The sequence below is a fragment of the Oncorhynchus nerka genome, linkage group LG13, assembly GCF_034236695.1.
Source record: "Oncorhynchus nerka isolate Pitt River linkage group LG13, Oner_Uvic_2.0, whole genome shotgun sequence".
Classification (NCBI taxonomy): Eukaryota; Metazoa; Chordata; class Actinopteri; order Salmoniformes; family Salmonidae; genus Oncorhynchus; species Oncorhynchus nerka.
Window position 1 is genome coordinate 23024637 of NC_088408.1, and position 72089 is coordinate 23096725.

Consider the following 72089-nt stretch of genomic DNA (forward strand, 5'->3'; position numbering starts at 1 on the left):
CCATATTCCCAGTCATCTTTCCATGGTTAAATGCGGTGGTACGCTCTTTCAGTTTTACACGAATGCCGCCATCTATCCACAGTTTCTGGTTAGGTTAGGTTTTAATAGTTACAGTGAGTACAACATCTCCAATGCACTTCCCTATAAACTCACTCACCAAATCAGCGTATAAATCAATATTATTCTCTGAAGCTACCCGGAACATATCCCAGTCCGCGTGATCAAAACAATCTTGATGCGTGGATTCCGATTGGTCAAACCAGCATTGAATAGTTATTTTCACAGGTTCATCCTGTTTGAGTTTCTGCCTATAGGACGGGAGGAGCAAAATGGAGTCATGGTCAGATTTGCCAAAAGGAGGGCAGGGGAAGGCCGTGAATGCATCGCAGAAGTTAGAGCAGCAGTGATCCAGTGTATTGCCCGCACGAGTGCTACAATCAATATGCTGATAGAATTTATGTAGCTTTGTCTTCATATTTGCTTTGTTAAAATCCCCAGCTACAATAAATGGAGCTTCAGGATATATGGTTTCCAGTTTGCATAGAGTCCAGTGAAGTTCCTTGAGGGCCGCCTTGGTATCGGTATGAGGTGGGATATCCACGGCTGTGACAATAACAGTCGAGAATTATCTTGGGAGATAATATGGTCGGCATTTGATTGTGAGGAATTCTAGGTCAAGTGAACAAAAGGACTTGAGTTCCTGTATGTTGTTACGATAACACCATGAGTCATTAATCATGAAGCATACACCCCAACCGTATTCTTCCCAAAGAGATGTTTATTTCTGTCGGCGCGACACATAAAGAATCCCGGTGGCTGTACCGACTCCGTCAACATATCCCAAGAGAGCCATGTTTCCGTGAAACAAAGTATCTTACAATCCCTGATGTCTCTCTGGAAAGCAACCCTTGCCCTAATTTCTACCTTGTTATCTAGAGACTGAACATTGGTAAGTAATATACTGGGAAGCGGTGGGTGGTGTGCACACCCCCGAAGTCTGACCAGAAGGCCGCTCCGTCTACTTCTTCTGCGGCAACGTTGTTTCGAGTTGGCCTCTGGAATCAGATCAAATGCCCTGGGTGGGGGTGCGTAACAAAGGATCCGCTTCGGGAAAGTTCTATTCCTGGTCGTAATGTTAATAAGTTGACGTCGCTCTGATATCCAATAGTTCTTCCCGGCTGCATGTAATAACACTTAAGATTTCCTGGGCTAACAATGTAAGAAATAATACATACAAAAATAAATACTGCATAGTTTCCTAAGGACTAGAAACGAGGCAACCCTCTCTGTCGGTGCCATTTTGCTTTCTTCTATGAGAATTAACAAGGCAATCTAATTAGAATGACCCACATGACCACAGTGAAACGTCACTCCATGAGGTACTGTAGCTACCTACAGTATCTGGCCATGCAGGAGGAAGCCTAAAGAAGCCTACGCCTCATAAGAAATATTTTGTTGCAGCAGATTTGTAACAGGCTCTGCTTATCAGTAATACAACAGTAATTGCTCCTTGATGCTGGAGAGAGAAGGAGATAGTGAGAGATGGAGAGAGAGAAAGAAAAGGAGAAAAAGAAAGAGAGAAAGGGGAATAAAGAGAATGATAGACAGAGACAGAAAGAAAGAAACAGAGCGAGAGAGACATACAGCCAGAGAGAGAGAGAGAGGGAGAGACAGATAGAGAGAGAGAGAGAGAGACAGACAGCCAGATAGAGAGAGACAGAGGGAGAGGGAGAGAGACAGAGAGAGAGAGAGATACAGCCAGAGAGAGCGAGACATAGGGACAGATGGAGAGACAGAGAGAGACAGAGAGAGAGAGAGACATACAGCCGGAGAGAGAGAGACATACAGCCGGAGAGAGAGAGAGACATACAGCCAGAGAGAGAAAGAGACAGATGGAGAGACAGAGAGAGAGAGAGATACAGCCAGAGAGAGCAAGACATAGGGACAGAGAGAGACACAGATGGAGAGACAGAGAGAGACATACAGCCGGAGAGAGAGACATACAGCCGGAGAGAGAGAGACATACAGTCGGAGAGAGAGAGACATACAGTCGGAGAAAGAGAGATACAGCCAGAGAGAGCGAGACATAGGGACAGAGAGAGAGAGACAGAGGGAGAGACAGAGAGAGAGGGAGACATACAGCCGGAGAGAGAGAGACATACAGCCGGAGAGAGAGAGAGACATACAGCCGGAGAGAGAGAGCCATACAGTCGGAGAGAGAGAGAGAGAGGATCCCTTTGCTCTGACTGAAGGTAATGACTGCCAATTGACTGCCTGTTCCCATAATCCCCTGTGTCACCATCGACAGATCCTCTTGACCTCTGGCCCCTGAATGTAAGGGAGGAATGACAGGAAGTGACAACTTAATAAAACAACCTCACAGGTCAGGGTTCAGCAGGGGTCTCTGTTGTAGAGAAAAGATGACCAAGGATTCTGACTTTGATAAGTGCTTGACTCAACAGTGAACCCAAATCAAAAAAACAGAAATGGCTAAATATTCTGCAGTTTAAAATCTGTGTTTACAAATGTGCTGTGTTTCTATCTTCAGTATCTGTGATGGAAAGACCTTGCATTAGTCTGCATCCCTGTTCTTTTGGATTCTATGGTTAGTTCACTGTGTAACCTTTTGGTAGGCTACTCCAACCCACCTAGTCAAAGAACAGTGGACAGGTGGTTTGTTTTTACACTTAAACACATGCAATGATGTGACCTAAGCAGTGAGTTTGTATTTGCATGCTCGAATGTATGCAGTAAATATTTCCACTCGAGCTCAAGTGACTGACTTCATGGCTGAATCAAAGGTTGTTAGCATTGGCACACACATACTCAACAAGTTTGAACTGAAGCTAAATCACAGACAGTTAACTTCACCAGTAAACACAAGTTATAGCATTACATTGGGACTGGAATCAACAGCTAAACACATAAAACTCATACATGTAAGCATCAATAATTCTGACACCATCAGTTAGTTTAATGCACAAACTCAAGCAGCCAGAACCGTGCCAACATAAGCAACCATTAACTTTCAAACACTTACTTGTCATAGTATAAGTTAACCCCGCACACATTTTCCAGCTCTAAACAAACAATCGTACTGGAATCAAACCCCCTGAGCATTTAGACAGCTATGTCTGTAACTATGTCTGCAACTATGTCTGCAATTATGTCTGTAACTATGTCTGCAGCTATGTCTGTAACTATGTCTGCAACTATGTCTGCAACTATGTCTGTAACTATGTCTGCAACTATGTCTGTAACTATGTCTGCAACTATGTCTGCAATTATGTCTGTAACTATGTCTGCAGCTATGTCTGTAACTATGTCTGTAACTATGTCTGCAATTATGTCTGTAACTATGTCTGTAACTATGTCTGCAACTATGTCTGCAACTATGTCTGCAACTATGTCTGCAATTATGTCTGTAACTATGTCTGCAATTATGTCTGTAACTATGTCTGCAGCTATGTCTGTAACTATGTCTGCAATTATGTCTGTAACTATGTCTGCAGCTATGTCTGTAACTATGTCTGTAACTATGTCTGCAACTATGTCTGCAATTATGTCTGTAACTCTGTCTGTAACTATGTCTGCAACTATGTCTGCAATTATGTCTGTAACTATGTCTGCAACTATGTCTGTAACTATGTCTGCAGCTATGTCTGTAACTATGTCTGCAGCTATGTCTGTAACTATGTCTGCAGCTATGTCTGTAACTATGTCTGTAACTATGTCTGCAGCTATGTCTGTAACTATGTCTGTAACTATGTCTGCAACTATGTCTGTAACTATGTCTGCAATTATGTCTGGAACTATGTCTGCAACTATGTCTGCAATTATGTCTGTAACTATGTCTGTAACTATGTCTGCAGCTATGTCTGTAACTATGTCTGTAACTATGTCTGCAGCTATGTCTGTAACTATGTCTGTAACTATGTCTGCAGCTATGTCTGTAACTATGTCTGTAACTATGTCTGCAATTATGTCTGTAACTATGTCTGCAGCTATGTCTGTAACTATGTCTGTAACTATGTCTGCAGCTATGTCTGTAACTATGTCTGCAGCTATGTCTGTAACTATGTCTGTAACTATGTCTGTAACTATGTCTGCAGCTATGTCTGTAACTATGTCTGCAGCTATGTCTGTAACTATGTCTGTAACTATGTCTGCAGCTATGTCTGCAATTATGTCTGTAACTATGTCTGCAGCTATGTCTGCAATTATGTCTGTAACTATGTCTGCAACTATGTCTGCAACTATGTCTGTAACTATGTAACTTCTGACAAGGCAGGCTGAATGGCTTGGCACTGTCTGCTAGCGGCTAGTTATCTCTCTCCCACATTACAGGGGTATCTGTAGAGCTGAGAGATGGAGCTGTGTGAGTGATCTACATGTCAGCAGCCTGCTGAGCCGAGGTCTGAAGAGACCAGCCAAACCTGTCAGGGAATTTGTCATCGATCCCTCTTCCTTGTCATCCACTTTATCTGATCCTGCTACATTTCTGCTTCCATCCATGTCCTCTTCCTCCTACATGCACTGCTCCTCCCCCCTCCATGCACGCCTTCTCCTCTTCCTCCAACCCTCCTCCTCTTCCTCCATGCCATCCTCCTCCTCCTCCATGCCCTCCTCCTCTTCCTCATCCATGCCCTCCTCCCCCTTCATGCACTCTCCTCCTCCCCCTCCATACACCCCTCCTCCTCCTCTTCCTCCATGCCCTCCTTGTCCTGCTCCTGCTGCTCCTCTTCCTCGCATCCCCCTCATCCTCTCTTGGAGCAAATATAAAAATGGAATCTGTCCTCTTGGGAATGTAAAGTATGTATTAGAACAACAAAGAAACGATTCGATTTTCCCCAGATGGCTTCGCGTTTAACCAGATGGCTTCGCGTTTCACCAGATGGCTTCGCGTTTAACCAGATGGCTTCGCGTTTCACCAGATGGCTTTGCGTTTCACCAGATGGTTTTGCATTTCACCAGATGGCTTTGCGTTTCACCAGATGGTTTTGCGTTTCACCAGATGGCTTCGCGTTTCACCAGATGGCTTCACGTTTCACCAGATGGCTTCACGTTTAACCAGATGGCTTCACCTTTCACAGATGGCTTTACATTTCACCAGATGGCTTCGCGTTTCACCAGATGGCTTTGCGTTTAACCAGATGGTTTCGCGTTTAACCAGATGGCTTCACGTTTCACCAGATGGCTTCACGTTTCACCAGATGGCTTCACCTTTCACCAGATGGCTTCGTGTTTAACCAGATATCTTCGTGTTTAAGCAGATGGCTTCACCTTTCACCAGATGGCTTCCCGTTTCACCAGAAAACTTCACGTTTCACCAGATGGCTTCACCTTTCACCAGATGGCTTCACGTTTCACCAGATGGCTTCACCTTTCACCAGGTGGCTTCACCTTTCACCAGATGACTTCACGTTTTTACGTCTGCTGTTTTGGGTACAGAATATGCTAATATTTTCTCAATAGCACCTTCACTTCCCTTAATAGACCATATTGTTATATGTAATACATTGTGAAAAGCCTTAGTATGTTTCATTTTACAAGGTTTGAATGCTCTAATGTTAAAACTCCAGTTACACTGTGGCCTAGACCATTTCTGTGGTCTAGGAGATGAGTCCTTCATGCACCATGTGCTTGGAAGTGGTTCCAATCACATGGAAACTATAACCAACCACCCACTCCGGTCTCAACAACACGTCTGCTGGCTCCTAGCATGTCCAGGCTACGTGTGTCTACTGTCTACAGTGCAGGGTTTATTCTCTCTGTCTCTGTGGGTCTGGCTTGGTGTCACTAGGTGATTTATATGACTGAGAGAGAAAGGACTGCTCTGGATATCCGTCCTGTGTGACCATGTCATCTTCATGTTTCTGGCTCTCCTCTCTGCAGTCTCTCTGCTGCACCGACAATTTGGTGGACAAATATACAATCAACCTCGCTACAGACAGCCCCTTTAGTTAGGGCCGAGCAGTGTGTGAGTTATGGTCTCCAAATGGAAACTGTGGAATTATGGGTGAGCTGCAGGGACTCTTGTCCGTGGGAGGAGGGAGGGAGGGAGGGAGAGAGAGAGAGCGAGAGAGAGAGAGAGAGAGAGAGACAGATGTCTACAGCCTTGTGGCACAGCATTCACTATAGAACTATACTCAACAAACTATCAGAAACATTGGTTGTTCTCGACAGTGTTTGTGTGCTTGAGCGTGCTTGTATGCATGCACAGTGTGTGTGTGTGTGTGAGGTAAAGAGGGGGTTACTGCTAGCCCTCTCACCATGCACAAGCTTCTGTAAAGACCAACGGCAGGCTCAAAAACAGCATTGCAGGAATTCCTTCCTAATTGTACATTTTGGCGTCATTTCAAAGAGGAGAAGAAGAGAAGTGCTAGGGCCAGATACTGAGAGTCTTGTGATAGGCCGATGTGGGCCAGCACCAACCTCCCCTGGGCTATTTAAAGGTACAGTAGGCTATATGTTCCGCTGTGCAGCGGGGCACCCACCCTTCCGCCGGTCTCCATATTGGAACCAGATGCTGCTGGATGCGAGGCCCCACTAATGGAAGTGGACAGGGCAGATGGAAGTTCCTCGCCCTGCCTGCATACCTCCCCCTGTTGGCTTTCACATGATTGAACATTTCTGCTGCATGGGTGGTGGTGTGTGGGGTGGTCCACCCAGGAACACATACACACATATTGTCACGCCCTGACCTTAGAGAGACGTTTTATTTCTCTATTTGGTTAGGTCAGGGTGTGATGTGGGGTGGGCATTCTATGTTTCTTTATTTCTATGTTTTGGCCGGGTATGGTTCTCAATCAGAGACAGCTGTCTATCGTTGTCTCTGATTGGGAATCATACTTAGGTAGCCCTTTTTCCCTCCTTTCAGTGTGAGTAGTTGACTTTTGTTAGTGGCACTAGACCCCTGAAAAGCTTCACGGTTGTTTTGTATTGTTTATTGTTTTGTTGGCGACATTCTAATAAAAAGGAATATGTACGCTCACCACGCTGCACCTTGGTCCGCTTCTTACGACGGCCGTGACACACATGTACACACATGCACGCATGCGTATGCACAAACTCACTCACACGTAAACACACACACCCCTCAGATCCAGCAGCAGAGAGGAAGAGGACTTGTTTGACCTTTAGAAGATCAAAGGATGTTCCACAGCTGGAGATAGAGGGGTTACGTACTGTGAAACATCCATACAATACTTATGACAACGCTGATAAGATTGGCATGTTTACTACAGTCCGCCAAACTGTTCACCGTGGTCTACATGGCACGTGGTGTCACTGAAAGAGAAAAGAGTTCAATTAAATGTTGAAAAACACATTTATAGAGTTGGGAAATAGCTCGAAGGAATTGCATATACAATGTGTATAAAACCATAGTAGTTCATTTCATAATTTCATCAACTTTAATAGTATAATTTTTTTTAAATGCATTGTGGAACTTTTCTTTGTGTGTTACCAGATCTGTTAAAATCGCTACAAAAACACTACACACAAAATTTAAAGAAGTATTAATAGCAGCTCATAAGCAGTGGTTCCTATGTGGACAAATTCATTCAAGTTTTAGCAACCGATTGGATTCATTATGTTTTAGTGTTCACAAGTTAATGACATTGTCCTATTGACTGGTAGGGACTCTGGGAGTGTTGTGTGTAGTGGAGCTTGTGTCTATTTGTGTCTACTTTGAGTTTGACCAGAGAGTCTGAAGCCCTTTGAGCGTTCATCACCTGGCCCTAAAACACTGGCATGGCACTAAGCCTGCAACTCTATCCAGCCATAAATTACTACAGCGCCTAGCAACCATAAGAACAATTGTATGATGTGTGTGTGTGTGTGTGTGTGTGTGTGTGTGTGTGTGTGTGTGTGTGAACAAGAAATAGAGCTCCATAGTGTGTTGCAGTTGGTAAACGAGGCAGAGAGGTAGGAGGAATTATGGCAGGGAGGCAACTTGAAATGCTGCATGGCTTTACACAGCCAAACGCTTGCTGTTTGGTAACCTAACATCGTGACACAACCGTGCACAAGTTTGCATTTATTTTTTGTTTTATTTATGTGTAATAATGTTTTATATTTTGACAAACAAGCATGGCCTTGAAAGTGACCAAAATGTGTCAGTAAATAGATTATTTTCGCTTCAAGTCAGGTCAAACTGATGCAAATAATGAAAGAATCCTTTTGTAGGCTTTACAGTGGACTAGAGGCGGGCTGCGCACACCTTTCATCTACAGACGTTAAAGCATTAGATGTTTTTTAAACTTGATTTAACTAGGCAAGTCAGTTAAAACCTGTTGAGTGTTTGGATGAAAAATGTATCCAAATTAAACTGTCTATTTCTCAGGCCCAGAAGCTAGAATATGCATATAATTGATTAGGATAGAAAACACTCTAAAGTTTCCAAAACTGTCAAAATATTGTCTGTGAGTAGAACAGAACTGATATTGCAGGCGAAAACCTGAGGAAAATCCAACCCAGAAGTGCTGTTTTTCCTGAAAGCTCTCTGTTCCATTGCCTGCCTTCGCTCCATTGAAAGGGACATCAACCAGATTCCTTTTTCTATGGCTTCCCCATGGTGGGAACAGTCTTTAGACATAGTTTCAGGCTTTTATGTTGAAAAATGAGCGAGAAAGATCACATTTTGTCAGTGGATGGCTGGGTGCCAGCAGCGTTTTGCATGCGCAACAGCTTGGAACAGACATTTCTCTCTCTCTCCTATTGAAGAAGCTTCAGTCCCGGTTGAAATAATATCGATTATATATTGTCAAAATAACCTGAGGATTGATTATAAAAAAACGTTTGACATGTTTCTACGAACTTTAACGGATACTATTTGGAATTTTCGTCTGCGATGTCGTGACCACTCGAGCCTGTGGATTTCTGAACATAACACGCCAACCAAATGGAGGTATTTTGGATATAAAAATAATCTTTATGGAACAAAAGGAACATTTATTGTGTAACTGGGAGTCTCGTGAGTGCAAACATCCGAAGATCATCAAAGGTAAGCGATTTAATTTATTGCTTTTCTGACTTTCGTGACCAATCTACTTGGCTGTTAGCTGTTTGTAATATTTTGTCTACTGAGAGAGATGTCCTTACATAAACGCTTGGTATGCTTTCGCCGAAAAGCTTTATTGAAGTCTGACATGCCAGGTGGATTAACAACAAGCTAAACTGTGTTTTGCTATTGCACTTGTGATTTCATGAAAATTAAATATTTTTAGTAATTTAATTTGAATTTGGCGCTCTGCAATTCAGCAGATGTTGATGAAAATGATCCCGCTAACGGCATGGGTGCATCAAGAAGTTTTAAGAACAAATTCTTATTTACAATGACGGCCTACCCCGGCCAACGCTGGGCCAATTGTGCACCACCCTATGGGACTCCAAATCACAGCCGGATGTGATATAGCCTAGATTTGAACCGGGGGACTGTAGTGACACCTCTTGCACTAAGATGCAGTGCCTTAGACAGCTGCACCACTCGGGAGCCAGATGTTGTCAGAGTGTGAAGGAAAAGCCTGTGGATTGACAGGAAATGTCTTCTGTGATTGTGTGTGGTGTGTAGCTGGACTTGGTTGACCCGCTGCGACCTCTCAGTTCAGCCTCAGCCATCTCTGCCCGGATCAAGATCCAAGACAACATTAACAACCAATCCCCATCTGTGTAGATTGGGAATATAATCTGATCTAAATGCTGTAGTGACCTGTAGGAGAAGGTCATGACTTGAGGAGTCTGTGGCTATTACAATCCTTCTATTAGAAACCTTTATTGGCTTAGAAACTGTAAAATGGGCAAAAAATAAATTTTATAGGAATACCCTATAGGTTTTCAGATTAAAGGGATTAAATCTGTGAGGGATTCATCCTGACTGAGCCGTGCATTCAGGGACGAGGAAATCAAACGAGTGACAGACTCAGACATGGGTTACCGTACGTTGTCCCCTGAACTGAGAGGTTAAGAGGTTGTATTATTAACACACACACACTCCTTGGGGGGTAAAGAGGTTGTTTTGTTTCTGCTGTCCGTGCCCTATGGCTGTGATTAAGAGAATGTCCCTGTCCTCTGCGTGTCCTGATGTTTAAATGTCACAGCTATTGCAGGAATGCTAAGAGGAGAGGCCAGGAGTGGTCATTGCCAGGATGTAAACATCAACCATTTCTTTCTGAAATGGATTTAGGCCACATGAAAGGCCCCTACAGCAGTAGAAAGCCTGATCCAATGGCTAAAAGTCGCCCTGAGGCGTCGATATAGAATCAGATTAAACCCTCCCTAAATCCTAAACTTAACCATTAGGGAGTAAAATGCCAAACTGACCACAAATCAGCATCTAGGGACAGCTTCATCATATATATACTCCGTGGGCGGTTGGCGATTGCCCATGAGGTCAGGGATTGGGAGAGGGGCTTTACCCTGAGATGGCTATCGGAACAGTCAGGGTAACACCCTCTCTGGAGCAGGGCCATGGCAGGGAGCGGACAATAGATCCTTTGTGACTCCCTGATTGGACTATCTGATCATTACAAACACACTAAATGGGGAAGTCAATGTGGGGGTAAAGAAAAGGCTCTCAGTCACAACTGAAAGTTTCTTTGGCTTCATGTTGAGCTGACAGTTTTCAGAATGCGAAGTGGAAGTTGTTTGAGCTCAAAACAGGGTTTAGTGTTGTACCAGCGATTTACAACTCTGTAACTTTCATGAATCCTTTATTTAGCCAGATAACTCATTGAGAACAAGCTCTCTTTTACAATAACGACCTGGTAAAAGTTAGACAACTGTTAATATTGTTGTAATGACCATAAAACATTTGCTCCCCCCCTCCATCCCCATTCCCCCTCCGTCCCCATCCTCCGCTCCCTCCCTGTCCCCCTCTCCATCCCCGTCCCCGCCCCTCTCCATCCCCCCCCTCTCCATCCCCGTCCCCGCCCCTCTCCATCCCCGTCCCGCCCCCTCTCCATCCCCCTCCGTCCCCGTCGTCCCTCCGTCCCCGTCTTCCCCTCCGTCCCTGTCCCCATCTCCCCTCTGTCCCCGTGCCCCCTCCGTCCCTGTCTCCCCTCCGTCCCCGTCCTCCCTCCGTCCCCCTCCGTCCCCATCCTCCCTCCGTCCCTGTCCTCCCTCCGTCCCCGTCCTCCCTCCGTCCCCGTCCTCCCTCCGTCCCCCTCCGTCCCCCCCCGTCCCCCCCCCTCCGTCCCCGTCCTCCCTCCGTCCCCCTCCGTCCCCATCCTCCCTCCATCCCCTCTCCGTCCCCATCCTCCCCTCCGTCCGTCCCCCTCTCCATTCGCATCCCCGCCCCCTCTCCATCCCCATCCCCCTCCGTCCCCGTCCTCCCCTCCGTCCCTGTCCCCATCTCCCCTCTGTCCCCGTGCCCCCTCCGTCCCCATCCTCCCCTCCGTCCCCGTCCTCCCTCCCACCCCCCCTCCTCCGTCCCCCTCCGTCCCCCCCTCCGTCCCCGTCCTCCCTCCGTCCCCCCTCCCTCCCCGTCCCCCTCCGTCCCCGTCCTCCGTCCCCTCCTCCTCCGTCCTCCCTCCGTCCCCCTCCGTCCCCGTCCTCCCTCCGTCCCCGTCCTCCCTCCGTCCCCCTCCGTCCCCGTCCTCCCTCCGTCCCCGTCCTCCCTCCGTCCCTGTCCCCATCTCCCCTCTGTCCCCGTGCCCCCTCCGTCCCCCTCCGTCCCCGTCCTCCCTCCGCCCCGTCCTCCCTCCGTCCCCGTCCTCCCTCCGCCCCGTCCTCCCTCCGTCCCTCCTCCCTCCGTCCCCGTCCTCCCTCCGTCCCCGTCCTCCCTCCGTCCCCGTCCTCCCTCCGTCTCCGTCCCCGTCCTCCCTCCGTCCCCCTCCGTCCCCGTCCTCCCTCCGTCCCCGTCCTCCCTCCGTCCCCCTCCGTCCCCGTCCTCCCTCCGTCCCCCTCCGTCCCCGTCCCCCTCCGTCCCCGTCCTCCCTCCGTCCCCGTCCTCTCTCCGCCCCGTCCTCCCTCGGTCCCCATCCTCCCTCCGTCCCCCCTCCGTCCCCATCCTCCCTCCGTCCCCGTGCCCCCTCCGTCCCCGTCCTCCCTCTGTCCCCCCTCCGTCCCCATCCCCCTCCCCAGTGGTCCGGGATCCCTCAGGGTTTTGTTCAATAGGCACTAAACAGCTAAAAACATTTTGAAACAGAATGAGAAGGGGAGGTACTACCTGATCTACTGAACCTGACCCTGTTGACATGGTTTGAATCAACCAGACATACTGACCCTAGTCCTCTGGGGACGGTTTGTAATGATGCAGATATAGATTCTCTGACAAGGCCCTGACACTTGATATGTTGGTCAACTCCCCGGCACTCCGTGTTAGGTTTACCAAACCATAAACACTGTGTCCGTAGGGACTTGTTGCACTATGAGAAAGCCCAGGACATAGACTGGCAGCCTAGTATATTGCTATGGACCTTCAGCCCCATCTACTGTTGCACTAAACACTACCAGGTAGAGGCTGGCCTTAAACACAGATCTAGGATCAGTTCATGATCCAGAATTGTAACCCGAAATCATAACGTAAGAAAACGTCAAACTGATTTTAGATCAGTGTGTGGGAGCAATGTGGCTCACAGATACACTACTAACTGACTCCACTTACTTAAAGGGGCAATCTGCGATTTAAACCATAACAAAGTGGATTTACCAATCCCAGATTTCCCCTTTAAAGGGGTAGTTCAGGATTTTGGCAACTAAGCACTCTATCTATCTCCCCAGAGTCAGATGAACTCGTGGGATAACAATGTTATGTCTCTGCGTCCAGTATGATGGAAGTTAGAGGTAGATTCGCAATCTAAGCTAGTTAGCATTGGCTCACGAAACGACCTCTAACTTCCTTCATACTAGACGCAGAGACATAAAAATTGTATCCATGAGTTTATCTGACTCTGGGGAAGTAGATAAAATACTGAATTATCCCTTTTAATGTGTTTTCACTGTGTTTCATCTAATAGCACAACCAAATGACACAAATTGCCAGTTGAGATTACATTAAAAGTACATAGTGCAAGTGATCAATGCTGTTCTGCACAGATTATTAGAGCAATTGTGAAGATCTCCACAGACCTGCGACCTTTACATGCTATTTTGAACATGCACGCTTTCAATGATTACATAAGAAGACATTTGTAGCTTATTCATTGACAAAATTGAACTATCCCTTTAAGTTGAGGGAGATAAACAAATTCATCCTCACACCTACAACCAGACACATTCTTTAAGGTTACAAAAATAAGTTAATGACGTCAGAAAGTAGAGTGAAATTCCCACAGCTGTGGCTTCTGTCCCAGGCCAGGTGAGTGTCTCCAGGACATATGTGTACAGTGTTGTAGTCAGGGTAAATAGGTGTCTGTCTACGTCAGAATGTAGCTGTGAATGACCTCTGTGTGATGTGAGAGTTTCACTACCTCAGGGAAACGTCCTATCTTAAGATACAGTACGTGTGCATATCTTGGGACTTCAGGGCAAATGGTTTACTCAATGAAGTCAATTGGAGATCCTACAACTGCTGCGATGAGTGAAAATGTGTGTTGTGAAAATGTGCCTGTGCTACTGAACAGAAAAATTAATACTGCTTAAAATAAGAAGTATCCCTCCTAAAAAGCCTAAATACTTGATATATTGACTTCATGCCCAAAAGTTCTATTGAAATCCATATGTGCATTACACATGCAGAAATGAGGTTGGATTGGTCCATCAGAGAGTTGAACACTAACAGTCCCAGCACCTTCTGAGCTGAGCAGTGTGACCTGAGTTAGTCACATGTCAGAGGTTCCTTCCCCCCTGCCTTCCTTCCTTCTACTAACCTGTATTCTTGTTGGCTTTCTGTTCAGGTTTTCTTAATGACTACTAATAATACAAACCCTCACACATCTCCCTCTGTTTATACAGCTGAAGACGGAAGTTAACATACACTTAGGTTGGTGTAATTAAAACTTGTTTTTCAAACAGCAAAGGACCTTGTCCATTATGGCCAAACAACAGCAAAGGACCTTGTGAAGTAGCTGGAGGAAACAGGTACAAAAGTATCTATATCCACAGTACAACGAGTTCTATATCGACATAACCTGAAAGGCCGCTCAGCAAGGAAGAAGCCACTGCTCCAAAACCACCATAAAAAAGCCAGACTACGGTTTGCAACTGCACATGGGGACAAAGATCGTACTTTTTGGAGAAATGTCCTCTGGTCTGATGACACAAAAATAGAACTGTTTGGCCATAATGACCATTGTTATGTTTGGAGGAAAAAGGGGGAGATTTGCAAGCCGAAGAGCACCATCCCACGGGGGTGGCAGCATCCTGTTGTGGGGGTGCTTGCTGCAGGAGGGACTGATGCACTTCCCAAAATAGATGGTATCATGAGGTGGGAAAATATATAGATATATTTTCAATATATAGATATATTGAAGCAACATCTCAAGACATCAGTCAGGAAATTAAAGCTTGGTAGCAAATGGGTCTTCCAAATGGGCAATGACCCCAAGCATGACCGCAACGTTAACTATTCATGAAAATCGCAAATGAAATGAAATAAATATATTAGCTCTCAAGCTTAGCCTTTTGTTAACAACACTGTCATCTCAGATTTTCAAAATATGCTTTTGAACCATAGCTAAACAAGCATTTGTGTAAGAGTATTGATAGCTAGCATAGCATTAAGCCTAGCATTCAGCATACAACATTTTCACAAAAACAAGAAAAGCATTCAAATAAAATCATTTACCTTTGATGAACTTCAGATGTTTTCAATGAGGAGACTCTCAGTTAGATAGCAAATGTTCAGTTTTTCCAAAAAGATTATTTGTGCAGGACAAATCGCTCCGTTTTGTTCATCACGTTTGGGTAAGAAAAAAAACTGAAAATTAAGTCATTACAACGCGAACTTTTTTCCAAATTAACTCCATAATATCGACAGAAACATGGCAAACGTTGTTTAGAATCAATCCTCAAGGTGTTTTTCACATATCTATCGATGATAAATCATTCGTGGCAGTTGACTTTCTCCTCTGAAGAAAATGGAAACGCGCATGGAGCTGGAGATTACGCAATAATTTCGACGGAGGATACCGGGCGGACACCTGGTAAATGTAGTCTCTTATGGTCAATCTTCCAATGATATGCCTACAAATACGTCACAATGCTGCAGACACCTTGGGGAAACGACAGAAAGTGCATCATTCCTGGCGCATTCACAGTCATATAGGGAGACATTGGAACACAGGGCATTCAAAATCTGTACCATTTCCTGTATGAAATTTCATCTTGGTTTCGCCTGTAGCATTAGTTCTGGGGCACTCACAGATAATATCTTTGCAGTTTTGGAAACGTCAGAGTTTTTTCTTTCCAAAGCTGTCAATTACATGCATAGTCGAGCATCTTTTCGTGACAAAATATCTTGTTTAAAACGGGAATGTTTTTTATCCAAAAATTAAAAGAGCGCCCCCTATCTCGAAGAAGTTAAACAAGTTAAAGGCAATGCTACCATATACTAATTGAATGTATGTAAACTTCTGACCCACTGGGAATGTGATGAAAGAAATAAAAGCTGAAATAAATCATTCTCTCTACTATTATTCTCACATTTCACATTCTTCAAATAAAGTGGTGATCCTAACTGACCTAAGACAGGGAATTTTTACTAGGATTAAATGTCAGGAATTGTGAAAAACCGAGTTTAAATGTATTTGGCTAAGGTGTATGAAAACTTCCGACTTCAACTGTACTGCATGTAACAGCATGGACTGACTGAGACCTGTGTGTGTATGTGTGTGCTCCGTGTGTTCCCTTTCATTCCTTCTCCCATCCCCGATTTCCTTCAGTTCTGAAGTCTTTAGCCTGAAGGTAAAAACACCTACCAGGTTTTTTCTAGGTAAATCTGAGATAAGACAATAGGATCTGTAGAGGTGTCTTGTTACAGACAGAGAGGCAGAGCTGGGTCCAGACACTGTAAACCTCTCCTTTCTCACCTACAAGGTTGCCTCCACACACCAGGTGTGAAAAATGCTACGAAAACATTGTCTTTCATGCCTGCAGCTTTGGGGACCAAAAACGTTTCATCATTTGCCTCCAAACTCATAATTTGACTTAAACTGTTCCGGGTTGGTTGCAGCCCTGCAAGCTGTTGAGTTTTTGATGTATCATATTCAAGTGCATGTGTTCCATGTTATGCTAGTCACTGTTGAGGAATGTGGAGTTAATGGACAATGAAGTTATTGGAGAGAGGGATAGAGAGAGAGAGTACTTTTACCTATTTTCACATCATTACAACACTGTATATAGACATAATATGACATTTGAAATGTCTTTATTCTTTTGGAACATCTGAGTGTAATGTTTACTGTAAATTTTTGTTGTTTATTTCATTTTTGTTAATGATCTACTTTACTTGCTTTGGCAATGTCAACATGTGTTTCCCATGCCAATAAAGCCATTGAATTGAGAGAGAGAGAGAGAGAGAGAGAGAGAGAGAGAGAGAGAGAGAGAGAGAGAGAGAGAGAGAGAGAGAGAGAGAGAGAGAGAGAGAGAGAGAGAGAGAGAGAGAGAGAGAGAGAGAGTAAACACCTGCCTGGAGGTGACAGCATTCCCTCCCACATATGCCCCCCTAGGCACAACTATGACAACATAACCAACAAAAACGGGTCACAACTCCTGCAGCTCTGTCGCACACTGGGTATGTACATAGTCACGGGTAGGCTTCGAGGGGACTCCTATGGTAGGTACACCTATAGCTCATCTCTTGGCAGTAGTACTGTAGACTACTTTATCACTGACCTCAACCCAGAGTCTCTCAGAGCGTTCACAGTCAGCCCACTGACACCCCTATCAGACCACAGCAAAAACACAGTCTACTTAAACAGAGCAATACTCAATCATGAGGCATCAAAGCCAAAGGAACTGAGTAACATTAAGAAATGCTATAGATGGAAGGAATGCAGTTTGGAAACCTACCAAAAAACAATTAGGCAACAACAAATCCAATCCCCTTTAGACAATTTCCTGGGTAAAACGTTCCACTGTAATAGTGAAGGTGTAAACTTGGCAGTAGAAAATCTTAACAGTATATTTGACCTCTCAGCTTCCCTATCAAATCTAAAAATCTCAAATAGAAAACCGAAGAAAATTAACAATAATGACAAATGGTTTGATGAAGAATGCAAAAATCTAAGAAAAAAATTGAGAAACCTGTCCAACCAAAAACATAGTGACCCAGAAAACCTGAGTCTACGCCTTCACTATGGTGAATCACTAAAACAATACAGAAATACACTACGGAAAAAGAAGGAACAGCATGTCAGAAATCAGCTCAATGTAATTGAAGAATCCATAGACTCTAACCACTTCTGGGAAAATTGGAAAACACTAAACAGAAAACAACACGAAGAATGATCTATCCAAAATGGAGATGTATGGGTAAAGAACTTCTCCAATCTTTTTGGTTCTATAACAAAGAATAAAGAGCAAAAACATATACATGACCAAATACAGATCTTAGAATCAACTATTAAGGACTACCAGAACCCACTGGATTCTCCAATTACATTGAATGAGTTACAGGACAAAATAAAAACCCTCCAACCCAAAAAGGCCTGTGGTGTTGATGGTATCCTCAATGAAATGATCAAATATACAGACAACAAATTCCAATTGGCTATACTAAAACTCTTTAACATCATACTTAGCTCTGGCATCTTCCCCAATATTTGGAACCAAGGACTGATCACCCCAATCCACAAAAGTGGAGACAAATTTGACCCCAATAACTACCGTGGAATATGTATCAACAGTAACCTTGGGAAAATCCTCTGCATTATTATTAACAGCAGACTCGTACATTTCCTCAATGAAAACAATGTATTGAGCAAATGTCAAATTGGCTTTTTACCAAATTACCGTACAACAGACCATGTATTCACACTGCACACCCTAATTGACAACCAAACAAACCAAAACAAAGGCAAAGTCTTCTCATGCTTTGTTGATTTCAAAAAAGCCTTCGACTCAATCTGGCATGAGGGTCTGCTATACAAACTGATGGAAAGTGGTGTTGGGGGTAAAACATACAACATTATAAAATCCATGTACACAAACAACAAGTGTGCGGTTAAAATTGGCAAAAAACACACACATTTTTTCACACAGGGTCGTGGGGTTAGACAGGGATGCAGCTTAAGCCCCACCCTCTTCAACATATATATCAACGAATTGGCGCGGGCACTAGAAAAGTCTGCAGCACCCGGCCTCCCCCTGCTAGAATCCAAGTCAAATGTCTGCTGTTTGCTGATGATCTGGTGCTTCTGTCACCAACCAAGGAGGGCCTACAGCAGCACCTAGATCTTATGCACAGATTCTGTCAGACCTGGGCCCTGACAGTAAATCTCAGTAAGACCAAAATAATGGTGTTCCCAAAAAAGGTCCAGTCACCAGGACCACAAATACAAATTCCATCTAGACACTGTTGCCCTAGAGCACACAAAAACTATACATACCTTGGCCTAAACATCAGCGCCACAGGTAACTTCCACAAAGCTGTGAACGATCTGAGAGACAAGGCAAGAAGGGCATTCTATGCCATCAAAAGAAACATAAATTTCAACATACCAATTAGGATTTGGCTAAAAATACTTGAATCAGTCATAGAGCCCATTGCCCTTTATGGTTGTGAGGTCTGGGGTCCGCTCACCAACCAAGACTTCACAAAATGGGACAAACACCAAATTGAGACTCTGCACGCAGAATTCTGCAAAAATATCCTCCGTGTACAACGTAGAACACCAAATAATGCATGCAGAGCAGAATTAGGCCGATACCCACTAATTATCCAAATCCAGAAAAGAGCCGTTAAATTCTACAACCACCTAAAAGGAAGCGATTCACAAACCTTCCATAACAAAGCCATCACCTACAGAGAGATGAACCTGGAGAAGAGTCCCCTAAGCAAGCTGGTCCTGGGGCTCTGTTCACAAACACAAACACACCCTACAGAGCCCCAGGACAACAGCACAATTAGACCCAACCAAATCATGAGAAAACAAAAAGATAATTACTTAACACATTGGAAAGAATTAACAAAAAAACAGAGCAAACTAGAATGCTATTTGGCCCTACACAGAGAGTACACAGCGGCAGAATACCTGACCACTGTGACTGACCCAACATTAAGGAAAGCTTTGACTATGTACAGACTCAGTGAGCATAGCCTTGCTATTGAGAAAGGCCGCCGTAGGCAGACATGGCTCTCAAGAGAAGACAGGCTATGTGCTCACTGCCCACAAAATGAGGTGGAAACTGAGCTGCACTTCCTAATCTCCTGCCCAATGTATGACCATATTAGAGAGACATATCTCCCTCAGATTACACAGATCCACAAAGAATTTGAAAACAAATCCAATTTTGAAAAACTCCCATATCTACTGGGTGAAATTCCACAGTGTGCCATCACAGCAGCAAGATTTGTGACCTGTTGCCACGAGAAAAGGGCAACCAGTGAAGAACAAACACCATTGTAAATACAACCCATATTTATGATTATTTATTTTATCTTGTGTCCTTTAACCATTTGTACATTGTTAAAACACTGTATATATATATACATATATAATATGACATTTGTAATGTCTTTACTGTTTTGAAACTTCTGTATGTGTAATGTTTACTGTTAATTTTTGTTGTTTTTCACTTTATATATTCACTTTGTATGTTGTCTACCTCACTTGCTTTGGCAATGTTAACACATGTTTCCCATGCCAATAAAGCCCTTGAATTGAACTGAATTGACTAGTTTGTTTCAGAATTATATAGTAGCTCCCTCTGCTGGTCACACCACCACATCGTAACATAATACTACATGGAACTCCTCACTTGAAAGCCTTGTTCTTTTTAGAGGATCGACCACATCCCTCATGGCTTTGAACTGCTTATATTCACTAAGTAGTAGTTTGGCCTGCCCGGCATGACTGACTGACTCACTGCTTTATAAGTTTGAGGGGGAGAGAAACTCTTTGATCCACTCCCATTTAGGATCCTCCAACTCACTGATGGCTTTATAATCTAGTGGTAAGTATTACATGGATGCCATCTGAGTGACTGTAGATTCTCAGAATGAGGCTTTTGCTCCAGCCCTGCTCTAACACATTCGATTCAGCTAATCACGGTCCAAATGTGCAGATGATTAGTAGTATCAGGTGTTTTAGAGGGGGCAGGAGCAAAAGCCTGCATTCCCCAGTAGTTCTGTAGGAGGGTTGGCCACTCCTGTATGCTGTCAGTCCACCACAAGTATCCAGTGGATGGCAGGCTTGAGTCATTATTACCTATGTTGTCCTTACTATTCAATTCAACTTCTGTGTTTCAATGACTGGAGTTTCTAAATGTGTACATTCTTATGTAACATGTTGGACAGTAACTCAAATTATATTTGATCTTTAGTTTTGTGAATGGATGTGTAATGCCACTACATCAATCAATCAATAAATAGGCTATATTATATATTGTAAGTGTAGTGTTATGATTCATACTGTACGGATTTACACATAGAGACAGGATGTTATTAAAGTAAGGGAAGGTGCGCTGACTGTCTGATTCATAAAACTCAGACTATCCTAAATAGGTAGGTTAGGCTACCTGTGCTTCTTCCTCACACCTATTGCAAATTATAGTCGGCCTTTGAGAAATAAACAAGATTATAAAATACAAATACAAAAGTATGTGGACACCTGCTCGTCGTACATCTCATTCCAAAATCATGGTCATTAATATGGAGTTGGTCCCTCCTTCACTGCTATAACAGCCTCCACTCTTCCGGGAAGGCTTTCCATTAGATGTTGGTACTTTACTCCGGGGACTTGCTTCCATCAGCAACAAGAGCATTAGTGAGGTCGGGCACTGATGTTGGGCGATTAGGCATGGCTGGCAGTTGGCGTTCCAATTCATTCCAAAGGTGTTAGATGGAGTTGAGGTCAGGGCTGTGTGCAGGCAAGTCAAGTTCTTCCACACCGATCTCAACAAACCATTTCTGTATGAACCTCGCTCTGTGCACTGGTGCATTATCATGCTGAAACAAGAAAGGGCCCCTAAACTTTTGCCACAAAGTTGGACACATAGAATCGTCTAGAATGTCATTGTATGCTGTAGCGTTAAGATTTCCCTTCACTGAAACTAAGGGGCCTAGCCCGAACCATGAAAAACAGCCCCAGACCATTATTCCTACTCCACCAAACTTTACAGTTGGCACTATGCATTTGGACAGGTAGCGTTTTCCTGGCATCCACCTAACCCAGATCCGTCCGTCGGACTGCCAGATGGTGAAGCATGATTCATAACTCCAGAGAAGACATTTCCACTGCTCCAGGAGTCCATTGGTGGCTAGCTTTACACCACTCCAGCTGACGCTTGGCATTGCACATGGTAATCTTAGGCTTGTGTGCGCGGCTGCTCTGCTATGGAAACTCATTTCATGAAGTTCTTGTGCTGATGTTGCTTCCAGGGGCAGTTTGGAACACGGTAGTGAGTGTTGCAACCGAGGACAGACTTTTTTACATGCTTCAGCACTCGGTGGTCCCGCTCTGTGAGCTTGTGTGGCCTGATGTAAAAAGGGCTTTATAAATAAATGTGATTGTGGCCTACCACTTCACTTAGCCTTTGTTGCTACGAGAGTTTTCCACTTCACAATAACAGTGCTTACAGTTGACCGGAGCAGCTTTACCAGGGCAGACATTTGATGAACTGACTTGTTGGAAAGGTGGCATCCTATGATGGTGCCCGTTGAAAGTCACTGAGTATTTCAGTATCAGCCACTCTACTGCCAATGTTTGTCTATGGAGATTACTGTGTGCTCCATTTTATACACCTGTCAGCAACGGGTTTCGGTGAAACAGCCGAATCCACTCATTTGAAGTGGTTGTGTAGTTGTTGGTAGTTTTAAGAGTAATACAGACAGCAGAACTGCATGCTACTGAGACGTTTTACAAGACAATGCTGAAACTTCTAGGCTAGCCTACTTCCTTAACTGTGTGTATGGGGCGGGTACCTGTCCTGAGCGAACGGGACAGCAGACCGCATGAGACCGCACCACACACCACAGAAAAAAAGAGAGAAGAGGTTTCAAACTTATCAAGGTGAGTTTTTTAACATACCTGTGTTCTGTTACGGTTTTAGCACGATAAAAGAGATTGTAGCCTTACGCATGGCGGAGGTTTCGGTTGCGGCTCATTCGCAGTTGAGCCTTTTACTAGGTCAACCAGGTGAGCTAGTTCAGGGCTACAACAAAATTGTGAAACGTCTGGAGATCCCGAGGAGGTTTGAGAAACAACTGGGCTAGTATACAATCTAGCCTATCGTTTATAATGTAAGCCAACATTTCACATTTGTTATGGTATGTGCTACTGAATTTAACCTACTCTATTATAAATCGACATATGAGTCCTTATATATTTTTTAAAATTCATATTTCACCATAGTTGTTTCTCATAACAGTTTTATGAGACCTAAATACGTTTTTTTGTTCCAGATTTCCTCCTGCGAATAAAAATAACACGTATTTAATACCCAGGTTTCCATCGAAACGTTTAATGCGCGTAAAGTAGATATCGGTAAAAAATATATTTAAAAAATAATAATAATAATCATGACAGGCCTGATGGAAACAAACTTTTTCAGTAAACTTTTCAAATACGCTAGACCAGGTAGGATCTCTTTGTGTCGGTAAAATGAATTATGCTCCCAGTACGACGTCGGAAAAGCATGCAGTGTATTAGGCTACAGATTAAATAAATTATGAATTTCATACAGTGGTGGAAGTGCAAGGTGATGAGCGTGGTGATCCTTTCCAATAAATATCGACGGTCTTATTCTGGTGACATGTTAATCGATGCTTGTCAAAACTCAAAATTCTTGCTCGCCCAATATAATAATCTCATCATGTGTACGTGCGCAGAGCACGTGCCATTACCAGTGGGCACACTCGCAATATAACACATGTTTTTGTTGTGAGATAACCATCAGTAAAGTTGAAAATGGGATGAAAATCCATTTAACTTGTATTTTTTAGTCGGTGCATGGATATTATGTGCCCAAAGTCATCGCGCACAACCTTTTACCGGCAACAAGTACATTTGAGGAAAAACTCCCTAGAAAGGCAAAAACATAGCCTGGTTCCTCTAGGTTTCTTCCTATTTATTTATTTATTTTAAATAAAGGGAACACTTAAACAACACAATGCAACTCCAAGTCAATCACACTTCTGTGAAATTGTCCACTTAGGAAGCAACACTGATTGACAATAAATTTCACATGCTGTTGTGCAAATGGAATAGACAAAAGGTGGAAATTATAGGCAATTAGCAAAACACCCCCAATAAAGGAGTGGTTCTGCAGGTGGTAACCACAGACTACTTCTCAGTTCTTATGCTTCCTGGCTGATGTTTTGGTCACTTTTGAATGCTGGCGGAGCTTTCACTCTAGTGGTAGCATTAGATGGAGTCTACAACCCACACAAGTGGCTCAGGTAGTGCAGCTCATCCAGGATGGCACATCCTGTGGCAAGAAGGTTTGCTGTGTCTGTCAGCATAGTGTCCAGAGCATGGAGGCGCTACCAGGAGACCGGCCAGTACATCAGGAGACGTGGAGGAGGCCGTAGGAGGGCAACAACCCAGCAGCAGGACCGCTACCTCCGCCTTTGTGCAAGGAGGAGCAGGAGGAGCACTGCCAGAGCCCTGCAAAATTACCTTCAGCAGGCCACAAATGTGCATGTGTCTGCTCAAACGGTCAGAAACAGACTCCATGAGGGTGGTATGAGGGCCCGACGTCCACAGTTGGGGGTTGTGCTTACAGCCCAACACCGTGCAGGACGTTTGGCATTTGCCAGAGAACACCAAGATTGGCAAATGGAGATGCCGTGGAGAACGTTCTGCTGCCTGCAACACCCTCCAGCATGACCGGTTTGGCGGTGGGTCAGTCATGGTGTGGGGTGGCATTTCTTTGGGGGGCCGCACAGCCCTCCATGTGCTCGCCAGAGGTAGCCTGACTGCCATTAGGTACCGAGATGAGATCCTCAGACCCCTTATGAGACCATATGCTGGTGTGGTTGGCCCTGGGTTCCTCCTAATGCAAGACAATGCTAGACCTCATGTGGCTGGAGTGTGTCAGCAGTTCCTGCAAGAGGAAGGCATTGATGCTATGGACTGGCCCGCCCGTTCCCCAGACCTGAATCCAATTGAGCACATCTGGGACATCATGTCTCGCTCCATCCACCAACCCCACGTTGCACCACAGACTGTCCAGGATTTGGCGGATGCTTTAGTCCAGGTCTGAGAGGAGATCCCTCAGGAGACCATCCACCACCTCATCAGGAGCATGCCCAGGCGTTGTAGGGAGGTCATACAGACACGTGGAGGCCACACACACTACTGAGCCTCATTTTGACTTGTTTTAAGGACATTACATCAAAGTTGGATCAGCCTGTAGTGTGGTTTTCCACTTTAATTTTGAGTGCGACTCCAAATCCAGACCTCCATGGGTTGATAAATTTGATTTCCATTGATAATTTTTGTGTGATTTTGTTGTCAGCACATTCAACTATGCAAAGAAAAAAGTATTTAATAAGAATATTTCATTCATTCAGATCTAGGATGTGTTATTTTAGTGTTCCCTTTATTTTTTTGAGCAGTGTATAACATCTGTGTTTTAATCAAATAAACAGTGCATTCGGAAAGTATTGAGTTTCAACATTTTGTTACGTTACAGTCTGAGTTACCACTACAATGTAGAGCACTTTTAATGGAAGAAACTGCTGTATACAGTGCATTCAGAAAGTATTCAGACCCCTTGACTTTTCCACATTTTGTTACTCTACAGCCTTACTCTAATTTAATAGTTTTTTTTCCGCTCATCAATCTGCACAATATATCATAATGACAAAGCAAAAACGGGTAGATTTTTTTTTGCAAATGTATAATAAAAAACAGAAATATTACATTTACATAAGTATTCTGACCCTTTACTCAGTACTTTGTTGAAGAACTTAAGGCAGCGATTACAGCCTCGAGTCTTCTTGGGTATGCTGCAAGCTTGGCACACCTGTATTTGGGGAGTTTCTCCCATTCTTCTCTGCAGATCCTCACCAGCTATGTCAGATTAGATGGGGAGCGTCACTGCACAGCTATTTTCAGGTCTCTCCGGAAATGTTTGATTGGATTCAGTCCGGGCCACTCAAGGATATTCAGAGACTTGTCCCAAAGCCACTCCTGAGTTGTCTTGGCTGTGTGCTTAGGGTCATTGTCCTGTTGGAAGGTGAACCTTCACCCCAGTCTGAAGTCCTGAGCACTCTGGAGTAGGTTTTCATCAAGGACCTCTCTGTACTTGCTCCGTTCACCTTACCCTCGATCCTGACTAGTCTCCCAATCCCTGCCGCTGAAAAACATCCCCACAGCATGATGCCGCCACCACCATGCTTCACTGTAGGGATGGTGTTAGGTTTCCTCCAGACGTGACGCTTGGCTTTCAGGCCAAAGAGTTCAATGTTGGTTTCATCAGACCAGAGAATCTTGTTTCTCATGGTCTGAGAGTCTTTTTAGGTGCCTTTTGGCAAACTCCAAGCTGGCTATCATGTGCCTTTTACTGAGGAGTGACTTCGGTCTAGCCACTCTACCATAAAGGCCTGATTGGTGGAGTGCTGCCCCCCCTCCCCCTCAGTTTGGCCAGGCGGCCAGCTCTAGGAAGAGCCTTGGTGGTTCCAAACGTCATCCATTAAGAATGATGGAGGCCATTATGTTCTTGGGGACCTTCAATACTGCAGACATTTTTTGGTACCCTTCTGTGCCTCGACACAATCCTGTCTTGGAGCGCTACGGACAATTCCTTCGACCTCATGGCTTGGTTTTTCCTCTGACATGCACTCTTAACTGTGGGACCTTATATAGACAGATGTGTGCCTTTCCAAATCATATCCAATCAATTGAATTTACCACAGATGGACTCCAATCAAGTTGTAGAAACATCTCAAGGATGATCAATGGAAACAGGATGCACCTGAGCTCAATTTCGAGTCTCATATCAAAGTGTGAATAAAATGTCTAAAAACCTGTTTCTGCTTTGTCATTATGGGCTATTGTAGGTAGATTGATGGGGGTGAAATCTATTTAATCAATTTTAGAATATGGCTGTAACGTAACAACATTTGGAAATGGGTAAAGGGTCTGAATACTTTCGTAGGTTGTGTCTATATATGGAAAAATACACATTTAAAAAATTCAACCAATTGATGAACAGACAATCTTGGTTGACCAAGATTTGTTTTAGTTGGGGACAGCCCTACTATATAGAGAATAGGGTGCTATATTTATTTTAGTCAGTCAGTATTGCAAATGAGACTGAACATGCCCTTTTGCTGACCTGTCTCTTCAGTCAGTGTTTTGGGGAAGCCACAGCAGGATCAGTCGCTCAATCATATTTTAGTCATACAACACTTTTCACAAATACATGTGTTAATAAGTCCTCTATCTCTCACCTAAACTCCCTGCTCTCCAGTCAGGGTCATGATAAACACGGCAGAGTATGGCAACACGTCGTGGGAGCTGTCAGTCCAGGTAGACCAGAGAGATGGAGACGAGGGCATGAGGTTTAAACTCCGAGTCAAGGGAGACCTGCACATTGGAGGACTCATGCTCAAACTGGTGGAGAAGATCAGTAAGTCTCTCTCTCTTTCATTCTCTCTTCCAACCCTCTCTGTCTCTCTCTGTCTCCCCCCTCTCTCAGACACAGTACTAGCCTGGAGAACACACCCTTGTTTGCCCTACATTCATCTATAGTGCTGAGTAGTATTGTTCTCCCACAATGCTTCAGTACCACAGCCAGAGGGGCTAAAGTCCACCACTTTATCTCATGTTTATTCACCTGGGAGAAATCTCAAAAGACACCCTATTTCCTGTGTAGTGCACTACCTTTGACAGTTATTACGTCTACTATATGAGTGTCCTACATGAAGAATAGGGTGTGATTTAAGACACATCCTGCCTTCATTCAGGAGGATTAGACACTATGGAATTCCCCTAGTGTAACACGGTATTATAGAGACCTAAGCCTTGGTTTATTTCACATAGATACAAGGTGTGTTGTGTTTGTTACAATGGAAGTAAGGGGGTGTATGACAACATGTACTTTATATGACTAAGCCATATACAGTTGAAGACAGAAGTTTACATATACCTTAGCCAAATACATTTAAACTCAGTTTTTCACAATTCCTGACATTTAATCCTAGTAAAAATTCCCTGTCTTCGGTCAGTTAGGATCACCACTTTATTTGAAGAATGTCAAATGTGAGAATAATAGTAGAGAGAATTATTTCTTTCAGCTTTTATTTCTTTCATCACATTCCCATTGGGTCAGAAGTTTACATACACTCAATTAGTATTTGGTAGCATTGCCTTCAAATTGTTTAACTTGGGTAAAACAGTTTGTGTAGACTTCCACAAGCTTCCCACAATAAGTTGGGTGAATTTTGACCCATTCCTTCTGACAGAGCTGGTGTAACTGAGTCGGGTTTGTAGCCCTCCTTGCTCGCACACACTTTTTCAGTTCTGCCAACAAATTGTCTATAGGATTGATGTCAGAGCTTTGTGATGGCCACTCCAATACCTTGACGTTGTTGTCCTTAAGCCATTTTGCCACAACTTTGGAAGTATGCTTGGGGTCATTGTCCATTTGGAAGACCCATTTGTGACCAAGCTTTAACTTTAATATACAGTATCCACATAATTTTCTTTCCTCGTGATGCCATCTATTTTGAAGTGCACCAGTCCCTCCTGCAAAAAAGTACGCCCTCAACATGATGCTAACCAGCCGCGTGCTTCACGGTTGGGATGGTGTTCTTCGGCTTGCAAGCCGCCTCCTTTTTCCTCCAAACATAACTATGGTCATTATGGCCAAACAGTTCTATTTTTGTTTCATCAGACCAGAGGACATTTCTCCAAAAAGGGCGATCTTTGTCCCCATGTGCAGTTGTAAACCGTAGTCTGGCTTTTTTTATGGTGGTTTTGGAGCAGTGGCTTCTTCCTTGCTGAGCGGCCTTTCAGGTTATGTCGCTATGGGATTCGTTTTACTGTGGATATAGATACTTTTGTACCTGTTTCCTATTAGACGAGAGAATATCGGTTTTAATTGTGCATAATACATACAGCTGTACATGTTTAATGGCAATGTTTGTGCCTTGTGAAAATACTGTCCTTTTACCCAACTATATATCCTCTCTCTTTCCCCCATCTCCATCTCCCCCCGTTAGAGGCCCCTCAGGACTGGTCAGACCATGCTCTGTGGTGGGAGCAGAGGAGCTGTTGGCTGCTGAAGACCCACTGGACCCTGGACAAGTACGGTGTCCAGGCAGACGCTGACCTGCGATACACTCCTCAGCACAAACCCCTGTGCCTGCGGCTGCCCAACATGAAGACGGTCAAACTCACCGTCAGCTACTCTGCCGTCGTCTTCAAGACCGTCGTAAAGATCTGCAGAGCACTCAGTGAGTACCCTAGCCGGATATGAGGCCCTATCCTCAACCCCTAGTCCCTAAGCACTAGCACTAGTGTACTGTAGATCTGAAAGGATTGGATCAGTGTTTAATATGCTCAAGTTCCCATTACTGATTGATGGCAAGGAAAATGTTTGTCATATTGTTTATACTTCTCCAGTCCTCTCACATCTTCACCAGGACTGAGGGGGGTAGAGGCTAGGACCTAGTGGTTAGGGATTTAAATCTAGGTATAGGGGTTTAGGGGTCTAAGGAAGTGGTTCTCAAACCTCTTCTCGGAGACCCCCGGCCCTTCCATGTATTTTATCTATTCCAGATCCAGCACACCTGATTCAACTTGTTAACTAATCATCAAGCCTTTGAATAGGTGAATCAGGTGAGCTGGTTCAGCTCTACAGCAAAATTGGGAAACATCTGGGGGTCTCCGAGGATACATTTGAGAACCACTGGTCTAGGGGTAAGGATGTAGGGTTTAGGGGCAGGAACTCTCCTTGACGTCCTCTCTCCTCTAGACATCAGGAGGCCAGAGGAGCTGTCCCTGCTGAAGCCTCCAGATAACCTGCCCAAGAAGAAGAAGATGAAGAAAGACAAGAACCCAGCGCTGGAAGACATCTTAGATATGGACATCTTCAATGGAGGCTCTGGGAGAACGGGTGAGAGAAGCAGAGTACAATCATATGTTAATCGTGTTATTAGACCGTCAGATCCTTCCCTTCTGTTTTCATGTAAAGACTTCAACCAAGTTAACCATATCCTAGGTGACTGCCTGTTTCTGCTTTACCCAACCCCATTGTTGTTGTCTCTTTGTCAATATACCTTTATTGAATCACAGAAACCATCAGGCCCTCAGGCTAAGTTATCCACATGGTGACGTAAGCCTGGCGTAAACTTTCCTCATATCTCCAAGGTCATCTTCAATCATGCTGTGAAGCTATTTCATTCACCACCATGGCAACACAGTCAAGGTTTAGAACCTCAGGCGAACTCAAAGTGGATCATTTCTGACTTGTATGTCTCACACCACCAGATTCAGCCCACATGGTGGCTTCTGTTGACTTCTGAAACAATCTAAGAAGGAATGGAGAATTCTGAAGATCTAAAAGAATAGAGCGATCATGACAGATATCTGAAAGAATAGTACAGTACGCTGCAATGTTCTCAAGGCTGAAACGCAGACACACACACTTTCTGAGTCTGTTTGAGTAGCTACAGTATAGAGCAGCTGACGATTCCAACTCATAAAATCAGCCTCATTTTGACTGTAGTTCTGAACCATTTCAAAGGTTTTGATATAATCTTATTCGTTATGATCTAAAAGGCAAAACTGATTCTAGATCAGCACTCTCATTATAACATGGTCCCTGAACTGTGTCTCCTCCTCCACCTGACCCCTCCAGGCAGTCCCTTGTACAGTAAGACCATGGTGCCCACCTATGACCCAGAGAATGGGACTCCAGCCTCGGCCACCAGCTTATGGTTTGGGGAAAACCCCCTGACCTCCAGCCAGCCCAACCTGCCCCCTGTAGAGCTGGCCAAGATGTACCAGCAGTTGTCCATGGTGGACAAAGCCATCATCAACGCAGGGTAAGAGTTACTCAGAAACAAAAACCTTGAGATGAACCAGACAATGGCTGTACATGTAGAAGACTTACTAGTTGTTGGCTTTGCTATGCTGGAGGGCAGTTCTCTGTCTCTTCCCTGAACACTTCCTGGTTTACTGTGATAGGCTGCTGATGTGATTGACAGGTGGCTGGACTCCTCCCGCTCCTTGATGGAACAGGGCATCGGAGAACATGACAGACTGCAGCTACGCTTCAAATACCACTGCTTCTTCGACCTCAACCCAAAGGTAACACTAACCCCTAACCTTAAACCTAAGTGAGTGTTTGAATAACACTGAACCTCAACCCGAAGGTGAGACTAACTGTAACTATAACACCATCTCTAACCCTAACATTGACTGATTTATTGATGTGTGTTTCAGTATGATGCTGTGAGGATAACCCAGCTGTATGAGCAGGCTCGCTGGTCCATCCTACTGGAGGAGATCAACTGCACTGAGGAGGAGATGCTCATGTTCGCCTCCTTACAGGTACACACACACACACACACACACACACACACACACATACATATGCGCGCACACATACACGCACACACTATTATCCATCTGGTTTGGTGTCTCAGTCCCAAAGGAGGCATGATGGGAAAGAGGACAATCCCACAGGAGGCAGGGAGGGAGTCTGGTTATCCTCCTGAACTCCTCTGGGTGATAAAATATAAATAACACAAAAGTATTAAGTGAAAAACATAGAATTTCAACTGTTCTTCATCTCTGACTGATTTATTCTCAACTGATCTATAAAAATGATTAAATCCATGAGATGGTTATTGCTCTCACCTGCATTGTTACTGGAATCACAAGACTCTCTCTGTCTCCTCCCAGTCTGTGTCATCGTCTGGCCTCAAGTGTTGAACTAAATACTGTTTCTGGGTTCAGACCTGCCTTTTACACAGCTAAAGACTGGGTATATTTAGGTTTTCAAACTTGTCTGTTCGTTTTATACTCTTCTTATCTACTGTGTATTGTATTCTTATCTACTGTGTATTGTATTCTTATCTACTGTGTATTGTATTCTTATCTACTGTGTATTGTATTCTTATCTACTCTGTATTGTACTCTTATCTACTGTGTATTGTATTCTTATCTACTGTGTATTGTATTCTTATCTACTGTGTATTGTATTCTTATCTACTGTGTATTGTATTCTTATCTACGGTGTATTGTATTCTTATCTACTCTGTATTGTATTCTTATCTACGGTGTATTGTACTCTTATCTACTCTGTATTGTACTCTTATCTACTCTGTATTGTACTCTTATCTACTGTGTATTGTATTCTTATCTACTCTGTATTGTACTCTTATCTACTCTGTATTGTACTCTTATCTAATCTGTATTGTACTCTTATCTACTGTGTATTGTACAATAATCTCCTGTTGCTCTTAGTATGATATATCCCCCAATTCCCATCATTAAGTGTTGATTATTAATGATTTTGTTAATATTGTTTCAGTATCACATATGTAAGATGACCATTTCCACGGAACCTCTGGACTTCTCCAATGAACCGGAGATAGATGAAGTAGAGGCTGCCTTATCCAATCTAGAGGTCACACTTGGAGGAAAAACAGACAGAATATTGGTAAGTGGAGTTTTTATTATTTTAAACGATTCATATTCTTTATATACAGTATAAATGATAGACACGTCTGTATGATTTCAACAGTTTCAGAGGGTGCAACACCTGTCTTTTAAGCAAGGGTTGATAGGTTGTCTGCTTTGATTGCATGTCTCAACATGATGATGTCACAGGATAATTGACAGTTGCCCCCCCCACCCCACCAGGAAGACATCACAGACGTTCCAAAGCTGGCAGACTCCCTTAAGCTGTTCAGGTAAATCCTAAAGGCCACTGTATATGGCCAGAAACACACATTAATAGGGTACTGTATCTGTGTAACACATGGAAACATGGGTTTTCGAAACCAAGAATGATAAGTCATAGAAGTAAAATGCCATTACACTTGACAGAAGGAAAGGTTAGTATGCTACACTGTAGATAGTCCATGACACAGACAGTTCACACAGCAACGTGTGACTGTGTGGGGACACAACCTGTTCACATTTTTCCTCAAATAGTTTTTTGTTGTTGTTTTGTTTCGTACCCCAGGCCTAAAAGGCTGGCATTGCGTTCATATAAGGAGTACTGGTTCGTGTTTAAAGACACCACCATCTCCTACTACAAGAACAAAGAGACAGCCAGCGGAGAGCCGATAGAACAGCTGCATCTCCGAGGATGTGAGGTGGTCCCTGACGTCAATGTGACGGACAAGAAGTTTGGCATCAAGCTGCTTCTCCCAGTGGCTGATGGGATGAACGAGGTCTACATCCGCTGTGACAACGTAAGATGCAATTTCTTATTGAACCAAATTATTATAAAATTTAAAAAATTGGAGTGGGGCACCAAGAACATGACTCCATTGTTCCCCTTACATATTGTGATGATATTCCTGTTTTTATCCAGGAGACGCAGTATGCCAAGTGGAAGGCAGCGTGTACTCTGGCCTCCAAGGGCAAGACCATGGCTTACAGCTCCTACAGGTCACACGTTCTTACTTCATCCTTCCCACGCCTTACCACATTAATAGGCTTCTGACTGTAAACTGACTAGGAGAAACTGGGATTGGTCTAGGTCGGAGGTGAAGAACATCCAGTCGTTCCTGCAGATGAAGAGTCTGGCGCCCCCCCCTGGTCAGTCTGCTCCAGACCTGGATGCCATGGAGATGAACGCTGAGTGCTTTGTCTCTCCTAGATACACCAAGAGGTACAAGACCAAACAGTTGGGGGTCTATCTGCAATATAGGGTGATGATCAATCAAACAAGATTCAGTGTTTGTGAGCCACAGACAGGGAGAGGATGTCATCAGAGCTCTCCAGTGGTTTTATAATCTGACTGACAATCTGTCGACATCCAGATAATTCTATTCCATTCACTTACCCTCTCAGTATTTGTTAAAGGACTGAGTAAAGTAGCCTAAATGTCCCTGTTCTGTCTGCTGTCCAGCTGACAGCGAGGATCCTTGAGGCCCATCAGAACATTGCCAGTCTCTCTTTCAATGAAGCTAAAATGCGCTTCATCCATGCCTGGCAGTCCCTGGCTGAGTTTGGTATCAAATACTACATTGTCAGGTAGGTAAATGTGACCGACCAGGTTCAAACACCTCAAGGCTGTGTTAGCCTGCTGAGATAATGCCTTAGCCTTAGGCGTTAGCTCAGCGAGCTAATGTAAATCTTCTTGTCCCAGGTAAAGTTACTTATCACGTGTGTGTGTTTGTGTGTGTGTGTGTGTGTGCCAGGTTCAGAGGCAGTAAGAAGGATGAGCTGATGGGTATCTCCTATAACCGTCTGATCCGTATTGACATGTCCACTGGCCTGCCTGTCACCACCTGGAGATTCGTCAACATGAAACAGTGGAATGTCAACTGGGAGATCAGACAGGTAAATGGCTCTAGATTGATTGATTGATTGCTTTTTACAGATTAGAAAGCAAGGATAATAGTTGTCTTTGTAATAAGAGAAACAGTTTTTTTACTGAAAATATACTTAACCTTGCAGAAGTATTCAGACCCCTTAGATGAATTCACATTTTATTTTGTTACAAAGTGGGATTAAAATTAATTTAATTGTCTTTTTTTTTCAACAATCTACTTAAAATACTCTGTCATCTCAAAGTGGAAGAGAAATCCCCCCCCCAAAATGAAAAACTAAAATATAGTCGTTGCGTAAGCATTCAGCCCCTCTGTTCAGGCAAGCCTAAATTAGTTCAGGAGTAACATTTAACTTAACAAATCACATAAAAAATTACATGGACTCACTCTGTGTTAAATAATAGGACTTTTTTTATGAGTAACTCTTCCACTTGTCCCCCATACACACAACATCTGTAAGGTCCCTCACTTGTCCCCCATACACACAACATCTGTAAGGTCCCTCACTTGTCCCCCATACACACAACATCTGTAAGGTCCCTCAGGCAAGTTTTGAATTTCAAGCACAGATTAAATTACAAAGACCATGGAGCTTTTCAATAGCCTCATTAAGAAGGGCAGTGATTTGTAGATGGGTGACAATAACAAATCAGACATTGAATATCTCTTAAGTATTATGGTCAAGTTAATAATTATGCTGTGGATTATACATAAACCACCCAGACACAAGATACAGTCGTCCTTCTGAATTGAGCTGCAGGACAGGAAGGAAACAACTTAGGGATGTTAGCATGAGGCCATTGGTGATTTTAAAACAGTTACAGAGTTCAATGGCCGTAATGGAAGAAAACAGAGGATGGATTAACAACATTGTAGTGAATCCACCAGAGTGAAAAGAAGAATACAAATATACAGAATAAAAATATTCCAAAACATGCATATTGTCTACAACAAGGCACTGAAGTAATACTGGAAAAAAAAACATGGCAAATCCAACACAACATATCACTGAGTAACTGCCTCCTTATTTTCAAGCATAGTGTTGGCTGCATCATGGTATGGGTATGCTTGACATTGGCAAATACTGGGGAGTTTTTCAGGATAAAAATAAATGGAATGGAGCTAAGCACAGGCAGAATCCTAGAGGAAAACCTGCTTCAGTCTGCTTTACACCAGACACTGGGAGAGTAATTCACCTTTTAGCAGGATAATAACCTACAACACAAGGCCAAAACAACACTGGATTTGTTTACCAAGAAGATGGCGAATGTTCCTGAGTGGCCAAGTTACAGTTTGGACTTAAATCTGCTTGTAAATCTGGCAAGACTGGAAAATTGGTGTCTAGATATGGTCCCAAATATCTTGACAGAGCTTGAAGAATGGCCTAAAGTTGCCTAAAGTTTTGGGAATGACACAAATATTAATTTTCACAAAGTTTGCTGCTTCAGTCTCTTTAGATATTTTTGTCAGATGTTACTATGGAATACTGAAGTATAATTACAAGCATCTCATAAGTGTCAAAGGCTTTCATTGACAATTACATTAAGTTGATTCAGAGCCAATATTTGCAGTGTTGACCCTTCTTTTTCAAGACCTCTGCAATCCGCCCTGGCATGCTGTCAATTAACATCTGGGCAGCCCATTCTTGCATAATCAATGCTTGGAGTTTGTCAGACGTTGTGGGTTTTTGTTTGTCCACCCGCCTCTTGAGGATAGACCACAAGTTCTCAATGTGATTAAGGTCTGGAGAGTTTCCTGGCCATGGACCCAACATATTGATGTTTTGTTGCCCGAGCCACTTAGTTATCACTTTTGCCTTATGGCAAGGTGCTCCATCATGCTGGAAAAGGCATTGTTCGTCACCAAACTGTTCCTGGATGGTTGGTAGAGGTTGCTCTCGGAGGATGGTTGGTACCATTCTTTATTCATGGCTGTGTTCTTTAGGCAAAATTGTGAGTGAGCCCACTCCCTTGTCTGAGAAGCAACCCCACACATGAATGGTCTCAGGATGCTTTACTGTTGGCGTGACACAGGACTGATGGTAGCGCTCACCTTGTCTTCTCCGGACAAGCTTTTTTCCGGATGCCCCAAACAATCGGAAAGGGGATTCATCAGAGAAAATGACTTCACCCCAGTCCTCAGCAGCCCCAATCCCGCAGCTGAATCAACTTTAGGAGACGGTCCTGCCGCTTGCTGGACTATCTTGGGCGCCCCGAAGCCTTCTTCACAACAATTGAACCGCTCTCCTTGAAGTTCTTTATGATCCGATAAATGGTTGATCTTACTGGCAGCAATATCCTTGCATGTGAAGAACTTTTTGTGCAAAGCAATGATGAAGGCACGTGTTTCCTTACAGGTAACCATGATTGACAGAGGAAGAACAATGATTCCAAGCACCACCCTCCTTTTGAAGCTTCCAGTCTGTTATTTGAACTCAATCAGCATGACAGAGTGATCTCCAGCCTTGTCCCTTGTCCACGTCAACACTCACACGTGTTAACACACGTGAAATCACTGACATGATGTCAGCTGGTCCTTTTGTGGCAGGCCTGAAATGCAGTGGAAATGTTTTTTTGGGGGTATTCAGTTCATTTGCATGGCAAAGAGGGACTTTGCAATTAATTGCAATTCATCTGATCACTCTTCATAACATTCTGGAGTATATGCAAATTGCCATCATACAAACTGAGGCAGCAGACTCAGCTTTTGGCCACGACTGTAGGTGCGGAAAGCTCTTAGAGACTTACCCAAGAAGACTCACAGCTGTAATCACTGCCAAAGGTTTTTCTAACATGTATCGACCCGGGGAGCTGAATACTTATGCAACGACTACATTTAAGTTATTTAATTTATATATGTAAAAAAATATATATTTCAAATGGTCTTCTACTTTGACACTACAGAGTATTTTGTGTTGATTGTTGACATAAAATGACAAATATATTTTAATCCCACTTTGTAACACAATAAAATGTGAAGAAATCCAAGCGTTATGAATACTTTTGCAAGGTACTGTATCTATAAAGTACATGAATCAATATTAATCCGTACTGTTTGTCTTCAGGTGACCATAGAGTTTGACCAGAATGTGTCGATAGCCTTCTCCTGTGTGAGCTGTGACTGTAAGGTGGTCCATGAGTACATAAGAGGATACATCTTCCTCTCAACACGCTCCAAAGACCAGAACGAGACACTGGATGAGGAACTCTTCCACAAACTCACCGGAGGGCAGGAATGAACCCTGGACATCAGCTTTCACTTAGTGCTGCTGGCAAGAAATCATTTGAAGGCATTGTTGATATGGTTTTGCAGACTACATCAATTATTTGTTCATATTGTAAATTGCAGAGAAAAGTAGAATGTCGTTGTCACTATATTTCGTCCCGAGACCATCTCTACAGGATGGGTAGACCATCTCTACAGGATGGGTAGACCATCTCTACAGGATGGGTAGACCATCTCTACAAGGCCACTTTGTCTGACGGCCTGGCCTACTGCTTTGATTGCATGGTCCATCTGCAGAGACAGCAATTAATTCAGCACATGAGCTATACATCTTGTCACTTGTTTGATTTGGTGTAGCCCAGTCTTTGAATTTAATGTTGTCAGCTACTTTCACAATCAATATACGTTCATTGCCTTGTTTTATACATATTACTTGTTTGATGTTTTAGAATGTAACTTTTTTGCAATTTTATTACAAGTCCAAAATACACTGCTCAAAAAATAAAGGGAACACTAAAATAACACATCCTAGATCTGAATGAATGAAATATTCTTATTAAATACTTTTTTCTTTACATAGTTGAATGTGCTGACAACAAAGTCACACAAATTATCAATGGAAATCAAATTTATCAACCCATGGAGGTCTGGATTTGGAGTCACACTCAAAATTAAAGTGGAAAACCACACTACAGGCTGATCCAACTTTGATGTAATGTCCTTAAAACAAGTCAAAATGAGGCTCAGTAGTGTGTGTGGCCTCCACGTGCCTTTATGACCTCCCTACAACGCCTGGGCATGCTCCTGATGAGGTGGCGGATGGTCTCCTGAGGGATCTCCTCCCAGACCTGGACTAAAGCATCCGCCAACTCCTGGACAGTCTGCGGTGCAACGTGGCTTTGGTGGATGGAGCGAGACATGATGTCCCAGATGTGCTCAATTGGATTCAGGTCTGGAGAACGGGCGGGCCAGTCCATAGCATCAATGCCTTCCTCTTGCAGGAACTGCTGACACACTCCAGCCACATGAGGTCTAGCATTGTCTTGCAGTAGGAGGAACCCAGGGCCAACCACACCAGCATATGGTCTCACAAGGGGTCTGAGGATCTCATCTCGGTACCTAATGGCAGTCAGGCTACCTCTGGCGAGCACATGGAGGGCTGTGCGGCCCCCCAAAGAAATGCCACCCCACACCATGACTGACCCACCGCCAAACCGGTCATGCTGGAGGATGTTGCAGGCAGCAGAACGTTCTCCACGGCGTCTCCAGACCGTCACGTCTGTCACATGTGCTCAGTGTGAACCTGCTTTCATCTGTGAAGAGCACAGGGCGCCAGTGGAGAATTTGCCAATCTTGATGTTCTCTGGCAAATGCCAAACGTCCTGCACAGTGTTGGGCTGTAAGCACAACCCCCACCTGTGGACGTCGGACCCTCATACCACCCTCATGGAGTCTGTTTCTGACCGTTTGAGCAGACACATGCACATTTGTGGCCTGCTGGAGGTCATTTTTCAGGGCTCTGGCAGTGCTCCTCCTTGCACAAAGGCGGAGGTAGCGGTCCTGCTGCTGGGTTGTTGCCCTCCTACGGTCTCCTCCACGTCTCCTGATGTACTGGCCTGTCTCCTGGTAGCGCCTCCATGCTCTGGACACTACGCTGACAGACACAGCAAACCTTCTTGCCACATCTCGCATTGATGTGCCATCCTGGATGAGCTGCACTACCTGAGCCACTTGTGCGGGTTGTAGACTCCGTCTCATGCTACAACTAGAGTGAAAGCACCGCCAGCATTCAAAAGTGACCAAAACATCAGCCAGGAAGCATAGGAACTGAGAAGTGGTCTGTGGTCACCACCTGCAGAACCACTCCTATATTGGGGGTGTCTTGCTAAATGCCTATAATTTCCACCTGTTGTCTATTCCATTTGCACAACAGCATGTGAAATGTATTGTCAATCAGTGTTGCTTCCTAAGTGGACAGTTTGATTTCACAGAAGTGTGATTGACTTGGAGTTACATTGTGTTGTTTAAGTGTTCCCTTTATTTTTTTGAGCAGTGTATATTTCAGAGAGAGTTCTGGTGGTGGGTTATCGTGTTGAAGGAGACATCTGTTTTCAGAGAAAACACTGGAATTTCTGCTGACTGAGATGCACTGAAATAAACTTGAGAAACATGTTTTGGTCAGTTGTTTTCTCTGCAATGGTGATTCCCTGGGAACAATTCATGACATGTCCATGTAACGGATGTGAAACGGCTAGCTTAGGTAGCGGTGCGCGCTAAATAGCGTTTCAATCAGTGACGTCACTTGCTCTGAGACCTTGAAGTAGTAGTTCCCCTTGCTCTGCAAGGGCCACGGCTTTTGTGGAGCGATGGGTAACAATGCTTTGTGGGTGACGATGCTTCATGGGTGACTGTTGTTGATGTGTGCAGAGGGTCCCTGGTTCGCGCTCTGGTATGGGCGAGGGGATGGTCTAAAGTTATACTGTTACATTGGTGCCGTGACCCGGATCACTGGTTGCTGCGGAAAAGGAGGAGGTCAAAAGGGGGGTGAGTGTAACGGATGTGAAACGGCTAGCTTAGTTGGCGGTGCGCGCTAAATAGCGTTTCAATCAGTGACGTCACTTGCTCTGAGACCTTGAAGTAGTAGTTCCCCTTGCTCCTGTGCACAAAGTGAGGTCCACACAGAAATGGTTTGTTGAGATTGGTGTGGAAGAACTTGACTGGCCGGGCACAGAGCCCTGACCTCAACTCCATCGAACACCTTTGGGATGAATTGGAACACCGACTGCGAACCAGGCCTCATCGCCCAACATCAGTGCCCGACCTCACTAATGCTCTTGTGGCTGAATGGAAGCAAGTCCCAGCATCACTGTACCAACATCTAGTGGAAAGCCTTCCCAGAAGAGTGGAGGCTGTTATAGCAGCAACAGGCGGACCAACTCCATATTAATGACCATGATTTTGGAATGAGATGTTTGACAAGCAGGTGTCCACATACACTACATAACCACAAGTATGTCAACATTTTATGTCAATTCTATCGGAACGTACTGTAATGTTGCGTTCATCTGGAGACACCCGAACAGACTCCTCCATCTTGTGTCTCTATCCTCTCTCCTCCAGGCTATGGGTCAGTGATGCAGATGTACCCAGGAGGAGGCCTTGCGAAGGCGGGGGCAGAGAGCTTTGTCTTCCACGATATGCTCCATGAGCTTCCCATCTGTCATGTCAACGCACTGCTGGCAGGGACACTGGACACGGAGGCTAAAGACATAGACGTGGGTGTGGGGAATATAATCCTTTGACAGACCAACAATGCTATACTGTCTCATTGAATCAATGCTATACTGTCTCATCTATTGAATTGATTGATGTGTTGTCACAACTCTAGATGCTGGACAGGCCAATGGAGACAAGTCCAACCTGACCCAGAGAAAGCAGAAGGCAATGGGGGCAGCCCAGACACAGAGGACCAGAGCATGGAGACTAGTACCAGTACAGACCCTGCCGAGGACAAGGAGAGAGAGGAGAGGGAGAAACAGAGAGAGATCAGAGTATGACAACACATAGTGAAGCAGCAAGTTGTCTCTGTTATTTGTCACACTTCCTGGTGCTTGTGTGCTCCAAAGATTTCAACGGTGTACAATTGAAGAGCAACTGTGTGTTGCGTTTCAGGCCCAGGAGAAGATGGAGAAGAGGAAGAAACTGCTGCTGCAGGCGGAGGGTAGGAACGCTGACGGGTGAGTGTTATTCTGTCTTGCTCTCACCCCTCCACATAAGGTCTCTGTTATAATACCACTAAGTTACAGAGTGAACTCTAAAGCATGAACGTGCTGTCAGTAGACATCTATAAGCAGTAATAAACAGTATAACAGCTACTTGGCACTAAGATTACATACCCCTGACACACCAGTTTTGCTCTGTCGGTAATCAGTCAAACATGTCAATGTTAACATCTTCATGTCAACACAAGTAACAAAACAGGAGTGCTTAGCAGTAATCTTGATCCGAAGTGAGATGTCTAGTTAAAGATGATTGATGTTGGGGCTACAGCAGATGTCATCTGATCCTGTGTTTATTGATAGGTTTGTCGAGGGTTGTCCAGTTCTACTGTCCAGTTCTACGTCTAGTTCTACTGTCCAGTTCTACTGTCTAGTTCTACTGTCTAGTTCTACTGTCCAGTTCTACAATATAATATCTCTGGTTCTTCTCCTCAGGTTGGTGATAGCCAGTCGGTTCCACCCCTGTCCAGTTCTACTGTCTAGTTCTACTGTCCAGTTCTACGTCTAGTTCTACTGTCCAGTTCTACGTCTAGTTCTACTGTCTAGTTCTACTGTCCAGTTCTACAGTATAATATCTCTGGTTCTTCTCCTCAGGTTGGTGATAGCCAGTCGGTTCAAACCCTGTCCAGTTCTACTGGGCCTCATCAAGTTCCTCGCCGCCTCCAGACCCTTTGCAGTGTACTCTCAATATAAAGAGGTATGTATCTGAGTGTTCTCTAGTATGCTTCCTAGTGTGCTCTAGTGTGTGTGTTGTGTATTTAATAAGCAGATTACTGTTATTATTCTTTCTAGTAGACCCTAGTGTACTGCCATGTTCACCCGGTCGTGTTCACCCGGTCGTGTTCACCCCGGTCGTGTTCACCCCGGTCGTGTTCACCCCGGTCCTGTTCACCCCGGTGGAGTTCACCCCGGTCGTGTTCACCGCGGTCGTGTTCACCCCGGTCGTGTTCACCGCTGTCGTGTTCACCGCGGTCGTGTTCACCCCGGTCGTGTTCACCGCGGTCGTGTTCACCCCGGTCGTGTTCACCGCGGTCGTGTTCACCCCGGTCGTGTTCACCGCGGTCGTGTTCACCCCGGTCCTGTTCACCCCGGTGGAGTTCACCCCGGTCGTGTTCACCGCGGTCGTGTTCACCCCGGTGGAGTTCACCCCGGTCGTGTTCACCGCTGTCGTGTTCACCGCGGTCGTGTTCACCGCGGTCGTGTTCACCCCGGTCGTGTTCACCGCGGTCGTGTTCACCCCGGTCGTGTTCACCGCGGTCGTGTTCACCGCGGTCGTGTTCACCCCGGTCGTGTTCACCGCGGTCGTGTTCACCGCGGTCGTGTTCACCCCGGTCGTGTTCACCGCGGTCGTGTTCACCGCGGTCGTGTTGTTATTAAACTCTTGTCATTTCCATCTCTGTCTGTCTCTCTCCCACAGCCTCTGATAGATTGCTGTACAAAAGCTCAGGGAATAAGGCGGAGCGGTCAGCCTGCCTGGATCAGACATTACCAGGTACAGTTTGATGAGGCTTATACAACTGTCTCTGTGGAAGCGTCCATGTTTGTAATATCAGCACGACCTCTGACCTCACTGTCTCTGTGTGTAGGTGTTGCCTAACAGGACGCACCCTGTGCTGCTGACGAGTGGGGGCGGGGCTTACCTCCTCTCCGGGATGACCGTTACTACAGATACAACTAAAGCAAAGACAGGCTCAACTACAGCAGAAGAGCCGGCCACAAAGAGACGAACTCAGAGACCACAGAGGGATGACACTATTGATGGGTGCCCAGAGTTTGTCTAATTTAAATAATTGATGACTTGATTTACATGTACTTGTGGAGGTGGGGATAGAATCACTGAAGTGTCTCTCCCTCTTGCTACCAGTTCTAAACGATCATGGTTGTTATTCAGCCCTGGAGCTGCTCTCCAAAGCTCTAAGCTCCCAAATGTAGCATTTTGTTTGTATTTTATACTCTTTTAGCAGAAAGTGCCATGATGTAAAGTAGCCATTTGCTATCACAGCCTCCTTACTGTGCTGCATTAGTGGGAATTTCAATAAATACAGTACTGTTAAAATACTATTACTCTTGATAACCAACTGTGTTGCGGAGGTATTAAAATCCTGAGATACGTGTTCATTTTGGTCCCAGAATAATTCATTTTATTAAATGCAGACTGAACAAACAAACAACCATTCAAAAGTTTGAACAAAACTGTCATGCGTACTTTAAATATATAGATATCCGGACAAATTAGCAAAGCATCTACTTTATCTTTATACTATTATACTTCTATATGAACTAAACAGTCTCTTTTGAGAACATCAACATTTCACAGGTACAAAGGTTAACACAGCAGTATTTGCAGCAAGGCTCTTGGATGTTAGTGTTTTTTTGTCCGGAACGCTGACGGGTCAGTCTCTCTCTCTCTCTCTAGTCTTTTGTTACTATCTCAGTGTGCTAACCTTGTGTATCTTAGCATCCCTGTCTGCATGCCTCTGCCTGTCTATCTATTCACTCCTGTCCTCCTGCATCCTCTCAGATATCTTCTGTAACTCCATGTCCATAGCTGCTATGTTCTCCAGCTCCTTCTCCTGAAAACACAACATACACACACAGAGAGAGAGCGTTATTACTGCTAAATACACTGAACAAAAATATAAACGCAACATGTGAAGTGTTAATCCCATGTTTCATGAGTTGAAATAAAAGATCCCTGAAATGTTCCATACGCACAAAAAGCGAAGTTCTCAAATTTCCTGCACAAATGTGTTTTCATCCCTGTCAGTGAGCATTTCTCCTTTGCCAAGATAATCCATCCACCTGACAGGTGTGGCATATCAAGAAGCTGATTAAACAGCATGATCACTACACAGGTGCACCTTATGCTGGGGACAATAAAAGGACACTCTAAAATGTGCAGTTTTGTCACACAACACACTGCCACTTGTCACGAACCGGCTCAAAGCCCGTAACAAAGGGAGACAACGTGGAGATAAGGAGTAACAAAATATATATTTATTAACTAAAGCAACTAAGGAAAATATACAATGGTGTGTGTAATCAGTAATCAGTAGTGTAAGTGAGTGTTTTGCATGCATGAATGTGATAATGCAGGGTGTTGAAAGGTGCCAATGCAAACAAACAAAAAGTCACCAAGAACCACCACACAATCTACAAAGGTGTCTGCATGGAGAGAGTCTCCTCCATGAATGTGGAAGAGGTCTATTTATCCTGGGAGACACCTGGCCCAGGTGTTTCCCATGTAGCTGACGACCCTCCCAACTCCGCCCACCGGCATCCTAATAAGGAAACGAGAACAAAGACAGAATACGGCAGACAAGAGTGGGAGGGTCGTCACATTCCCCCCCCCATAAAACCGGGGATCAACAAGGACCCCGGAACAACATACCGGCCTCCCGCGTCCCAAATTGACACAGGCCCCTGCGTCCCAAATTGACACAGGCCTCTGCGTCCCAAATTGACACAGGCCTCTGCGTCCCAAATTGACACAGGCCTCTGCGTCCCAAATTGACACAGGCCTCTGCGTCCCAAATTGACACAGGCCTCTGCGTCCCAAATTGACACAGGCCTTTGCGTCCCAAATTGACACAGGCCTCTGCGTCCCAAATTGACACAGGCCTCTGCGTCCCAAATTGACGAGGGGTTGTGTGTTCACACCTCCACCTGCACCAACCAACCTCCTCCTCAGACCTCAGCAACCTTTGTGCATAGGAAGCAATATTTTAAGAGGAAAGAAGAACACAAGACCAGGAGGGAACAGACAGGAAAGATAGAACATGACAACCCGAAACAATGGTCAGTCACGTAAACATTCAGGAACATGGCACAAAAGACCAACAGCTACAAGCTCCAACGAAAAGAACATCAGGGTCCTTCTTAATTTTTACAACTCACAACGATTCATAGTCACTTCCAGCGATTCATAGTCACTTCCAACGATTCATAGATTTCACGTGCCCTACTCGTCAGTGGCACCTGCCAATAGCCTTTTAACAGGTCAAATTTGCTCACAAACTTAGCTGCACCGACTTGATCAACACAGTCCTCCATCCGAGGAAGAGGAAATGAATCTTTGTGACACTGTTTACCTTACGGTAGTCCGTACAAAAACGGTTTGTTCCATCCGGTTTCCTGATCAAGATACAGGGAGAAGCCCAACTGGAGAAAGAAGGCTCTGCTATCTTACTCTCCAGCATGTACTTGACCTCAGCATCCAGACAACGTAGTTTCTCTGAAGAAACTCTATAGAACCGCTGACGAATGGGGTCAGCACCTCCAATGTCAATATCATGTTATATTAAGTTTGTACGTGTAGGTGTATCAGAAAACAAACCTGGAAATCTCTGAATCAGACCAACCATCTCTTTCCGCCCATCAACAGGTAGGTGAGTGAAAAGACTGTCTAAAATATCCAGTGTTTCTGAATTTTTCAATCTACCCTGCAATATACAATCGTCAGGACCAGGAACATCTTCCTCCTCATGCACAGATCTAGCACGACAAGAACCCAAGGAAACAACGGTATCAGCCAAAAGAACAGGTTTACCGTCCTCTGTAGAATCCCACTGTTCAGTCTCAGAGGAACGTGCATAATAGGGTTTTAACAGATTTACATGGCACAGCTGGTGTGCTTTCCTCCGTTCTGGAGTGGCAACTAGATAATTTTGCTCAGTGTACTGGCGCACCACTGTATATGGACCTTGAAACTTGGCTTGAAAAGGAGAACCAACAATTGGCAGCAGAGCAAGAACCTGGTCACCAGGACTAAAGTGACGAGGCTCAGTTCGGCGATCAAACATATGTCTCAAGTTTTGAGGGAGCATGCAATTGGCATGCTGACTGCAGGAATGTCCACCAGAGCTGTTGCCAGAGAATTCAATGTTAATTTCTCTACCATAAGCCGTTTGAGAGAATTCAGCAGTAGGTCCAACCGGCCTCACAACCGTAACCACCTCCAGCCAAGGACCTCCACATTCGGCTTCTTCACCTGTGGGATCGTGTGAGACCAGCTACCTGGACAGCTGATGAAACTGGATTTGCACAACCAAAGAATTTCTGCACAAACTGTCAGAAATCGTCTCAGGGAAGCTCATCTGTGTGCTTGTTGTCCTCACCAGGGTCTTGACCTGACTGCAGTACGGCGTCCTAACCCACTAGTGGACAAATGCTGACCTTTGATGGCCACTGGTACGCTGGAGAAGTGTGCTCTTCACGGATGAATCCCGGTTTCAACTTTACTAGGCAGATGGCAAACAGCGGGTATGACGTCGTGTAGGAAATGTTTTCTGATGTCAATGTTGTGAACAGAGTACCCCGTGGTGGTGGTGGGGTTATGGTATGGGCAGGCAGGCATAAAACTACGGACATGAACATAGAGATACCTTGACGAAATCCTGAGGTCCATTGTCGTGCCATTCATCTGCCGCCATCACCTCATGTTTCAGCATAATAATGCACATCCCCATGTCACAAGGATCTGTACACAATTCCTGGAAGCTGAAAATGTCCCCGTTCTTCCATGGCCTGCATAATCACCAGACATGTCACCCATGGAGCATGTTTGGGATGCTCTGGATCAACCTGTACGACGGCGTGTTCCAGTTCCCGCCAATATCCAGCAACTTCACACAGCCATTGAAGAGGAGTGGGACAACATTCCACGCACCACAATCAACAGCCTGACCAACTCTATGTGAAGGAGATGTGTCCCACTGCATGAGGCAAATGGTGGTCACAACAGATTCTGACTGGTTTTCTGACCCAGGCCTATCTTTTTTTAAGGTCTCTGACCAACAGATGCATATCTGTATTCCCAGTCATCTAAATCCATAGATTAGAGACACATTTATTTATTTCAATTGACTGATTCCGTTATATGAATTGTAACTCAGTAAAATCTTTGAAATTGTTAATGTTGCGTTTCTATTTTTGTTCAGTGTAGCTTAATGTTGGCCTCCATCCAAGGAAGAAAGAACATATAGGCATTTATTCCGTAGAAGTGCCTTTCAATTAAACCCCTTGCTCCTGGAATCTGACTCTCCCCTTAATTAGCCACTGCTTTCCCTGGATCTTAATACAGTCAATAGTGTAGATATTCCCACTACCGGAGTCCCATTGTAGGGGATGCTGCTGCAGTGTAGTCTGAAGACTGTCAGGATGAAAAATAATACCCTAGAGTCATCCATTCTCCCCCCTCCCCATTGTATTTCCTCGCTCCAGAGCAGGTGGTGTGATAGAGAGTTTATACCCGGGCCGACCACTATCGGCTCTAATAGGGGTGGGTTGTAAGGGGATGCAATAACTTAGGTTTTGGTGCAATCGCTGCTGCAGCCATGAAAACCATGCGAGGGAGAGAGGAGTAGCCTTTTTCTCTGCAGCTAGATGCACATTTTCTAAACGTGTGGTTTTATTACTTTCAGATGACTCCCACAGTGCAGAGGACACCATTTATTTTAGGGACACACATCTCTTGTTTAGCCTACTATCATCACAGTGAAGACAGTGCCAAAGAACAATGTTGCAGAATAATATATTCATTACATTAATTATCTAGGAAGACATGCCTGGAGTCAAAGGGCTTTTCTCTGTGGGCATTTGTACCTGCGCTGATTCACACACAGGCTGTTTCCATTCCAGAATATCAAGGCTCATTTTGAGTTGTGAAGCCTCAACCCGAGCCAGGTCTCCTAGAGATAAACATATGGCTTCTGCATGGTTATGTAACCAGGGTACAGACTACAGAGAGGTTAGAGAGGTTAGAGTCTCTTCCCACAGAAGACTACAGAGTGGTTAGAGTCTCTTCCCATGGCAGACTACAGCGAGGTTAGAGTCTCTTCCTATAACAGACTACAGAGAGGGTAGAGTCTCTTCCCATGGCAGACTACAGAGAGGTTAGAGTCTCTTCCCACAGCAGACTACAGAGTGGTTAGAGTCTCTTCCCATGGCAGACTACAGAGAGGTTAGAGTCTCTTCCTATAACAGACTACAGAGAGGGTAGAGTCTCTTCCCATGGCAGACTACAGAGAGGTTAGAGTCTCTTCCTATAACAGACTACAGAGAGGGTAGAGTCTCTTCCCACAGCAGACTACAGAGTGGTTAGAGTCTCTTCCCATGGCAGACTACAGAGAGGTTAGAGTCTCTTCCTATAACAGACTACAGAGAGGGTAGTCTCTTCCCATGGCAGACTACAGAGAGGTTAGAGTCTCTTCCTATAACAGACTACAGAGAGGGTAGAGTCTCTTCCCATGGCAGACTACAGAGAGGTTAGAGTCTCTTCCTATAACAGACTACAGAGAGGGTAGAGTCTCTTCCCATGGCAGACTACAGAGAGGTTAGAGTCTCTTCCTATAACAGACTACAGAGAGGGTAGAGTCTCTTCCCACGGAAGACTACAGAGAGGTTAGAGTCTCTTCCTATAACAGACTACAGAGAGGGTAGAGTCTCTTCCCACAGCAGACTACAGAGAGGTTAGAGTCTCTTCCTATAACAGACTACGGAGAGGGTAGAGTCTCTTCCCACAGCAGACTACAGAGAGGTTAGAGTCTCTTCCCACAGCAGACTACAGAGAGGTTAGTCTCTTCCCACAGCAGACTACAGAGAGGTTAGAGTCTCTTCCCACAGCAGACTACAGAGTGGTTAGAGTCTCTTCCCATGGCAGACTACAGAGATGTTAGAGTCTCTTCCTATAACAGACTACAGAGAGGGTAGAGTCTCTTCCCATGGCAGACTACAGAGAGGTTAGAGTCTCTTCCTATAACAGACTACAGAGAGGGTTGAGTCTCTTCCCACAGCAGACTACAGAGAGGGTAGAGTCTCTTCCCACAGCAGACTACAGAGTGGTTAGATTCTCTTCCCACAGCAGACTACAGAGAGGTTAGAGTCTCTTCTCACAGCAGACTACAGAGTGGTTAGAGTCTCTTCCCACAGCAGACTACAGAGAGGGCAACATCCAATATTGGACTGGTTCATAATTTTCATTGCGTGAAAAAGGTTTTCTTACTTCAATATAAAGCAAGATTGTGGTGTCTAAGAGCATGAAACATCCAAAACCTTCTGATATGTCATCTTTCAAGATATATTTTCTGAGAAGTTGAAGAGGAGGCTTATGAAAAGGTAATTCACCATTGAATTGTTCTGTCTCATGTTTCATAAAGGTTATTTGTGATGTTCAAATGTTACCTCCTCTGGGGTTAGAGATACGCTCCTCTTCTTTTCCTCGTCTGCCAGCTCTGATTGGCTGGCCAGCTGGTGATTCTTATAGGACAGCAACTTCGCCAGTTCCTCCATCTTATCCAATCAAATCACATCACACTTTAGTGTATTAAAACATTTCTGTACAATTAAAAATCTAATTGGAAACTATTGATAAGCATAATGATAGATTAATATAGATCCCACTTTAAATGACGTGCAGCTTATAAAGGCTTCATAAAGCCTTCATGAACACTACATACATGTGCCACAAATCACTCATCTATAACTGTATGTCATGCTCTATAAAGGGTTCATAAATGTGGCATAACTGTGCGACATAACCACCTATGTCAAATATGACATAAACCTGTGCTTTACAAAAGGCGCCATAAGCATTGCTTAATAAAGGCTTTATAAATCATATTAAATTGAGGCTTCACAAAGCATTTATAACCATCTCGGTAGAGTATTGCAATGCCAGGATAGTGGGTTCGATTCCCGGGACCACCCATACATAAAAATGTATGCACGTATGACTAAGTCTCTTTGGATAAAAGCTTAAATGTTCTATTACTCTAAAACAATTGTAGGATGGCCCAACCTATTTCCCTAATGAAGGTTTATGTGTTGGTCCACTAGACCTCCGTGTATTTGGACAGAGAGTCTTGGAAGGAGATTAGGTGTAACGTGACTAACATGACTTCATCAAGCACATGTCACCCTTTATAAAGCAAATGTTAATATCACATTTGACATAGTGGGTTATGTCACATTTGACATAGTGGGTTATGTCACATTTGACATAGTGGGTTATGTTACACAGTTATGCCACATGTATTCACCCTTTATAAAGCATGACATACAGTTAGAGATGCTGTGTGACACATTTATGTAGCGCTTATAAAGGCATTGTGAAGGCTTTATGAAGCATTTTATGGACTGAACATCATTTAAAGTGGAACCTTAATATATCATTTAAAGAATAATAAAAGTATTGAAAAAAATCATTAAAATAGCTCAAACTATACAAACTAATACAGCAGTAGTCCAGTCTAAAAATGTAGGTTGTACATAGAAACCTTATGCAATGGTGTGTGTGGGTCTATGCTTCTCTTCCACCAGGCGGGGTGGTAGTATCCTCTGTAAGCCCAGGGAGAACGTTTCTCATACACCTCGCCCTCCCCCAGGAGACGACTCTTCTCTGCCAGGTACCTGTCACACAAACCCCAGCTCAACCTATATACTCAGTGTTTCCCGGACACAGATTAAGCCTAGTCCTTGGTCTCAAAAGCATCTGTCTAAAATAGTTATGGTTGAAGATTTATAGCCTGGAAAAAATATGAATATGTAAATACACACCTCAGAGCCTCCTGCCTATCCCTCTGTCTCTCGTCCTCCTCGGCATCTCCATGCCTCTTTTCCTCCTCGTGTTCGGCCGAATCGCCCCTTCGTTCCTCGTCTTCCTCCTCTGAGGAATCCCCATTGCGTTTGTGATGCTTCTTGTGGTGGTACCTGTGAGTTGGTTTCCAAATCCTCTTTTCTCTCTCATCCTCATCTCTCATCATATCCTCATCTCTTCTCCTTTCCATCACCCAGACTCCAGGACTCTTGGCTGCGTTCTTCATCTGGCTCCTCTCTCCCTTCTTCTGAAAGCTCCTCATCACGTTTGTGGTGTTTTTTGTGGTGGTATCTGTGTGTGGGCTTCCAGATTCTCTTCTCTCTATCCTCTTCCTCTTCTTCCTCTGACTCTTCTGATCTCTTCTCCTCTGATTCCTCGTCCGATGAGTCAGCACCTCGTTTGTGGTGTTTCTTGTGGTGATATCTGTGTGTGGGTTTCCAAATTCTCTTATCTTTCTCCTCCTCCTCTTCCTCTGAAGGATCTTCACTGCGTTTGTGGTGCTTCATGTGGTGGTACCGATGGGTGGGTTTCCAGATCCTCTTCTTTCTTTCCTCATCATCCTCCTCTCTCTTTTCTTTCTCATCGCCCAGACTCCAGGACTCTTGACTGCGCTCTTCGTCTTCTTCATCTCGTTTGTGGTGTTTCTTTGGGGTGTACCGATAGGTAGGCCTATATCTATTCTCCTTCTCATCGCCCAGGCTCCAGGATTCCTGACTACGTTCCTCTTCTGGCTCTTCTCTCTCTTCCTCTAAACCCTCTTCATCCCGTTTGGGGTGTTTTTTGGGGGTGTACCGATAGGTAGGCCTATATCTCTTCTCCTTCTCATCGCCCAGGCTCCAGGATTCCTGACTACGTTCCTCTTCTGGCTCTTCTCTCTCTTCCTCTAAACCCTCTTCATCCCGTTTGGGGTGTTTTTTGGGGGTGTATCTCTTCTCCTTCTCGATAGGTAGGCCTATATCTCTTCTCCTTCTCATCGCCCAGGCTCCAAGATTCCTGACTACGTTCCTCTTCTGGCTCTTCTCTCTCTCCCTCTAAACCCTCTTCATCCCGTTTGTGGGGTTTCTTTGGGGTGTACCGATAGGTAGGCCTATATCTCTTCTCCTTCTCATCGCCCAGGCTCCAGGATTCCTGACTACGTTCCTCTTCTGGCTCTTCTCTCTCTTCCTCTAAACCCTCTTCGTCTCGTTTGTGGTGTTTCTTTGGGGTGTACCGATAGGTAGGCCTATATCTCTTCTCCTTCTCATCGCCCAGGCTCCAGGATTCCTGACTACGTTCCTCTTCTGGCTCTTCTCTCTCTTCCTCTAAACCCTCTTCGTCTCGTTTGTGGTGTTTCTTTGGGGTGTACCGATAGGTAGGTCTATATCTCTTCTCCTTCTCATCGCCCAGGCTCCAGGATTCCTGACTACGTTCTTCGTCTGGCTCTTCTCTCACTTCTTCAGAAACCTCCTCATCACGTTTGTGATTGGGTTTCTTATGATGATACCTGTGCGTTGGTTTCCAAATCCTTTTCTCCTTCTCGTAGTTGAGGTCCCATGACTCCTGGCTGCGATCTTCGTCCTCCGGTGTCTCCCTCTTCTCCTCCACAGACTTCAGGAGGGCCTCGATGTCTTTCACGTCGGCCCCTGGTGCCTCAGGCTCAGGTTCATTTTCTTTGCCCTCCTCTTCATTAGTCAGCACCTCATCACTTTTCTTCTCTGCAGGAGCAGCATGTTGGGCACCTGTAGAGGGGGTGGACAATATCCACAGTGTTTACTACTTTATCCTTGTCTCATGTTGTCCAACTCAAGCCCAACTCTGCAAGTTCCCCCTCAATTCAAACATTACAGAGACAGAAGAGCTACTCGGAGGCAATGGCACTTTTTTTCCAGCACTGCACTGACACCTGATTCAACTAATCAGCTACTCATAGACCCTTGATTAGTTCATTTTGGTGACCATTGTAAAATGGCTCTCAACAATATATGGGGAAAGCATTATCTGTCTCCCATAGTAGCATATTTAAATTCAGCTAAGTAGAATTTCCATCAATAAAGAAGCAAATGCTAATTTATCTCCTCAGTTGGTTGCCAGGTTGTAGCTCTATAGCTCTGGTCTCTGTGTCAGCCGAAGCCCCACTAGGTCCTATGACCTACAGCAGTAACCCTGTGTAATACTACTGTCAAGCAAAAGGGTCCACTCCCGTCAAAATATGTCCACACAGGAATATAGCATTAAGCAGACCGATAAGCAGATCACCTGCCTTCCAGCCTTTAGGACAATGACTCCCATTGTTAGGGCGGAGACAAGACCATCTCCTCATTATATACAGTACTGGTATCTCTGGTTGTACTCATTCTTTCACCATCTCTTCCTCCAGTCAACACGGGGCTGCATCTCAATAGTCTAAAGTGGCTTTATCTGCTTGTCTCCTTTCCTTCATTTCCATTGACATTACAGAGAAAGACAGGCAAAAGTAATTTATTGGTAGCATCATGGCAGACCAACATTTTACATTTGATTCATTTAGCAGATGCTCTATTGCAAGCAACTTACAATTAGTACATTCATATTAAAATAGCTAGTTGGGACAACCACATTTTTCCTCGAAAAAATAGCTATCAGCAAAGTCAGTGCTGGTGGAGGGGGGGGATGGGTGAGTCAAGTGCACGTGTTAGTTTATGAAAGGCAAGTGCAAGGTTCATTAACTCCAGTCTTGTAAACAAACACTGACATCATATTGCTTTCGCCGTTTATGAAATTATATAATGCTATCTTTTCAAAATCATTCCTATCTGCTGCCTTTGAAATACAACAATTAGTCATGTAAAAACGACTTGCCTGCTTTGAGAATATCTTTACATTCCTGATCCAGAGGGCGAGAGTCAGGTTTGGTCAACGCCTTGGACAGGACCTCAACCAAGCACCGTGTTACCTGGAAAACAGTAACAAGCAACCTGTCACGAATCTCTCATTAAAGCATACAGTGCAATTTCCCTCATATAATAATGATATTTATTTTTAACTTGAGTTATCCAACATGAGACGAAAAACATTTCGCGTACCACATCCTCTCGCTGTCGTTCTTCTCCAACGGGAAGTGATAGATTTTCTGTAAATTCGTGAGAAAATGGGTCAGAATGTGGTTCTGTGTTGAAAAAAACTTATCCATAACTATATGATATTACATTCCATTTAGTTTTGCAAAATAAACATGTGATATAGATGACCAATTATAAAAACATTTCTCAAGAAGATTAACAGAGAAAATGCTCCGTACAATGCATGACTGACTACTGCATGCAACTCTCTCAAGCAGTGGCGCTCTCCGTGGTGCTGAAACGCGCTAGAGTACACGCAACATCCTACAGTACACGCACAACGAAACACATTGAATTTACCAATAGCTTACCTGCAAAGAAATACGCAACCACAGCAAAAACAAACACAAGTTTCATCATGGAAGACTTAGATTTTCTCCCGGTAGAAATGACCTAAGAAATAGATAAATAGAGCACAAAGTCTAAACACATCACCGCCAAGCCAGCTCCCGTTCTCCATCCGTGTGTGTAGGAACGGTTGTGTGGGTTCTGCTACGGTAGCTGGACTCTTGTAGTCTGAGAAGTAGAGGGAGGCACACCATATATCAGGACTGAACTGGAAGAGGTGTAGGAGGGATGTGGGCGTCACCTGCGTCATTATTAGATTAGATCGCAGTCAAAAAGGCAATAGCCTACAGCAAGACGTCAACGGCCGTTTTAATAAAGTTCTTTGAGGAATGCAACAACTGGCACCCCAATTCTAAGCTGTGTCAGTGGATTTACAACAGGCTAGTGGTCAGAAACACAGAATTGGGTGCAAAACAAGACGTTTAATTTCATTAAAGAAAGGTTAAGGCCACGAAATAAAGAAACCATTTCATCTCTCCAGAACATTTCAAAGTGTCATGTAAGTAGCTATCAGCAAAGTGAGTATTGCTTTCACAGCTGGGGAACCACAATAGAATAAATAAATATATGTTCAATATGACACTATCATTTCACAATCCTTATTACATGTGTGCAACGCTGTCATCAAGGCAAAGAGTGGCTACTTTGAAGAATCACATATCAAATATATTTACATTTGTTTAACATGTCTTTGGTTTCTACATGATTCCATATGTTATTTCATTGTTTTGATGTCCTCACTATTATTCTACAATGTAGAAAATAGTCCAAATAAAGAAAAACCCTGGGATGAGTAGGTGTGTCAACCTTTGACTGGTACTGTAGGTCTTATACATTTCAGAGACACCATGTTCAGTATATAGCCAACCATCTGTGAATAATTCATCAGAACATGCCATTTAAGTAAGCAATAAAAATTCCATAGGAGACAATAGTGCAGTAGGCAGGGTTTACAATATTGCACGCCTAAAGAATGGCAATGGTTACTGAATAGTATTCAACAGCATTTGCTGACTCTAAAATAAACAACTCCTTAACGTTCACGGTTCACATTGTATGGAATGCCTGTTAACTGAATTCATCTATTGATTTTCTCATATCTCATTCCGTTTCATCTAATATGTATAAATTAGCCGACCAAGCAAACTAGTGCAATTTTTTTCACAAATACACAGGAAGTCATGCTCAGGGCTATCAGGAGAGATAATGTTGTGAAAACACCAGCGCATTTAACAGAGAAGCATAAATGATTCAGAGCTGGTTGGCAGTAGAATGAGTGGGGGTTCGTAGTAACACTGTTTTGCTGGATATCTGATGATGATCTCTTGGTTATCAATAGTTAAAGCCTCCTTTTTGACATATACTAATGGCTCTGCCAAGTCTGAATCTATATGGCACCAATATTATATGTTAAATGAATGTCTAGGGCTTAAGATAGGGGTGAGAAAAGAGAGAGAGAGAGAGTTGGTGGGGGGAGAAAGAGAAAAACACAGAGAGAGAGAGAGAGTTGGTGGGAGAAGAAAGAGAAAAAATAGAGAGAGAGAAAGAGAGAAAGAGAGAGAGAGAGTTGGTGGGAGGAGAAAGAGAAAAAAACAGAGAGAGAGAGAGAGAGTTGGTGGGGGGGAAGAGAAAAACAGAGAGAGAGAAAGAGAGAGAGTTGTTCGGGGAGAAAAAGAAAAACAGAGAGAGAAAGAGAGAGAGTTGGTGGGGGAGAAAAGAAAAACAGAGAGAGAGAGAAAGAGAGAGAGTTGGTGGGGAGAAAGAGAAAAACAGAGAGAGAGAGAAAGAGAGAGAGAGAGCGTTTGTGGGGGAGAACGAGAAAAACACAGAGAGAGAGAAAGAGAGAGAGTTGGTGGGGGAGAAAGAGAAAAAGAGAGAGAGAGAGAGAGAGTTGGTGGGGGAGAAAGAGAAAACAGAGAGAGAGAAAGAGAGAGAGAGAGAGAGAGAGAGAGCATTGGTGGGGGATAAAGAGAAAAACAGAGAGAGAGAGAAAGAGAGAGAGAAAGTTGGTGGGGGAGAAAGAGAGAGAGAAGAGAGAGAGAAAGTTGTTTGGGGAAGAAAGAGAAAAACAGAGAGAGAGAGAGAGAGAGAGAGAGTTGTTTGGGGAAGAAAGAGAAAAACAGAGAGATGTATATGAGTGTGAATGAAGTCTATTGCTATGCCTCTAGAGGTTCCCACACAGGATCTTACCAGCTCAGATGCAATGAATTATAAAGGCATCATGCTCTCCAAAGGCTGTGTGTGTGTGTGTGTGCATCCGTGCCTGTGTGTGTGAGTGTGTGTGCACCCACCTCCGTGTTAGCATGTTCTCCCCATGCTTAGATCCCCATTAATACTTCATCCATCCATAAATAGTGAAGGGGGATTGGGACAGGAACCCAAAGCATTCAGACAGGCACTGTCAACAAGCTTCTGAACTGTCCCTGTGTACGGCAACCAACTCTGGCTTTTCATCCCATTAACATGCAAGGACAAAAAGCACCAGGAACAAGAAAGGAACCATGAAAGCCTAATGGAGCTTTGATCGTTGTGCCGACGATACATTACACTTGGCTCATCTCCGACTCAAGAGGGATAAAGAAGATGATGCATCAGGCAACTACAACAATGGAAGAGTCTGTGTAGTGATGTTGGTCAAAAGATACACTTGTTTGTTTTTGTGTGAGTTCTCAGCTGAGTGCACTTTCTGTTGTAATTATTGTGATTGTTCATATAGGCCTTTCAGCTCCCTCAGAGAACATTCACCTTGTTCAGAAAACATTCTGCTCCCTTAGAAAACATTCATATCCCTTAGAAAACATTCAGATCCCTTAGAAAAGATTCAGCTCATTCAGAAAACATTATTCTCCCTTAGAAAACCTTCTGCTCCCGTAGAAAACATTCAGCTCCCTTAGAAAACATTCAGCTCCCTTAGAAAACATTCAGCTCTCTCAGAAAACATTTAGCTCCCTCAGAGAACATTCAGCTCATTCAGAAAACATTCTTCTCCCTTAGAAAACATTCTGCTCCCTTATAAAATATTCAGCTCCCTTAGAAAACATTTAGCTCCCTCAGAGAACATTCAGCTCATTCAGAAAACATTCTTCTCCCTTAGAAAACCTTCTGCTCCCGTAGAAAACATTCAGCTCCCTTAGAAAACATTCAGCTCTCTCAGAAAACATTTAGCTCCCTCAGAGAACATTCAGCTCATTCAGAAAACATTCCTCTCCCTTAGAAAACATTCTGCTCCCTTAGAAAATAGTCAGCTCCCTTAGAAAATAGTCAGCTCCCTTAGAAAACATTCAGCTCTCTCAAAAAACATTTAGCTCCCTCAGAGAACATTCAGCTCGTTCAGAAAACATTCTGCTCCCTTAGCAAACATTCAGCTCCCTTAGAAAACATTCAGCTCCCTTAGAAAACATTCAGCTCCCTTAGAAAACATTCAGCTCCCTTAGAAAACATTCAGCTCCCTTAGAAAACATTCAGCTCCCTCAGAAAATATTCAGCTCCCTCAGAAAACATTCAGCTACAGTACAAGCACATCTACATTTATCTGAAAATAACCATGGAAGCACCACATTGAGCCTGCAAGGGGGCAAAACTTTGATTCGTACTCCAATCAAATGATTACTTAGAGAACCTATAATTAATCCCTCTGCAATACTAGGGTCTCTTCTCAGATACAGTTGAATCAACAGTTGCTAGAGAGGGATGAGGGGGATGTGGGGGAGGAGAGAGACTAGGGAGGAGACAAATTGGGAGTAGGGTCATTATGACCTGTGCAGGTGTGATTTCAAAGCTCTATGATTACTTATGCATTCAGGAAACTGATGATTGGAGCAGGCCGCTTTGTCTCTGTGTCTTTGTAGTGCCCACTGCTATTGTTTCTCCACTCCCACACCAGATAACTACAATCCCCACGATCCTAGAATCACCATTGTAACTTAGGATGCCTTATCAAGATACTCCACATCAGGACCCATCTGTATGCTAGCAACAGGCCATCAGCAGAGACCAAACTGGTACACATTTACCTCAAGGAGATTCAGATAATAATAATTTTACAGCAGTTGGGAAAAGCTCAATGAATATGTAGGCTAGACTAGACTAGCCGATGCCTGATTACAATAGTTTCTGTTAATTACTAGCTGATCCTTCCATCTCATCTCTGTATCATTCAGTTCTCCTGGTTAGAAATGAGCATTTCCCTTGGAATATATTATGGACAGACACAAATGACTCAAAGAAATGAGACTGCAGAAACCTGGTTTTCTTTTGCATTTGAATCACAATCTCTCTCTCTCTCTCTAAATATAAATACTGTTGGAAATGATAATGGTGTATCTGTGACACGCAGTCCTATATGTAGGTCTGTGTGAACCAGAGAAAGCGAGAAGTGCCTATGGTGAGTGAATATGTTTTTTCTCGGAATCACTCATTGACAGGGCAATGGGTTCTAATGCAAAGCAGCTTAATCACAACCCCTGGGCCTGGGCAAGAATTGTGAGAGCCAACTGAAGAAACTCTGCTAACAAGTTCTTTAGGGAGATGAGAATGTGGGGGAAGAAATATATGAATATCAAATTAACAGAACAGAAGAGATAACAGTTCCATGTAATAATGAAAGTATTTTCTGGGTGAAAATGAAATAGAAAAACAAACTTAGGAAATACACAGTAGATATCACAACACATAATAACCCACTGGGCAAAAACAGGTTGAATCTACATTGTTTCCACGTCATTTTAGATTTAAATAAATCTATGTGATGATGTTGAATCAATGTGGAAAACTAATTGGATTTGCAAAAAGTCATTAAAGTAAGGGAATTCTGTCTTTCTTCCACGCAACTTTTAACCATTGGTGTTCAAGTTTGTTCTAAACGAGATGTTGAGCTGGCGTCTGTGCCCAGTGGCAACATCTCTGGTTGCATTCTCCTGATAATGTTATACATATTGTCTCTCTCATATAATGTATGAATCTCTTGTCTTGCACGGTGTTTAACTTACAACATGATTGCAATAGTCTAAAGACTAAAAATATAATTTGTCTTCCTCTATTCTAGTGAAATAGGGTTTGTCTTTAAAGGGGCAATCTGCAAACGATTGGATATGCCACCAGGGAGACCTATTGTGGCCTCCATTGGCTCATTGAAAAACGATCTGCTTTTGCAGATTTCTTTCTAAAGCCAAGTGTAGTGTCACTCCCTGCATATGTACGCAATTCTATGGACATGATTAACACCCTCAAGACAATACACAATATCAATGGGGAGATGCTTATGGATTGCATTGATGTTGAATCGCTGTATACTAATGTCCTCCATCAGGAAGGCCTAGAAATCATGGTACACTGTCTTAGTCAACGACCCACTGGTACACTGTCTTAGTCAACGACCCACTGGTACACTGTCTTAGTCAACGACCCACTGGTACACTGTCTAAGTCAACGACCCACTGGTCAACGACCACTGGTACACTGATACCCACTGTCTTCTTGGTCAAGTCGACCCACTGGTACACTGGCTTAGTCAACGACCCACTGGTACACTGTCTTAGTCAACGACCCACTGGTACACTGTCTTAGTCAACGACCCACTGGTACACTGTCTTAGTCAACGACCCACTGGTAGACTGTCTTAGTCAACGACCCACCGGTACACTGTCTTAGTCAACGACCCACCGGTACACTGTCTTAGTCAACGACCCACCGGTACACTGTCTTAGTCAACGACCCACTGGTACACTGTCTTAGTCAACGACCCACTGGTACACTGTCTTAGTCAACGACCCACTGGCACACTGTCTTAGTCAACGACCCACTGGTACACTGTCTTAGTCAACGACCCACTGGCACACTGTCTTAGTCAACGACCCACTGGTACACTGTCTTAGTCAACGACCCACTGGCACACTGTCTTAGTCAACGACCCACTGGCACACTGTCTTAGTCAACGACCCACTGGTACACTCCCTAGCACTAACTGTATTGTTGAACTTGCTGAGATTGTTCTGACTAAGAACTTTTTAATGCTTGAAAATGACATATTCGTTCAACAGAAGGGAACTGCTATGGGTAGTAAAATGGAACTGAATTATGCCAATCTGTATGTGGCGTTGTTTGAGGAGAATGTGATTTTCAGCCCATTCTTGCGATATATCAGACTTTGGAAACGCTTCATTGATGACATATTTCTTCTATTGCAGGGCACAGCAGAGAAACTTCATCGATTCCACTCCTTCATCAATACAAGCAGGGAACATTTGAAATTCACCCTGACCTATGATGCGCATGAAACAAGTTTTCTTGACATTTTGATTGAGAGGGAAGGTGGCGGTTTTAGTATGAATCTATACAAGAAGCCGAAGGACAGGAATTCCCTGTTAAGCGGAGACACCTTCCACCCTACACCCCTAAAAAAGAGCCTCCCCATTAGCCAATACAGTCGCATACGCAGGATTTGTAGTACAAAGAGTGTACACGACAAACAAGCCAACTATCTGGGTGAGCGTTTCAGACAGCGGGGTTATCCAGAGGAATGCTGCATGACACAAGGGAATGTTTAAACAATATGATGACAGCCTTACGCTCAAATCTCCACTCCCTCCTGACCAACGCATTCAATGCTTCCTTCAATACTCCCCACCTGGTAAACACTAAAAAACAATACTTACAATTACATTGTTTACAAACACAGGAGTAAAACAAAGGTATATTTTGGGTTCTGATTGGGTAGACATTTAAACTAACCTCATGAGTCATTTCTAAGTTATATTCTTCAAGAATAAAGGGCTATATATCATGCATTGAAAAGTTTTTAAAAAATGGATGTAGCAATCACAGATTGCCCTTTTAAGGTATTTGTGAGAGGGTTTTAGATGGAGATACACTATATATACAAAAGTATGTGGACCGGGGCAGTTCTGCCCTGCAAGAGCTGCCCCGGTCAACTGTAAGTGCTGTTATTGTAAAGTGGGAACGTCTAGGAGCAACAACGAATCAACAGCAAAGTGGTCGGCCACACAAGCTCATAGAACAGGACTGCCGGGTCTTGAAGAGCGTAGCTCGTAATAATCACCTGTCCTCGGTTGCCACACTTACTACCGAGTTCCAAATTTCCTCTGGAAGCAAACGTCAGCACAATAACTTTTAGTTGGGAGCTTCATGAAATGGGTTTCCATGGCAGAGCAGTCGCACACGAGCCTAAGATGACCATGTGTAATGCCAATCGTCGGCTGGAGTGGTGTAAAGCTCTACGCCATTGGAATCTGGAGCACTGGATGCACCTCCTCTGGAGTGATGAATCACGCTTCACCATCTGGCAGTCAGACTGGCGAATCTCGGTTTGGCGGATGCCAGGAGAACGCTAGCTGCCGGAATGTATAGTGCCAACTGTAAAGATTGGTGGAGGAGGAATAATGGTCTGGGGCAGTTTTTCATAGTTCTGGCCAGGCCCCTTAGTTCCATTAAAGGGAAATCTTAACGCCACAACATACAATGACATTCTAGATGATTCTGTGATTCCTAATTTGTGGCAACAGTTTGGGGAAGTCTCTTTCCTGTTTCAGCATGGCAATGCCCCTGTGCACAAAGCAAGGTCCATACAGAAATGGTTTGTCAAGATCGGTGTGAGTGGCCTGCACAAAGCCTGACCTCAACTCCATCGAACACCTTTGGGATGAATTTGAACGCCGACTGCGAACCAGGCCTCATCACCCAACATCAGTGCCCGACCTCACTAATGTTCTTGTGGCTGAATGGAAGCAAGTCCCCGCAGCAATGTTCCAACATCTAGTGGAAAGCCTTCCCAGAAGAGTGGAGGCTGTTATAGCATCAACAGGGGGACCAACTTCATATTAATGTCCATGATTTTGGAATGAGATGTTCGACGAGCAGTGTCCACATACTTTTGGTCATGTGGTGTACTAATTCATACTTGAAAAGAGTTGAAAAGGAGATAAAAAATCTAGTGCTGATAACATAATAGAGTGACATAACTAGGACAAATATCAAAGGAAGTGTATTTCTTCATACGTTCCAGGAGCTAATGCATCCTAGTTCAATACTGTACTGTATAGTGCTCAATGTTTTCTTTGTCAAAGCTTACAGTAATCCTCTTGGTTAATGCTTGACATCCAATGCAACAAGCCTCGGGGGTATATTCTACACAATTATCTTTCTCTGGCCACTGATCTATTTATATATCTATGCCTCTACCACTTCAAGACAGATACTGCCATTTACCGTAATTACATCGACATGATCATTTCCCCAGGGCAGCATTATAATTATCCTGGCTCCTATGGGTGAACTCATCAGCAGGGAAGCAGAATAGAAGGTCTTTCCATTGTAGTTTCAAACGAAGAGATTATGATAGTGCCTTGAGGACAACAGTAGTTATCATAAGAGTGAGGTCATTCACAAACTCTTCCTTCACCCAGTCCATATAGATATGCCCCCTCTACACTCAGCTTCTGTGGTTTGAAAGCCTTTTAAACATTAATGGGGAATGTGTAGCTGTGTTACATCTAAACGTGCTCTCCTTCCCTGGGCTTTAGCTAACGCTAACATCAGTATAGATCTCAAAGTGTTAACGCAATATAGCAACCTTATAAACACAACACTGTCTGGCCAGCAGGAATCAATATCCACAGCCAATTTAACTGTCCCCTGACTGGTTAATCAACAACTGAACCAGGGCCACAATTAGCTTAGTAAAAGGCAATAAAAGCCTCATAGGCTTGTGTTGTATTCGATCTTGATCTTACGGACTGTGACGAGACAAACACACGCATATGCACACTCTACACACACTCTACACACAGCCACACATTGTAATATTGTAATGTGGTACATTTTATACCTTACATGTGTAGTAATGGAGAAATGTACATACGGCACAATGTCTGGTTTGATGTACTGTTTTATTTATGATGTTTGTTTTTACATTGATGTATTGTTTTATTCCTGTTTGGACCCCAGGAAGAGTAGCTGCTGCCTTGTCAGCAGCTAATGGGGATCCTAATAAAAACACTCAAATACTACGCATGTATGGTTTTGGAAAGGAGGAAATTGATCTGATTCTTTGTCTGGATTCCGTGGGCTTTCACTATACCACGTTTTCTCTGTGAAGACACAGACTAACTTTATTATACAAATACTTTAGTGGGTTGTCAGAAAAGGAATGACTCGCTTTCAGAAAACTAGTAGAATATCAGAATCCTACCTTTTCGTCTTCAGCTAATTTTTTATTTTACAGACACACACAGAAAAGACAAATGCTATAAACTTAATGTACTTGTTAATCCGATGCACAAGCGCAGGGGTTGGAACAAAGATTGTTGAGAGATTGCTTCATTACTTCAACCCAGACAGTCTAGCAATTATAAACGTGCAGTATAGTAGAATACAAAATCTACCACGATCGTAAACTTTAAAATTCGATCTGGTTTCATTTCCAATATAATTCTAAAACCCAATGTGCAACGTCTAAAACATACACAAAGATAATGTTATGGAATAGCAACAGTTCACAGAATCCTATTAAGAGGAAGAAATGTTTATGTTATTGCAAATCCCAACAAGCTGATATACAGTTGAAGTCGGAAGTTTACATACAACTTAGCCAAATACATTTAAACTCAGTTTTTCACAATTCCTGACATTTAATCCGAGTAAAAATTCCCTGTTTTAGGTCAGTTAGGATCACCACTTTATTTTAAGAATGTGAAATGTCAGAATAATAGTAGAGAGAATGATTTACTTCAGCTTTTATTTCTTTCATCACATTCCCAGTGGGTCAGAAGTTTACATACACTCAATTAGTATTTGGTAGCATTGCCTTTAAATTGTTTAACTTGGGTCAAACGTTTCGGGTAGCCTTCCACAAGCATCCCACAATAAGTTGGGTGAATTTTGGCCCATTCCTCCTGACTGAGTTGGTGTAACTGAGTCAGGTTTGTAGGTCTCCTTGCTCACACACGCTTTTTCAGTTCTGCCCACAAATTTTCTATAGGATTGAGGTCAGGGCTTTGTGATGTCCACTCCAATACCTTAACTTTGTTGTCCTTAAGCCATTTTGCCACAACTTTGGAAGTATTCTTGGGGTCATTGTCCATTTGGAAGACCCATTTGCGACCAAGCTTTAACTTCTTGACTGATGTCTTGAGATGTTGCTTCAATATATCCACAGAATTTGGCTAGGAAAAACTCCCTAGAAAGGCCAAACCTAGGGGCTATTTACCGATAGACTATGTACAGCTGCAGCGATCGGTTAGCTGCTCAAATAGCAGATGTTTGAAGTTGGTGAGGGAGATAAAAGTCTCCAACTTCAGCGATTTTTGCAATTCCTTCCAGTCACAGGCAGCAGAGAACTGGAACGAGAGGCGGCCAAATTAGGTGTTGGCTTTAGGGATGATCAGTGAGATACACCTGCTGGAGCGCGTGCTACGGATGGGTGTTGCCATCGTGGAGAGTGAACTGAGATAAGGCGGAGCTTTACCTAGCATGGACTTGTAGATGACCTGGAGCCAGTGGGTCTGGCGACGAATATGTAGCGAGGGCCAGCCGACTAGAGCATACAAGTCGCAGTGGAGGGTGGTATAAGGAGCTTTAGTGACAAAACGGATGGCACTGTGATAAACTGCATCCAGTTTGCTGAGTAGAGTGTTGGAAGCAATTTTGTAGATGACATCGCCAAAGTCGAGGATCGGTAGGATAGTCAGTTTTACTAGGGTAAGTTTGGCGGCGTGAGTGAAGGAGGCTTTGTTGCGGAATAGAAAGCCGACTCTTGATTTGATTTTCGATTGGAGATGTTTGATATGAGTCTGGAAGGAGAGTTTACAGTCTAGCCAGACACCTAGGTACTTATAGATGTCCACATATTCAAGGTCGGAACCATCCAGGGTGGTGATGCTGGTCAGGCGTGCGGGTGCAGGCAGTGAACGGTTGAAAAGCATACATTTGGTTTTACTAGCGTTTAAGAGCAGTTGGAGGCCACGGAAGGAGTGTTGTATGGCATTGAAGCTTGTTTGGAGGTTAGATAGCACAGTGTCCAAGGACGGGCCGGAAGTATATAGAATGGTGTCGTCTGCGTAGAGGTGGATCAGGGAATCGCCCGCAGCAAGAGCAACATCATTGATATATACAGAGAAAAGAGTCGGCCCGAGGATTAAACCCTGTGGCACCCCCATAGAGACTGCCAGAGGACCGGACAGCATGCCCTCCGATTTGACACACTGAACTCTGTCTGCAAAGTAATTGGTGAACCAGGCAAGGCAGTCATCCGAAAAACCGAGGCTACTGAGTCTGCCGATAAGAATATGGTGATTGACAGAGTCGAAATGGCAAGGTCGATGAAGACGGCTGCACAGTACTGTCTTTTATCGATGGCGGTTATGATATCGTTTAGTACCTTGAGCGTGGCTGAGGTGCACCCGTGATCGGAAACCAGATTGCACAGCGGAGAAGGTACGGTGGATTCGAGATCACCACATTTTTGGAGAGATTGGAAACCCAAAGTCTACACGGACATGTTCTGGCCTGGTTTAGATCTTATCTGTCGGAAAGATATCAGTTTGTCTCTGTGAATGGTTTGCTGACAAATCAACTGTAAATTTCGGTGTTCCTCAAGGTTCTGTTTTAGGACCACTATTGTTTTCACTATATATTTTACCTCTTGGGGATGTTATTCGAAAACATAATGTAAACTTTCACTCGCTAGAAGCATGTGTTTGACTTTCTACTATTAAACTCGGACAAAACAGAGATGCTTGTTCTAGGTCAGTTACTCTGGACCCTGATCTCTTTTGAAGAACATATGTAACATTGCAAAAATCAGAAACTTTCTGTCCAAAAATGATGCAGAAAAATTAATCCATGCTTTTGTCACTTCTAGGTTAGACTACTGCAATGCTCTATTTTCCGGCTACCCGGATAAAGCACTAAATAAACTTCAGTTAGTGCTGAATACGGCTGCTAGAATCCTGACTAGAACCAAAAAATTTGATCATATTACTCCAGTGCTAGCCTCTCTACACTGGCTTCCTGTCAAAGCAAGGGCTGATTTCAAGGTTTTACTGCTAACCTACAAAGCATTACATGGGCTTGCTCCTACCTAACGTATGATTCTCTGCCTCTACCCTGTTACGGGGCTGATGCCGTCCCTTGACGTCACCTGGGTGGGTTGATTCACTGTTGTGGTCGGCCTGTCTGGGTTGGCGCCCCCCTTGGGTTGTGCCGTGGCGGAGATCTTTGTGGGCTATACTGCCTTGTCTCAGGATGGTAAGTTGGTGGTTGAAGATATCCCTCTAGTGGTGTGGGGGCTGTGCTTTGGCAAAGTGGGTGGGGTTATAGCCCTGTCCGGGGGTCCTCGGGTTGGGGCCACAGTCTCCTGACCCCTCCTGTCTCAGCCTCCAGTATTTATGCTGCATTAGTTTATGTGTCGGGGGCTAGGGTCAGTTTGTTATATCTGGAGTACTTCTCCTGTCCTATTCGGTGTCCTGTGTGAATCTAAGTGTGCGTTCTCTAATTCTCTCCTTCTCTCTTTCTTTCTCTCTCTCGGAGGACCTGAGCCCTAGGACCATGCCCCAGGACTACCTGACATGATGACTCCTTGCTGTCCCCAGTCCACCTGGCCATGCTGCTGCTCCAGTTTCAACTGGCCTGGGCCCTAGGACCATGTCCCAGGACTACCTGACATGATGACTCCTTGCTGTCCCCAGTCCACCTGGCCATGCTGCTGCTCCAGTTTCAACTGTTCTGCCTTACTATTATTCAACCATGCTGGTCATTTATGAACATTTGAACATCTTGGCCACGTTCTGTTATAATCTCCACCCGGCACAGCCAGAAGAGGACTGGCCACCCCACATATGCTCTCTCTAATTCTCTCTTTCTTTCTCTCTCTCTCGGAGGACCTGAGCCCTAGGACCGTGCCCCAGGACTACCTGACATGATGACTCCTTGCTGTCCCCAGTCCACCTGACTGTGCTGCTGCTCCAGTTTCAACTGTTCTGCCTTATTATTATTCGACCATGCTGGTCATTTATGAACATTTGAACATCTTGGTCATGTTCTGTTATAATCTCTACCCGGCACAGCCAGAAGAGGACTGGCCACCCCACATAGCCTGGTTCCTCTCTAGGTTTCTTCCTAGGTTTTGGCCTTTCTAGGGAGTTTTTCCTAGCCACCGTGCTTTTACACCTGCATTGTTTGCTGTTTGGGGTTTTAGGCTGGGTTTCTGTACAGCACTTTGAGATATCAGCTGATGTACGAAGGGCTATATAAATAAATTTGATTTGATTTGATTTGATTTGAGATGGTCAGTGACCTGTTTGTTGACTTGGCTTTCGAAGACCTTAGATAGGCAGGGCAGGATGGATATAGGTCTGTAACAGTTTGGGTCCAGGGTGTCTCCCCCTTTGAAGAGGGGGATGAATGCGGCAGCTTTCCAATCCTTGGGGATCTCAGACGATATGAAAGAGAGGTTGAACAGGCTGGTAATAGGGGTTGCGACAATGGCGGCGGATAGTTTCAGAAATAGAGGGTCCAGATTGTCAAGCCCAGCTGATTTGTACGGGTCCAGGTTTTGCAGCTCTTTCAGAACATCTGCTATCTGGATTTGGGTAAAGGAGAACTTGGAGAGGCTTGGGCGAGTAGCTGCGGGGGGCGGAGCTGTTGGCCGAGGTTGGAGTAGCCAGGCGGAAGGCATGGCCAGCCGTTGAGAAATGCTTGTTGAAGTTTTCGATAATCATGGGTTTATCGGTGGTGACCGTGTTACCTAGCCTCAGTGCAGTGGGCAGCTGGGAGGAGGTGCTCTTGTTCTCCATGGACTTCACGGTGTCCCAGAACTTTTTAGAGTTGGAGCTACAGGATGCAAACTTCTGCCTGAAGAAGCTGGCCTTAGCTTTCCTGACTGACTGCGTATATTGGTTCCTGACTTCCCTGAACAGTTGCATATCGCGGGGACTATTCGATGCTATTGCAGTCCGCCACAGGATGTTTTTGTGCTGGTCGAGGGCAGTCAGGTCTGCAGTGAACCAAGGGCTATATCTGTTCTTAGTTCTGCATTTTTTGAATGGAGCATGCTTATCTAAAATGGTGAGGAAGTTACTTTTAAAGAATGACCAGGCATCCTCAACTGACGGGATGAGGTCAATGTCCTTCCAGGATACCCGGGCCAGGTCGATTAGAAAGGCCTGCTCACAGAAGTGTTTTAGGGAGCGTTTGACAGTGATGAGGGGTGGTCATTTGACTGCGGCTCCGTAGCGGATACAGGCAATGAGGCAGTGATCGCTGAGATCCTGGTTGAAGACAGCGGAGGTGTATTTGGAGGGCCAGTTGGTCAGGATGACGTCTATGAGGGTGCCCTTGTTTACAGATTTAGGGTTGAACCTGGTGGGTTCCTTGATGATTTGTGTGAGATTGAGGGCATCTAGCTTAGATTGTAGGACTGCCGGGGTGTTAAGCATATCCCAGTTTAGGTCACCTAACAGAACAAACTCTGAAGCTAGATGGGGGGCGATCAATTCACAAATGGTGTCCAGGGCACAGCTGGGAGCTGAGGGGGGACGGTAGCAGGCGGCAACAGTGAGAGACTTATTTCTGGAGAGAGTAATTTTCAAAATTAGTAGGCAGAACATTTGAAACTGGAGCAGCAGCACGGCCAGGTGGACTTCAAACTTTGCTTTCGTCAAATAATCCTCAATTTTTGCAGCAATTACAGCCTTGCAGACCTTTGGCATTCTAGTTGTCAATTTGTTGAGGTAATCTGAAGAGATTTCACCCCATGCTTCCTGAAGCACCTCCCACAAGTTGAATTGGCTTGATGAACAGGTCAAGATGCTCCAAACAACAGCTCAATAGGGTTGACATCTGGTGACTGTGCTGGCCACACCATTATAGAGGCATCGGTTTCTCAAACTAGACCCTCTAATGTACTTGTCCTCTTGCTCGGTTGTGCACCGGGGCCTCCCACTCTTCTTTCTATTCTGGTTAGAGCCCGTTTGCACTGTTCTGTGAAGGGAGTAGTACACATACCAGATCTTCCGTTTCTTGGCATTTCTCACATGGAATAGCCTTCACTTCTCAGAACAAGAATAGACTGACGAGTTTCAAAAGAAAGTTCTTTGTTTCTGGCCATTTTGAGCCTGTGATCGAACCCACAATTTCTGATGCTCCAGATACTCAATTATTCTAAAGAAGGCCAGTTTTATTGCTTCTTTAATCAGGACAACAGTTTTCAGCTGTGCTAACATAATTGCAAAAGCGTTTTCTAATGATCAATTAGCTTTATAAAATGATAAACTTGGATTAGCTAACACAACGTGTCATTGGAACACAGGAGTGATGGTTGCTGGTAATGGGCCTCTGTATGCATACAGTATGTAGATATTCCATAAAAATCAGTCATTTCCAGCTACAATAGTTATTTACAACATTAACAATGTCAACACTGGATTTCTGATCAATTTGATGTTATTTTATTGGACAAAAAAATTAGCTTTTCTTTCAAAAACAAGGACATTTCTAAGTGACCCCAAACTTTTGAACGGTAGTGTATATAAGGGAGTTGCGGGTGAAAAGCTGGGGTATAAGTTAGTACCAATGTGTGTGTAATGGATGTTTTTGTTTATTTTGTATTATTACTCTTTTATATTATTATTATGAATTTTTAATATTCCAACCACTGATATATGGTTGAAAGGTGGTGTTTTGTTTGTCGTCTTGTTGGGTGTTTTTGTTGTTTTTAATGTGATGTAATGGTGTTATGTCATATCGATAGAAAATGTATAAAAAACTTGATTGACACAGTATATGTATTCGATCTGGTAATATAAAATAACCCCAGATCGTCATGGTGATATTAATAGCTGCAGCAGTAATTGCTAATTAAGAAAAGCTACCATACCACTATCCATACACTTGAGAGCTATGGGTTTTCATCATTACAGGCAATTGCTGCAGTGGTCTTTGTTTGTTTGGTCCTGAGCAGGTCTCTCAGTGTGACCATGCTGGAATATCCCAGTTTACTTAACCTAACCTGACATAATATTTTACATTTTCATAAAATATAAGCGTGGGCTGCTAGCACACAATACTGTTGCTCCTGGATTGCCATTTAGTTGTGTTCACCCTGGGTAGTTAGCTGTGTTAATTCTGCATCGTAATTTAGCCGTATAGATCCTAGATCGTCATTTACCTCCCATTGATACTGGATTGTCATTTGATACTACTGAAAGGAAAGGGGGATACCTAGTCAGTTGTACAACTGAATGCATTCAACTGAAACGTGTCTTTAAATGTGTCAACCCCTCTGCCATAATCGACATCCACGGCGCCCAGGGAACAGTGGGTTAACTGCAAGTACAGATTTGTACTTTGTCAGCTCAGAGATTCGATCAAGCAACCTTTCGGTTACTGGCCCAATGCTCTAACCACTTGGCTACCTGCCGTCCCTGACAGCTCTTAGATCATGCTACGAATAGATATAAAACACATTCACCAAAACCAACACCTTGGGATGGACGACTGATTGATATTGGCACTGTCGTTCACCCTTCTCTGTTTACGAGGAACATTCACAATGACAGATGCCTTTTCAATCTGGCCAAACCACAGGCAGTGGCCTTTCAGCACATTGGGTTAAATTGACACGGATTCTTAAGGGTTTTTATTTTCTCAGGGGTCTGTGGAGATGTGAGTAGACAGGAAAGACAGCAGACCTGTCTCTATGACCTGGAAAGGGTGATGGAAAGAAAGAGAGCGAGAGAGAGAGCGAGAGAGAGAGAGAGAGAGAGAGAGATACAAATATAGGGAAGAGAGAAAGAGTGAGAGAGAGAGGGAGAAAGAGTGAGAGAGAGTGTTGGAGAGAGGTAAATTAGATTGTTTTGTTTATCACCTTCTTCCCCCAGGCGGTAGAGATGAATGGGGATGGAGGCAGAGGCAGAGGCAGCACACAGCTTCATCCATTTGGACATGATGTGGTAAAAACCTCACCTTAGATCAGCCCTTATGGGCATATTTATATATGCTAATAATAGGCTATTTGTGTAATGAATTTCCTCCTCTTCTTCCGAAGAGTAGAGGCGAAACGGATCAGAGGACCAATATGCGGCGTGGTAAGTGTCCATGGTTCTTTTTTAATACGTTAAGATACACATGAACAACTGACTACAAAAAACAAGAAATGTGAAACTCAAAACAGTCCTATCTGGTGCAAACACAGAGACAGGAATAATCACCCACAAACACACAGTGAAACCCAGGCTACCTAAGTATGATTCTCAATCAGAGACAACTAATGACACCTGCCTCTGATTGAGAACCATACTAGGCCGAAACATAGAAATACTCAAATCATAGAAAAACAAACATAGACTGCCCACCCAACTCACGCCCTGACATTTACATTTACATTTACATTTAAGTCATTTAGCAGACGCTCTTATCCAGAGCGACTTACAAATTGGTGCATTCACCTTATGACATCCAGTGGAACAGTAGTGCATCTAAATCTTTTAAGGGGGGGGGGGGGTGAGAGGGATTACTTTATCCTATCCTAGGTATTCCTTAAAGAGGTGGGGTTTCAGGTGTCTCCGGAAGGTGGTGATTGACTCCGCTGTCCTGGCGTCGTGAGGGAGTTTGTTCCACCATTGGGGGGCCAGAGCAGCGAACAGTTTTGACTGGGCTGAGCGGGAACTGTACTTCCTCAGTGGTAGGGAGGCGAGCAGGCCAGAGGTGGATGAACGCAGTGCCCTTGTTTGGGTGTAGGGCCTGATCAGAGCCTGGAGGTACTGAGGTGCCGTTCCCCTCACAGCTCCGTAGGCAAGCACCATGGTCTTGTAGCGGATGCGAGCTTCAACTGGAAGCCAGTGGAGAGACCATACTAACTAATACAAAACACAGGAAATAAAGGTGAGAACGTGACAATTTGAGTCAACTGTAATAATTCTTCACCCATGTCTTACTAATAGGCTTGGTGACTGTCTCACAACTCAGAGATTGACACTAACCACTGGAGTCAGGTCAATGGCAATTTCCAAGAACAATCCAGTTTATCCTACCCTCACAAAACGTTGAAACAGACTGGAGTTGACGTGGAGTTTGTTTTCTAGCTGGTCCTGTGCTGCAGGACTATAGGCAGGATACACACTGGATGAAGATGGATCTCTAACGGAGAATGAAGCTAATTTCTGCTGAGGGCAAGTGCCTCAATAGCCTCTCCCCTGTCAGAGAGCTTGCTCTCACAAGCCCTCCAACTGCCTTTCAGGAAACACCAATGTGTGATATCAACATGTATGTAACATGTAACAGCTAGATAACACCACCAAATCAACATGCTGTGTGGTAACATTTGTACAATACCACCATATCAACATGCTGTGTGGTAGAAGCTACAAAATACCATCATATCAACATGCTATGTGGTAACAGCTATAAAATACCATCCTATCAACATGCTGTGTGGAAACAGCTATAAAATACCACCATATCAACATGCTGTGTGGTAACAG

At 44.1% G+C, this 72089-nt stretch overlaps 1 protein-coding gene, 1 long non-coding RNA gene and 1 pseudogene across 4 annotated transcripts; 1 reads left to right on the forward strand and 2 right to left on the reverse strand.

The window, feature by feature from the left end:
- Positions 1-21894: 21894 nt before the first annotated feature.
- On the forward strand, positions 21895-38968 carry LOC115139219 (fermitin family homolog 1-like). Of its 3 annotated transcripts, XM_065026266.1 has the most exons (15): positions 21896-22115; positions 26524-26682; positions 28277-28510; positions 29032-29172; positions 29917-30103; positions 30266-30368; positions 30504-30611; positions 31597-31725; positions 31929-31978; positions 32254-32485; positions 32608-32684; positions 32776-32929; positions 33148-33272; positions 33440-33581; positions 36636-38968. In XM_065026266.1, exons 1-15 carry the CDS (start codon positions 22058-22060, stop codon positions 36807-36809), a joined length of 2073 nt encoding a protein of 690 aa, XP_064882338.1. In that variant the 5' UTR covers positions 21896-22057; the 3' UTR covers positions 36810-38968. The 3 variants fall into 3 exon arrangements, with proteins under 3 accessions (XP_029532226.2, XP_064882338.1, XP_029532225.2); XM_029676365.2 differs by lacking the exon at positions 33148-33272 and having other exon boundaries at positions 21897-22115; positions 32776-32907; XM_029676366.2 differs by lacking the exons at positions 33440-33581; positions 36636-38968 and having other exon boundaries at positions 21895-22115; positions 32776-32907; positions 33148-33421.
- Positions 38969-42689: 3721 nt separating this feature from the next.
- LOC115139220 (trichohyalin-like) lies at positions 42690-52077 on the reverse strand (annotated as a pseudogene).
- A 915-nt stretch (positions 52078-52992) lies between these two features.
- Positions 52993-53745, reverse strand: LOC135574672 (uncharacterized). The gene is made up of 3 exons (XR_010465538.1): positions 53559-53745; positions 53212-53258; positions 52993-53081 (listed from the first exon to the last, which is right to left on the reverse strand). It is a non-coding gene; the product is annotated as an uncharacterized LOC135574672 (long non-coding RNA).
- Positions 53746-72089: the final 18344 nt, after the last annotated feature.

Excerpts from the sequence above, each read along its gene's own strand:
- LOC115139219 (XM_065026266.1), top strand. The coding sequence starts at position 22,058 with ATGAGACCGCACCACACACCACAGAAAAAAAGAGAGAAGAGGTTTCAA. Across the intron at positions 26,683-28,276 it reads CAAACTGGTGGAGAAGATCA|AGGCCCCTCAGGACTGGTCA; the intron begins GTAAGTCTCTCT and ends TCCCCCCGTTAG. Across the intron at positions 30,104-30,265 it reads AAAGCCATCATCAACGCAGG|GTGGCTGGACTCCTCCCGCT; the intron begins GTAAGAGTTACT and ends TGTGATTGACAG.